Here is a 72,089-nt window from a genome sequence, read left to right on the forward strand (position 1 = left end):
CTGGAATGCTCTCTAAACAAGCAGTTAGAGTTAGGGGAGTAATTTCAGTCCCTTATCCCATCCCTGTCCCTGCATTCATATATAAAGCAAGCTGGCACGGTAATCAGCACGTTGTGGCAATGTCAACAGACTGATCAGGACACTGTGGTACAGAAGGTACTCCTCCATTTTACCCAGCTGTGCGGCAAACATGTTGTGGTGAGGTTGGAACAGGCAGGGGGGCGGGAGGTGCCTCAGCCTTCACAGGAAAGCAGTAGAAATCCTGTTTTGGGCTGATCGCCATATTTAGCCCTTGAGGGCCCAGCATATTTCTGGGTCTTCAACATGAGAGCAGACAGAATGTCCAGAGGTCACACACTCAAGGACAAATGGAGCCTCAGTCCGGATATAATCACTTTGATCTGGCAGCATTTCATTTTGACCTGTTTGTGAACACTGAGAAAGCTCAGTTGGTTCACTTTGGTTCTCCCTGAAAGCGAGTGACTGTGTTGTAGGCTCCCACTTCTGGGAGCCTACAACACAGCACCTGTCTGTCATAGTGGCAGTACCAGAGCACCTGGGTGCCAGGTGGTTCCCAGATGGCAGTACTGTTGCCAATTGTGGACTTGGGTGGGAAGGGTGCAAGCAAAGCGAACTGTTTGCAACACATTGGGCGGTTTGCAACACATTGGCGGTTCAATCTCCGGCTCTTCCTGTCCATGTGCCGAAGTGTCTTTGGGCAAGACACTGAACCCAAAGTTGCTCTTGATGGTCATTAAAAAAGTTTTATCAGAATCCATTTTATGTATTATACTTACCACAGTTTCTGCTTCTTGAAAGAAGTTTTTATTTCATCTGTTTTCCTCACTTTGCAAGAGTCATTTGTTTGTGGTGTGGCTAATTTACCTCTAGTCTCTAATCTAATCTTTTCAGATTAATTTAAATAAAAGGGCTGATGATTGATCATCTAATCATTTGTATGATGTTTTATTTATGTTAAAGCTCACTTTGAATGATTTTAACTAATGATAATGGGGCAGTGGTGGCCTAAAGGTTAGAGAAGTGAGCTTGTGAATGGAAGGTTGTCTATTCAATTCCCTGGACCAGCAGGAGTAATTCTGAGGGGAAAGTGAAGAAGCAGTGCTTGTATGGAATCAAACAATGGTCATAAATATTTTGAGTTTGTGAATGTATAATAACGTTTTGCAGCTATAGAAATATTTTTTGAGGACAGATGGTTCCGTTGCAGTCATCCCCCTGCAGGTCTTCAGAGATGAATGATGGAGTGAGCTCTTCTGAGGATGCTGTAGATATTAATGATAAACATTTAATGTGTTGTGTATTTAGTTTGTACTTAGTAAGGCAACTCAGTTGTCCAAATGCATATTTTCAAGTTCAGGAAAGCTGAAAAGCAAGAAACCAAAGATGTAATTAAAAATGAACCCTTTTCCAAAATTACATTTGCAACAAATTAATGAACAGGATGTTAAACTGGTGGTCTGGGGCTGACTATAGGAGGGTCCAGCAGTGACCATTTTTCTGCCGTTAAAATAGCAAAAGCGGATTTGGACACACCCTAAATGCACTTGCGCCATGCGCTTCAGACCATGCACTTTAGATTGTTAAAATAGGGCCCATGTAGTTTGATGTGGTCACTGTTGATACTTCACAGGTGGTCTTCATCTGATGCATGGACATCCTCTGTCTCTGTGGCCTCTGGGAAAAATACAATTAAAAATCTCAAAGAATCCACATATTGAATCCTTACATGCTAAGAAAAAAAAAGAAAAGTTACTGTTTGGAAACATTAATAATACATATATGTAGACTGTATTGTTTTGAAATACTTTGTTACTTTTCTGTTTTCAGAAAGCAGTACTGACAGTTTGACCAGAACTAACATTCATGCCAAATAGATTAACTGGATGAACAATATTCATATTTTGTATGTATGACTTAAGTGTAACAACCACCTCTTGCACAACAGTGCAATCTGATCTTCGATGACTCCTGAGTGGTTGAGGCTGGTACAGCAGACTGTAAACCGAACTGACATGGTTCATCTGGTCTTCTGGATCAAAGCTGTGGCATCCTCGGCCCTGATAAGACTCTTTTTATTACAGTATTATGGCCCTCTGAACTTTTGGGATGGAGCTGTAGGCTTTGGTCTCCTTCAGGATCTGAAATATGAGAATGACAACTCATGTCTACTAGCAAATGGGTGATATCAGTTCACACATATGATATGTCTGTTAATATAGCGCTGCTTCTCACTGATGTATATAGCACAGATACACAAAGTACATTATTTTATTTATTGGCACAAGGGAAGACTGGATATATTAAAAAGGTGTCAGTTTTTTTGTGTGTCCATCTCTCAGACTTTGTGAAACCTTACTATTGAAAAAAATCCTGCACAAATTTTAATTACACATACACCAAATATTTCTACAGCAACGAAAACCTTTTGCACGTGCAAATTATATCTGCATATATGCACAAAATATTTTTACAGCTGCAAAACTTTATTACACATTCACAAACCATTTCACAAGCTCAAAATATTTATGACCATTACTTTATTCCATACGTTTGCCCCTCCTTCATTACCACTACTGAGCAAGGCCCTTAACCCCAACTGCTCATTGACCGGCAGATCAGACTGTGGTTGTACTGGGCAGCCTCAAGCTATGAATGTGTAACTATGTGAATGTTATCAGGGTGTTCTTGAAAAACAGAGCATTACTCTCAGAGAAACTCCCCTGAATAATTAAAGGTTAAAAAAAACGTAGACAAAGATTTTAAAATTTGGGATGGTCCACACTAATTTCGGGACAGCTTAGATTGTATTGTAGTTAAGAGTCCTGGCACTCACTCAATTTCCCTGGGATCCACTCAAATGACCAGCTGTGGGGACTCACAACATTGAAAACGTATCAATATCACTGCTCTGTATTCAGCAATGACAGAGATTTCAGGTGTTTTGTTTTCAATGTTAAACAAACTCAAAATTCATATTTTGCAGCATAAACCCCCTCAACAATAAGAAATTAACATTTTATATTTGTCTGTATCCCTCCATAACTAACTGAAGGTTAAGACTGATATGCTTTTAAATGAAGCAGATTTCACCATCTTTTAGACCCGTTATAAGTGTTTCTAAAATACTAAGCCCTAACTGTTATCTCTAACTTTCAAAACCACTTGACAGCTGCATGTGTGTTCATAATTGGTATTTTTGGTATGTTATAGAAGTGTGCTGTAAGCATTTTTTTTAAAGCCGCAGAAATCTTTAAAGTCACAGAACCTTCCGTAAATGCCAACATCGCTTTATGCATTACAACAAAGCTATGCTGAGACAACAAGTCTAGACCTTTCAAAACCGTGAAACAATAATTATCATAATAATGTGAGGTTGTATTTTTCACATCTGCAGGCGATGTACTCTGGCAGAAGAGATGATGTCTTGTGCACATTGACCTTTAAGAGCCAGCCCAGCATGGTGAGATCTGTCATCTCTTCATCTCATTTTGTACAACACAATTCAGAATGCACAAAACAAAGATGACCTGGAGCATGACTCATGATCATACATGTAGCATAACTAAAGGAATCCCTCTAAATGCATGATGAGTTTTTTTTTAAATGGCTCCCACTGAGAGCTTCTCACAGCAGATACTTTGACTTCTCAAACACAGGTGTAATTAATAACATAACTCACAATAATGGCGGCATTCCATTCAGATGAAGACTGAATTTCCATTTTGTTTCACTTCATTCAATCAATAGACAATAATGATCTTGTTAGATATTGTCTGTTTGGGAGGGGGATTATTTTTAGTTTTGTTTATAGTTTTGCTTCGCTCTAACCAGTATTCTTTTTCTTTTAGATTACTTAACTTAATAAACTTAATCAATAAACCTGATCCTGATTCTAGTCAGTTGACATAAAGCTCTGGTAGCAGTTGCGGGTAGCAGTTGCTAGGAATTATGATGGCACAGCAATCAAAGAAATTTCTTGGTGTTAGAGCTGTTAGTTCTGTCATTTTTATGGCAATTTTTCTGTCACTGTTTTTCATGGATGTAGCTAGGTACCTAACTATGAAGATGACATCCTCATTGTTAATCCCATCTACAAAGCTCTGGTTGGTCAAAAGTATCTCTATCCGGGGGAAACAGCCGTCAGTGAGCACAACAGCAGACCTATTTGAATCGCTGAACAAGTCGTGTCTTCTCAGGCCTTTTTTTTCATATTTTAATTAAAGTGCTGAAGATTACACTGTGGAATTTACATGTACTCTGCCACCTGAGCAAGATGAAAACAGAAAGGTCCACAATAGCTTTCTCACACTAACACTAGCTAGTTATTCACTGTGCCTTACTCTCATGTTGAAATGCTCACCTATTTTTATTTTTATTTTAAAGGATAAGGCTGGTTATATTCTATATTTTCTTTTGTTGTGAAATTTGTTGACAATAATAAAAAAGTATTGTCATCAGCCTTATCCTTGTAATATATATTTATATTTATATAATATTTTATATATTATTTTGCAGCAGACATTTTGCCTTGCCAGAAAGTACAGGCATAACTAACAACATTAATGATGATAAAATGATTATTATCATTATTTACATCTGTATTTGACAAGTCTGCTGTGAGAAAGCTGTGTTGACCTTGTGTTCAAGCCTTTAATGATCTTAACTCAAGATATTAGTGGTTGGTTTATTTTGAAACCAAATATTCATGAGTCAGGTTTTGGGCCAGTGTTGGCCCACTGTGTAGCAAGCTGTGAATGATCGGGGATCTCAAAGTGTGTTTACACTTCCTTTTCTGAACAGCGGAAGGAGTGATTGCTAATAAATATTTGATGTTGTTTTCAGCAGATTTGCTTTCATGCAGACACTCCAGCTGCACCCGCCGCTGTGATGAGAGGTTTGTCAGTGGAGTCCTGATTCAATTAAACTTTTTACACTGCCTCTCGACCACAGGGTTATTACAGTCAGTGTTTTTCCACACAGGAATCATCACTTTGATCCAGAATATTTTCTTACTCTCTATGTCCTGCAGCTGTGGTAGTTTGCCTTTTGCTAAGTTTAGAAAAAGATTTTTACAAAAGTATGTGCTATACAGCAGAACCCGTACTATTTACTATTATATTAGTAGTATTCCTCATATTAGACAAGCAACCTCAGTTGACAGTTTTATTGTCTTTTACTCTTTTAGTATGTCTTAATTGATATTTATCCTGTTTTTAATATGTGTATATATGTGTATGTATATATATGTGTATATATATATAGATATATATTTATATATTATATTTCTTTCGTAAAGCACTTTGAGCTGCATTTTATATCATGAAAGGTGCTGTATAAATAAAGTTTATTATTATTATTATTATTATTATTATTATTATGATACCTTAAAGCTAGTTAATATCAGTGTTGGAAAAGTAAATCACAGAGCAGTGACTTATTACTCTCATAAAACTCTAAGGAGGCTGTTATTCATTACTGAGTGAGGAAAATAATACTGTCTAACCATCTTCTATCTATTGTTAGGTGGAGCGGAGCATGTGGAACCAAATGCAAGAAACTGCAGGCTGAGCAAGGAGAATATATAAGAATAAGAATAAATTCTTCATTAAAGCTTGAGTGCAGAGCTAAACTGAACAATACTGAACAGAACAGAACAAACTGAGAAAAGGATCCAACAAAACTGAACTGAAAACCAGGACTTAAATACAAACTGAACTAATGAAACAACAAGGAACAGGTGGCAAAACAGAAGGGCAGGCTGGGAGCTGATTGGCTTGGGAAGACAAAGGGAGAAGGGCAGGGCTAACGAAAAAAAAAATCAAAAACAGAGCTTCATCCATGAGCCAAATAAAAGTTCACAGTATAACCATGCACAATCCTTTTCATATATAAACCATCATTCACTAAACTGTTTTGGAATTACATATATATAACTTGAATTGCAAAAGTCACACTGAGCAAACACAGCAAACAAACCTCAACACTACAATGCCATCCCAGGAACCTTTGCCAAAGAATAGAAACATAAATTGCTGTTTACAAGCAAGAACCAATAAATCTGTCAAGCTGAGTGGTCTGCACATTAAGGCTGCATGTAACAGAAATTGGACTATAAGACAGCTGCAGCTCTGAATAACATAACTAGTGTTTCAGTTCATTTGAGCACTTAGTTCCAATGAGAGCCGATGTAGAAAACAACAATTTCTCAACTGGTCCTTAAATATCATCTGGAACTTCTTATCTGTCCTTCTTCCAACTCAGTCCAATCTTAAACAGACTGAAAAGCCTGAGAGCATCTGGAGGAACACAGGGCCAGACTGGGACAGAACCATAACATCTATCTACCCATCCATCCATCCATCCATCTATCCATCCATTCAGCCATCTCTATATTGCTGCACAGCTAGTAGAAACCTGCTCTGTTTATCAGGAGCTGGAACATTTTCAGTATTATTTGTTAACAGGATGAGGCTCAGGACGTGGGAGTGTTTTCTGATTAGGTGCTTCAGCAGATTGGTTCTTGAGTTCATTGCTGTTACCAGGTGAGTCAGACATTGACACAAATGAAATGCAACGCTAATTTTCTTATCCTTGGTGGAGTAAATTCAAAATAATGAGAGTATTTCCACTTGTCAACATCTCCTCCGCCACATTACACTTTATTTACATTCTTAAGGGCCTGGAAACAGTTCTGGCAGCTGAAGGGCCAGACAGTCATCCAGAGACAAAATCATTTTAGTTGTCAGCTATTGACAAAAGTTTGAAAGCCATTTTAAAGTTAAACACTGGTTAACAGCTTTACCACATTGAAGATACTAACCCTGTCTCCTACAAATGATTATTTAAATGATATTATATTTAAATGTTTTATCAGGAAGAATGTTAATGTTATACATGACAGCAAAGCATTTATTGTTTTTGTGCTTATTTGGCTATTCTTCAATACTTGTGTCTGGAAACCAAAGTCTGGAGGATCTGTAGTCAGCCATGTTGTTTGGAAATGTGGTACTGTTTTGTTTTGTTACAAGTGGCCATTAGGTTCCACATATTTGTATTCAGTATAAAAATCTATCAGGAGATACTTGAAATGTGTAATCCATCACAGTAACATCTGTCAGTCTGTCCACCAAATATCTCAACACCTATCTGATGGATTGAACTCATTCATGTTCCCATCAGGATCAATTGTAATTACTTTTCATTTAGCACCAGCATCAGTTCCAAAAATGATCTTTCCAATGTTTTGGTTTTGACCAAATACCTACAAAACTAATCTACATTTAAACTGCTCAGTGATAATGTCTCATTGATAAAAGTAACATTAACAAAAGTAAAACAGACTTGAAGTTCATTGTAATGGATTACAGAGTCTGCTAATAGATTTTCATACAAAAATCAATGGTAACCAATGGCTGCCTGGAAATGAACTGTGGAACCCTTTGTTAAGTGAATTGAAGGATGGTAGTGGTGGTTAAATAAAAATATAAGAAGTCATTACTATCATGAGACAGGATGTGAATGTGAAGGTTCAAGGCAAACACTCACACATCCATTCATCACACCCAAACTTCACTTCCTGGCTAAATACTGACCTACATGAACCTCATGGTAAATATAAATAGATGACGCACAATAGTTAAATGTGAGGTTAATTTTAAGAAAACACTCTTGAAAAAGTTCTTCATAAAAAATATAGGATGACTTAATTCAGCTGTAGTGGGAAGTTCAGGAAAGCAAAGTGTTTGTCGCATGTCAATAGCTGCTCGGAGGTTGGTGTTCCTTCTTTTGTTTGGCTACTTCCAGCATTTCTTTCAGAGGAACAGCTGGAACTGACATCTCCTGCAGACTGGGAGCTGAGTCATGTTTTATAATGCTTAACTGGGCTAAACTGCTGTTTAATTTGCTCACAGAGACAGTGTGTTTGTACTGTTACAGAATGTTCACTCTGACATTACACATTTTCCATTCAGCGAATTCTCTTTTAAAAGATAACATTGGATTTTATCTTTTTTATTTTTATCAACAATTTCCCTGAGGAACTGAGCAATGAATTTAGTGTAGACACAGCCTGGTGTAGCTTCTGCAAGGGTATCAGTGTTTTAACTAAGCAGATAGTGCAAACTAACAAAGTCAACAGAACTGTGTAAGGCCCTGAGATTCCATACTTACACACAAATGTATAAGTCCTTTTTCAGATTATGCTTCTGGCATTTGGGTAAACATAAAAAATATGATACAATTCATTACAGAGCTATTCAATCATTTTTGGGAGTTTACACCAGTTTTAGCCATTGGTGTTGATATGGGATGGGAAACTTCACATGTCAGACATAAATGTGAGATGAATCCACATGTCTGAAAAGCAGGTCACTACAAGATCTTTTAATTTGGACATTTTTTCATGAATATCCCTGGACTAGTAAAGTGAAATCTTCATTTTGTATATTTTTTACTTTTTAAAACAGGTAACTGTAATATTCATGATGCTCAGCGCAGATCGTTCCTTTTATGGTCTGTTGGTGTTTGCAAGTTAAATTATGCAACTATATTGTCATAAAAAACGGTTTATAACAGCAATTTAGAGGCTTATGTGAAGCAGAATTTAAAAGTCAGAGATCTCTGTGTGCAACACTTCTGTTCAGGAACATTACCATCATTGCTCTTTACATAATGATTTATGGATCATGTTTTTTTAGTAAAAATGTCCTTAATCTCTGCTGACTTTTATGGTTGGATGATTATCTCCATGATTTCAGTATACAAACTATATACTGTAGTTTATATGCCCACATACTTTTGTGTGCTATTGGTCCAGTGCTATTTTTAATTGTTTGAGCAAGGCCCCTTAGTTCCAATCAAAAGAAAGCTTAATATAGCATATAATTCTATTTTAGACAAGTGGCTCTCAGGAACCAGATTTGGCCTGTGAGAAAATTTCATAAGGCCCTTCCGAGAATTTACTGTGAAATACAGATCACCCAACATCAGTGCTGGACACACTAAGGCTCTTGTGGGTGAATGTCCCTGAAAATAGCTGCATCTAGGTTTCAACATCTAGTAAAAAACCTGAAACCAGAAGAGTTGAGGCAACAATAGGACCACATGCATTTGGCCATGTAGTGTACTTCCAAACTTAGCTGCAAACTTCAAAATAAACCTAAACAGTGTCTTCTCAGGAGAAAAAAATGTGCTACCAGTAATGAGCCATGCGTTTTTGTCCATGAAGTCAGGTATTCACACACTCCTCAGTCAGCCAACAACATTCTGCCACTCAGTCTACCTAGAAGCCTTCAGTGTGTATGCCTGAAGATGGAGGTTCACAGTATCTATAGTACATGCTGGAATATTCTGCAATAATGGCTCCATTTGTTTCATGTGGGAAAATGTATTATGAAACCACACATATTTGATGTATTCGCAGTCCATCTTCAATCTGCCTTAATATTATGCTAAACATCTTTTTTATATGTTTATAAAAGCTAATGCATTTTATCAAGGCAATGTCTTACACTGAATATAAATGAAGAGATATTTATTCTGATGTCGCTGTTCACTGTTTTTTTTTTCTGGAGATGGAAGCCTGCTTACTTTTAAAATCATGAAACAAGAATTTGTTAGGTGGTCTAACCTGAGAGTGTAATTGTAGTGTAGTGTGTAGTGTGTCTAGTTTCAGAGGCATGCGGTGACTGCTTGCTTATCTCTCAGGATGTGGTGCCATATGAACCCAGACTCTCATTTATTGCTGACAGGAGCATCATAATCACTTCCTACAACTTCACTCTGTCATTCATCACACTGATTGAAAGGCTTGATAATGACAATACATAAGCAAATCAATCATTCAGCTTTTACTTTTTTCCTTTGTTTGTACTTGTTTGTTTTTAGCCATGCTAGCAGCGTGGCTTAGGGATGGCAATGTTGGTCTACCACTTTGGTCAGAACTGCTAAACTCAACAATTGTTTGTTGGATGCATTGCATTGAAATTTGGCAAGAACATTCATATCCCCCTCAGAATGGTGATCCTTAAATATTTATCTAGTGCCATCATCAGGTCAAAATTTCAATTTGTCCAGTACTTTGGTTTATAACCAAGTACATGCAAAACTCAAAACAATCCCATTAATCTCAGTTGTATTTTGTGTTTAGTACTAATTAGCAATGGTTAGCAAACATGCTAAACTAAGATGGTAAACATGGTAAATGATATACCTTGTAAAAAACTGCATGTTAGCATTGTCTTTGTGAACATGTTAGTGTAATGTACACCAGCAATAATCCTGAAATCCAAAACAAAAACACAAGTCACAAGTTCTGTTTGTGGTAAAAGCTAACAAAAAAAAGTAAAATAGATGGTATGTTTGTTCCCTTAACCAAAAAAGGAGACATAATGGAGAGTGGATTATATGTTTCAGCATTGGAAAACAAAAGAATGTAATGGACCAATAAATAGATTATGACAGAATAATAATGAAATATTTCTACTGTCATGGAATGAAGTATCTTATTTCTGATGTTGCGTCTCTGTGGAGGTTGAAGCAAAATTTGATATTCTGTTTCTGAACTTTCCACTGCAGATTGTAAATTATTCTGTCAGACATTTTAATGTGTGATTGAACCTCATACAGTCATTCACACGTCTCCGCTCATATAAACTTGATTTTAATGCCACATTTTCTTTAAGTTCTGTGAAATCTGAGTTAACACTCTTGTACATGTAATGATGGACATGAAAGGACATGTCTGCCAATAACAACCACTGATGAAACATTTCTGTGAACCCTCACCTCTCCAGAATAATGGGCTGTACCATGTGGGTGTTTAAACCATGTCAAACTAGTTTTGCATAAAACATTACAGACCTGCTGTGTTTTTGTTAAAGACAATATATTCTCTGTTGCTCCTGCTGTTTGTGGTTCTTATAATGTGTGTATTTTTTAGGGGTGTGACTTTCAGATCAGCATGCCAGTTAATTATTTCACTTTGAAACAGTAAGAGAACAGGTCATCAGTTTGATTCCTGGACCAGCAAGATAAATCTTGGCGTGGAGGTTATGGAACAGCATCATTTACACTGCTGAGGTGCTTTTGAGCAAGGCGTTTGATGAATGTGGGAGTTTTGGTACAGAACTTTACAACTTAATAACAGTAGGATGAATTGCAAGAATAGTAATTTCTCATATATCTCATCCCTCTAATTTATGGTACATTTCAGTGTAACATTTCATTTTCACATTGTAATGTTTCCTTGTTTTGAATGTTCTATTCAAATCTAGCTGTATCATTCAATGTGCTGCCTGTTGACATTGTTTCCAGCAGCAGCAGGCAGCTGTATACAGCTAGCAAGCTCTGATATACCCATTGCACACTACTGGCCAGCACCCAACAAACCAAACACCAAACACGATATTTTAGATATCTAAATATCAAATGCTTTTCTCAGGAGTTGGTGGAGACCAAACCAGGGCTACATGTAGGGTGAATATTATGACCACAGCCATGACTCCAGTATTCCAGTATTCATTATTGATGTATGATCCATACATGAGGGTGATTCATCATTCATAATTCACTTTAATAAAGATACCAGCATGCATGCTAATCTTGCCATTTCCATCAAAGTGTTGTGGAATATAACTTCATTCACTCTAACTGAAATATCAGATAAAAAAACAAACTTTCTCGGTCCCACTCTGTCTGCACGCTGGATTGTTGTTATTCATTTCTCTGTTTTGTAGTCAGCATGCAGATATGTCAAAAAGAAATCAAGGAAACTTACTGTCAAATTTTGGATTTACCAAAAAATCTAAGTCAATTGACTCTAACGTCAGGCCTCTGTGGTTGCTTCTGTTTTAAGGTAAGGGCTATACCCACTTAATGCTATTATTCACTGTTAGTACTGTATGTGATGGGTGTTGATGAGGACTGGATCCCTTATAGGCAGCCTGGCCTGTTTTTGTTGGTATATACAATGCTCATGCATGCGTGTTGTTACATGTTGCTTTGTTGATACCAGTGGTGGAAGTACTCAGATCCTTTACTTAAGTAAAAGTACCAATACAGCAATGTAAAAATACTCCATTACATGTAAAAGTCCTGCATGCAGAATCCTACTACAGTAAAAGACAGCTGAAAAGTGACCCTGACTACACACTGCTTTTTGTAAGACGTCAAAAGCCAAAAAGGTTGGAAACCACTGGTTTCATCTTTAACAATGTGTTGTATTTTAAAAAGCTTGTTATATTATCCATTGTGTCATCACTCGGCAGAGTATAGCCCACTGTGCCCTGCTGTAGTTGTCCATATTGTATCAAACTGTGATGTGATGGCCTACATTCTTGCAGCCATGTATTTTTCTCTGCAACAAGAGTTAGTCCTCCCATAAAAAAAGGTTGGTGGAATGATGTAGAATCTAAATCTTCAAATCTGCAAAGTAACCAATTATAACTGTCAAATAGTTTTACATTTGATAGCAACTTTACACATCTGATGACTACTAATTATAACTGTATTATTATTAATAGCATATTGTTATGCAGTGTAAACTGTAGGCTACTGGCAATTCCTTTTTATCCAGGCCATTTGTTGTAGATTTGTGAGGGAGCTATTGCTCTGTTTCGAACTCACTGGTCAAATAAATTTCCCTGTTTAAATACTATAAGTTCGTGTGTGGAGTCAGAGTATGAAGCAGTGGAGTGACATCATGTCCTTATGGAAATGTGTCCCGGAGAGGCCCCTCCCTGCCCCGGTGACATCAGCCGGGGCTCTGCTGCTTTCCTCCTGGAGCACACACTCAGTCCGCACACACGTCCACACCACTGGGCCAGCTCGACGGAAACTGCGCCTGCCCGGCTATTATCGCTTTCTTCATGGGACAAAACGAGACTTCTTCGCTGCCAGGTAAGCTGCCATCTTCTTCTCGTCTCTGTCTTCCTCCGAGTCTGCTCTAAATGTTTTTTTTATCCTCCACATGGAACAATGTAACCGCTGTGAGAGAATGTTACAGTCGCTCTGTTTTCATCCTGAAGCCAAAGAATTAGCTGCAACTTTTCACTGAGGGAAAAATCCACAGTGGGTGAAAAAAACTTTAAAAACGTTTAATCGACATTGAACTGGTCGACAGTCCTTGCAAGTTCACAGTGTATTAAGACTTTGACGGTTAAGCCACATTTCTCCTGTGTTTTCTGTGTCGCTGTTTGTTGGACCGTTTTGAACCCAGCGAGCCTGCTGCGGGTGTAACGTTACCGTCAAACTACAGTAACGGTTGTTTCTGATGGAAAACAGCAGCGCTGTGCTACGTTGATGTAATCAAAAGTCTTTTTTCATCCGTCGTTTCAAATGAAACCCCGCCTAATAGAGAAGCAAAGCCTCGTAAAACTGTAATAACTGTCAGACATTCAGCAGGAGCAGTGTTGTAACCTCACTGTACCGTTAATGAACGCGCTATCACGGAGGTCTGACTGTGGGTGACACCGGTTGCCATGGCATGAACGAACACAACACAACTCCGCTGATTTCAAGAGAAGACTCGGCATCATCTTCATCATCTACACAGCACAGGCTGCTGTTTACAGGAAACACGGATCACAGAGGTTTCAGACTCAGGACCCGTTTCATTCCTCATGTGCGTGTTGTCAGGAACTGAGGAAGTCTGTTCCACCAAATAGAATATTAACTAATTAATACAGAGAGGAAGAAGAGGAATGATGAAAACTAGAGCTGAAATGATTATTTTATCAATTAATTGATTAACAGTACTTGTACACTTGTACTAAATTGAATTTCTTTAGGTTTTGGATAGTTGGTCAGATAAAAGCAGATATTTGAAGACATAACATTATGGGAAACCTGACTGGATATTTTTCACCAATCTGACATATTATGGTCCGATTCATTGATCAATTGAGAAAATAACCAGTAGATTAATCTAACATAAAAACAAGTGTTGTGATCCAAGTAAAAAAAAAAAGAGAAAGTAATCTGAATATCTCAATGGCCTCATCATACATATTACATACTTTATTAAAAGTAGAGCTGCAATGATAAGTCGATTAATCGAATGTCAATCAACAGAAAATTAATTGGCAACTATTTTGATGATCGATTAATTTTTTCAGCAAAAATGCCAAAAGTTTTCAACTTCTCAAATGTGATGATTTTAGGCTTTTCTTTCTCATACATGATTATAAACTGAATATCTTTGGGTTTTGGACTGTTGGTCAAACAAAACCACCTTTGACTCTGTGAAAGTGTAATGGTCATGTTTCACTTTGTTTTTTTTTTTTGCCATTTTATAGACCAAACGATCAATCAAGGGAATAATAGGCAGATTAATTGAGAATGAATATAATCATTAGTTGCAGCCCTAAAGTTGAGTATATATCTCCAACCAATACAGGATATTTTTATTTTTCATCACTTTGAGAGTAGGAAACAATCTATTTTTGTCAAGTGTGCCTCAGGATGGGTAATTAAAGAGCTGTGACAACAATAATAATGAAGTGATAAGATCACTTTTAAGCTAAGATCATTTTTGAACTGTAAACTTCACTGGAATTTAAATACCTTCAACTAAAATATTCTAAACTAGAATTAAGACAAGGCAAGTTCATATAGGCTTAAGGTTCCAGTGTATAGAACCTTAAACAAGGCAAAGAGATGCATTTGAGCAACCTTAACAATACAATGTAGAGGAAAATAAAATCATTTGAAGTAAAATAAGATTAAATGAAATACAAATAGACAAAACATTGACAAAAAGTACAAAAATGCAGCATATAAAACATTTATTGCAGTTGACCTACTGATATATCAGTCTGGCTTTACTTAATGTCTCATGATTATGACTCAGTATCTTAACTTATGTACAGCAAGGAGTCCTGATATGAGCTAATAATGGATCAGGTAAAGGTGTGTGAAGCAGAGTCTGTTATCAGAGTGCATTATAGCTCTCATATCACTACGCCATGTTTGAAATCATCATCCACTTTTCTAAGTGTATAATCATTTGGTGAGGTGAGAGTTAGACTTCCTGCTCCACTGCCAGCTCACACTTCTGTTTTTGTACACATTAAACAAATGTGATGTAACGTGATGTTGATTAGTGAACTTTAGCAGTATTTGGACAGAGCCATGCTAGCTGTTTCCCCTGATTCCAGTATCCATGCTAAGCTAAGCTAAGCTAACTGTCTGCTGGCTGTAGCTTCATATTGAACGGACAGACGTGAGTGGTAGTGATCTTTATGCATAATTTGAATCCCTTCACATCAGCAGCAGGTGGAGAGGCTGGTTTTGGAGTGGAGGCTGCTAATCAGGCTAAACAGTTAGGCTACATACAGACAGCTTTCATTTTAGCTTGTAAGAAGAGCTCACTATTAGCCAAACAAGCACACTACATCCAGAACTGGTAGTGGATGAGACACTGTAGGCAAAGCAGTTCAAAATATCACATTTATACAAGTTTATACTTGTTGAACAGGTGTTTTACAGGATTCCATAAATTGGTTATTGGCTTTTTACTCGTGAAGGTTTTATTGAATTTACTGTAACAAGTTTTCTTTCACTTCACCTGGTTCACTGTCTCCTCCACGACCTCTCTGCTCTGCTGTCCGCTCTGTGTGTGTGTGTGTGTGTGTGTGTGTGTGTGTGTGTGTGTGTGTGTGTGTGGGGGGGAGCTCAGCCCCGCCCTCGGTCAAATACCGCCACAGAGAGCAGAGGAGAAGAAGACAGAGAGAGAGGCTGCTTACGCTGCCACAAAACTCTGATCCACTAATCTCACTCCCTGCTTTCTTAAAGTACTGATACAGCCTCAAAATATCTCTGGGTTCTTACAAATTTAGAACTAGTTACAATTCGGAATGGGTTTTCCGGGTTTCATATTTGTGAGATGGAAAAGAGAATATTTATTCCTTGTATTTTCTATTCCTTCATCCATTTTTTTGTTTTTCTGGCAGTTATCGAGTGAAAAGCTGTTAAGATGCTGAGGCCAAGTCTCAGCCTCAGTCTGTCCTGCTGAGGTCTGGGGATGATGTGACATCAGTGGGTTCTTTTAGGACAACACAGGCTTTCAGACCATCAGGTTGTAAACAGTGTTTGAAGCAGTCATCTAAACCAAATCATTTGGAAGGGAGTGGTTTTACATCATCAGGGGTTGTTTACAACCTCTCTGCCTGTCTTTCTGGCTTGTAGGACTCCTGCAGACTTCAAATGGAAGTCTTGGAGTTGTAGTTTTTGACATGAGTAGTCAACACATATAGTCATATGTTTGGCATTCAAGCAGTCTAGATGACACAGTTAATGATGGACAAATGACTACAAACTAGATGTTCACTATTAAAAATGCGGAAGGATTTGTTTTTTTTCATTTCAACTTCATCTTTAGGAATAAGAAATAGATAAACAACAAAAATTATAAAGTTACCTCTTTGGACATTAAAAATAAAGCTACAGCCACCTGACAGTTAGCTTAGCTTAGCTCCTAAATAAATGGAAAAACTGTCAACAGTAAACCAGAAATGTAAGATGTGTGTTATCTTCTGTTATGAAGAGAATATGTGATATTTTCTCTGTAACCTGATGCAGCACAAACAGCATGAAAAGTTATAAAGTCAGCCATTTCCCAGAATGCTAAACAACAAAAATCAATTTCTCATAGATTTGATTCTATTTGGACGATACAGCATAACCACAACTGTTACTCTTGATTTAATCTCCATATGGAACAGTTCATGGATATATTGAAATGTGTTGCACTGATTCACTCTGTTTACATGTTCACATATCCACTGCACACCTGAACACAAACTCTGACGGTTATATAAGGACGGATGGTGAAGAAAATGAAACATTCACTTCAATTTAGGCTCTGACTTCCTGTCAATCCATGTGTCGAATATAATCTGTCGTTTTCAAGCTTTTGTTATATCTATCTATGATCATGTAGCCTATGAACTATTGTATATATATGAGTTGGAATGCTAGATTAGTTATGTTGGGACAATTTGTATTTTCCTAAAAATAAATCTCTCTTGTTCTTCTTTTATAAATTAAATAATGTAGCTTGAGTAATTAGTGGCACCAAAGACTAAATTGGCTTTGTGATGGCCTAGATTGATTAAAATATGATGCTTTATGATGCTTGAGTTTAGTACACCAGTGTTTCTGAATATTTTAGCCAATATGCTACTAATCATGTCTGTGAAATTCGATATTTTCTTGTTGTCAGCTAATCCCATAAAAAGACCAAAACCAAAGATGATTGTCTGACTTCCCCACTCTGTCTGTGACTCTCAGGACCAAGCCCATTAGTTCCTACAGAATACGTCAATCTTTAAAAGTGACTCACAATTATATATAGTTTCATTTTCAAAACAGCCTCGGTAATTTCCTGAAACAGCTGGACACTGTAGTTTTTAGCCAGTTACTCAAACAGGAGGAAATACTGCATTTGTTGGGGACTATTTTCAGCTGCGGATAAATTCACATTTGGTGCTCCAGTGAGTATTTTTGGCAGCCGGATGGTGTGTGGGATTGAGTCAAAATAAACTACAGTGCCTGTTCATGGTTGTGAAGGATCATGTCATCCAGTGCAACAGTGTGGCTCACTGATGTGTTTTTAATAGTTGTTAAACAACAGTGGAGCTCGACGGCACAGAGGAATAAGATGAGAGGTTTTGATATACAAATGACTTGTTAGTAGATCCATTCATTGTTGGATTTGGTCATCTCATGGGATTTACCAACAGACGCTGTGTGTGAAAGAAATGGAAACCCTTATTTGGAATATTTGTTAATTCACACTGGCTTACACATTCAAAATGTTCAAAATGACTTGAACAGAGTTTTCATTTGGCAGATTGATGGAACAACACAAACATCTCCTCTGCAGTCCCTCCCTTCTCACAGGCATTCATCAGACCTTCTTAATAACTGCATTTTGGATTGCAATCAAGATTTAATTAACCTGAGCATGGATGGTGTTAACACCTGCTGCACTTTGACCTCTGCTTATCTATCGGAGAGGTTTCTGAAAACAGTTTCTCGATCACTTTCAGAGCAAAAACGTACTTCATCCCTTCATCGTTGAGGAACAACAGATCTTGGGTTACAGCTGCACTTGAATAGTCCTCATTGTTTAAATGAATGCATGTGATTCCAGATAAGCGTCGCCCCCCCCTTCCCTCAGAGGGTGAACGTGCGTCTCCTGGTGTCGCTGAAGCTCAGTTCCAGCAGATTACAGCACGAGTTATGACAGAGAGGGCACGGCTGTGTTTGGCATGAGACAGGCAGCTGGTCAACCACCCCCCCGCCGCCCCGGTCCCAACCCTGAGCCTAGGGCCACCCATGTCAGCTTTACTTGTCAGGGACTGAAGCCAGTCATTATACCAGGCATGAGTCATCCTGGAGCTCGGTCTTTTCCTACCAGCCACCCTCCTCTTCCTTCATGCTCTCCAGAGTGAGTACTCACTCATGCCTGCGAGTAGAGATGCAGCGATTAACCGATTTCACTATTAACCACGCTTTAAAACCTCATGTAAAGGCTCAGCTAGAACGCCTTAAAGGACAAGTGTTAAAGATTTAGTGGCAACTAGCGGAACGGACTTGGCAGAAATGGGACATTATATTCATAAGTATGTTTTAATCAGTCTATAATAATATGAAAATAAGAATTGTTGTGTTTTCTTTACCTTAGAATGAGCCCTTTATATCTACATAGAGAGCAGGTCCCATGGATGAATTTTAAGAGTTGGATACTGAACCAAAAATGGCGCCAATTCAGTCCAATAAGAATAGCTCAGCTGGCGCATACGCCAAAAAAAGTTTCAGACGGATTTCCAATTCGTAAAACTTGCCGAAGAAAAGTTGCTGCTAAGGGATCCAAAACCTCCAACTTAATGCAACTTCAAGAACACCATCCAGCCATACTGCTCAAGTAAAGATAATAGATAGTAAGAACTAAGCTAAAAAAAAACATTACTTTACTGGAAAGTTACTTAATCATACATTGAGTTGGAAGGGAATAATAAAAACATGTCACTTACAATCAACAAAGTAATGGTGAGTTAGGAGTTGGGCTTTCAGTGCAACATGAACCAATGGCAGCAAAGCAGGAAAAGGAACATTACACCGTTTATAAACTAGCACTCACCAAAACGGCATGTACTCCCCTCAAGGGCCTCAGTAAGACCATTTACATCCTGCTGCCTCCTCTCACCTGTGTTGAGTAAACACCAGGTATGGAAGGTAAATATGTGAGGTGCAAAAGACTAACTTAACATTAGGATCTTATAGACTTCCAGCATTATACCAGGGGATCGAATGAATTGCATTTCAATGATTAATATCACCTGCATCAGAGATGTTCTCAATTTCTTTCTTTCATTTTTACTAAAATAAACAAACAAACAAACAAAATAAAATTAGATTAATTATTAAAATAGATTATTTAAAATTAATTAAAAAATGGGCATAGATGACAGATGATAATAAAACACTTCAGTTTATTACCTACATTAGTAATATTTTCCCCTAGAGGATCAATAAAGCTCATCTTAATCATATATTAACAATGATAATTAAAAATACTACATTTTAAATATTAGAAATCAACTAAAATCATGCATCAGCTCTGGTACTGCTACAGTGTTGTAGAATCCTTGGCAAAGTTTGTCTTAAAACCAAAACATGCTCATCTAATTTTTTCCATTGTGAAATAAATAATAATAATCATGAAACAGTGATTTTTTCCCAACTATAATACTACTATCAAAATCTATAACTGTTGTAATCCTACCTGTGAATCATCTTTGCCTGTTTAAACTGGATTCTCCATGTCAGTGTAAACATGACTTTCTCTGCGTTTGTATTTGGAAATCATGACTCTAGCAGCATGTTAGCATGCTAGCAGTGTGACACAACCATTGAAGAAATATGCCAGTTTAGGAGTTGTTACTTCTGAATGGTGACTTATAGCAACCTGTGCAGCTGCACATATGTCGCTATTCTGTCTGCAATTTTCTGTCGCTAATTTTTATGGATGTAGCTTTTTAGCTAGCTATGTAGTAAGATGTTGTTATCTGGTGTTTAATGAAGATTCCAGCCTCACTGCTAACATGGCTGTAGACTATGGACTAGTCGTATTGAGGAAAGCCAATGGAGTGAAGTGTGTATGTGTCACAGTGTGTGAGTGTGTGTGTGTGTGTCTAGGATGGGTGGTGTGGTTGGGGGGTAGGGGTGTGTGTGTAATGCCATTGTTTTCTGGATCGTGACATGACTGGCAACAACGAAAGCAGCCCAATGAATGTCTCGATAAAAGCCAGCAATGAAAATGTGACATGATCTCTAACCTCCTTTTTGTCATCAAAAGAACAACTCGTCTCTCATCTTTTTTTCTCCTCCTTCACTTGAATAATGCATGATTTCATTTGGAGCCCAGCATTCCTCACATTCCTCCTCACTTTATCCCTGCAGCCATTCCTCCTTGGTATGTTTATATTGTGATGTGAAGGAGTGAATGATGGCTGCAGCTGCTGCAGCACCGGCAGACTCGCACAGAATACATTTGTGGTGGCAGACGAAGAAAACAAAACAGTTGAACCTTCTGCTTGAGCTTGTGTGTACAAGTGTAGAATACTGAGCATAAACATGTGTGATTATGTACTTCTTGGAGGACAGAGCCAGAGGTGTTTGCAGCCCAAATGTTTAACATGCACAGTTTATTGCCCCTGGTCAGCAGCACACTGCTCTACATGTTTGGGCTTCAGGCTGTATGGACCTCAGGCCATCAGGAGCTCTGGCTGCAGAGTGCTGACAGCTCTAACAGTCAGAAAAGTGCAACATAATGAACATGGTTTGTAAAAAAGAGCAGAGCTGGAATGTAATACGTCCTCTCAGTGAGGCGGGCTGTGTTATTTTTAGCTGAAAGGTGAGACCATTTACACCATTAAACACTTATTTAGTATTTCATACACTTTCCTGAACAGTAGTCTCTGTGCACAGACACTGTAAAATAGTGCGGGTAAGTTAATTAATCCATTGGTTGATTGACAGAAAATAAATCAATAATCACTTTATTTGTAGTCATTTATCAAGCAAAGAAACATTTGCTGGTTGTAGATTCTCAAAAGTGAGGATTTGCTGCTCTACATCATCGCCCCCTTTTAGAGCTGCAACAGTTAGTCAATTAATCAACTAGTTGCCCATTATTAAACTAATTGCCAACTATTTTGATAATCGATTCATCTTTTTCAGTAATTTTTTTGAAAAAAGCTTCTCAAATGTGAATGTTTTCTGGTTTCTTTAGTCCTCTATGACAGTTAACTGAATATCTTTGAGTTGTTGACAAAACAAGACATGTGAGAACATCATCTTGGGCTCTAGGAAACAGTGATTGAGATTTTCCACTAATTTCTGACAGATAGATCAATCAACTAATTGATTAATTGAGGAAATAGTCGACAGATGAATCGATAATGAAAATAATCGTTAGTTGCTTCCCTTTCAACCAAATAGTTCCAGAAACTATGGAGTCTCAGGAACTAAAAGTGCCTTATTGAACCATGATTAACCAGATGACACTGATGATGGTTTGAGACACAAGACGTGAGGGAACAACAACACAGTTATCATCCTGTTTGTATTTACTGATGCATTCACTCCTGGTGGTTTAGTTGGATGTAATGAAGAAATAAAATAAGGAAGTTAAAACTCTAGAGCACCCGTTTCCAAAGTGGTGAATCTGTGGAGTGTTTTATTGTGATTCATTTCTTCTTCAGAAAGTAAGCTCAATAAAAGACTAACAATTGAATGTTTCTCTCATTTGCACACACTGTCTTCTGCATTGTTCTCACACTTTGTTCTCCTGATTGCTGCTCTCATTCTTTTGCTCTTCCTCTTTATCTCACTCTTCTTAGACTCAATTTTTTGTCTTCAATTTTTTTGTCCGTCCCTCATCCTCATATGGATTATAGTGGCACCCACTGATGCTTACTGCGTGAATAAAGCTGGACACAAGATGTAGCAGCTGAAAGGTTTGTGTTTGTGGCACCAGGAACTAAAGCGCGGTAGCCAAAATGAGACCCTGAGTCCCAGAAAGAGTTCCTGGGTTACTGGGAATATTGTTGTGGTTGACATGGGCTAGTTGTAAACTGAACATATTTGGGTTTCAGCCTGTTGGTTGGACAAAATGAGTTATTCACCCTCTGCATTTTTCACTATTTTGTGAGATTTAGACTGAAAGATGAATTAAAAAAGATAACTGACAGACTACTATATTTAATGGTTAGCTGTAGCCCTTCATGCAAAAATATTTCCATAGGTTTTTTTTTACATTTTATTTCAGTGATGATGATGTTCTGGGGGATGGTTGTGAAGTGCAGCTCTCCAGCTGTACAGAAAACGTTTCTCTCTGACAATGTGTACTCTGCAGTATGGCTCCGCCTCGCTCCAGGACATGAGATACTGGAGCTTTGTTTCCAAACACTCAAGGCCTCAGCAGTGTTGACTCAGTATGAGAGTGTTTGTATTCTTACATCTCTCACCGAGCTGCAGCCTGAGAACACAGCATCTGGGTTTCTCTCATTATCCCATGAATTCATGAGCTAATTCAAGGCCTGCAAGCTCGTTCAGCTCACACTCGTCAAATCCTAAATCCTCCCTCGCTAGAAAGAAATGCACTCTGCGTGTTTGCGGCTCGGTCTGTGAGGCAGGGCTGGGATCAGTTTAACTTCTGTTCAGTCCATATGTGGGTAGAAAACTAGATACTGAATGTTTGCTTTGGTGTGTTGTTGTTGATGTCAAAATCAGAAACAGATGAACAGGAATAACCTGATATTGAACTGCAGCGATTCACTTTAAGTACATCTTTTGGTTTTTATCCGCTGCTTTTTATTTAGATAATTGATGAAATACATTTAAAAAGCTGTGCTTATGTAAACCACACTTAGGCTAAGTTGTCCTTCTCTCCCTACTGTCATGATCTACAGTATGTGTAGTTGTATATATAGACGTATTCTACAGTAATATTAATTACTGTGGTTAGTATAGTGTTTCACATCAGAATGTACTGCGTATATATTAAGCCAGTTCAATTGCAAAACACAGTTTTCATGCAAACTCATAACTCAAGATGCCTTTGAGCAATCCTGATTAAACTCACTGGAGACATCCCTCGCTATCTCCTGAACATGCACCCAGAGTTTCATTCAAATCGGATGAAGGGGAGACAAATGGTGGAAATTTGAGCGTGCAGTTATTGAAATGCCACAGGCTTTGTGATGAAACAAGTGTGTGATCGGTCTCTCCTTTAAACAGAATTAAATTAGCTGAAGTGACTTCATTCACCTTCATGAACCCTGAAACCCGCTTGTAATTTTGGCTAATTTAGCTGCTTCCTTCTGTTGAGCGCAAAAAAGCTTGGACCTGCAAATTGCTGCTTGCAGCTGTTGGATCTGGGAGGAGCATTGCTGGTTATCAGCACGAATGAATAAAATGAATTAAAAATATAATGATGAATGATAATTAATAAAATTATTAATCTGAATTAATAATAACGGGGCAGCACCTGGACACCGGGACCAATAACCAGACAGTGAGGTAGTCTCATAAAAGAGTTCACCTAGAATGCTAATATCTGAGGGATGTCAATATTCACAGGTGAATGAAGAAGGTTTGAGTTCAAACTCTGAGTCTCAATCAGTCACTTTTCACAATACATAAGCACAATAATAGAAGACTTCTCTTTAAATATACAACAGTGTTTATTAAAAAATAGCAAAGTTAACAAAATAAGCCGATACTTTGATCAATAAATCACTATCTTAAAATCTAATTCTGCCTAAGCAATAACAACAGCTATGTACAGTGAAAACACATGCAAGCGGGAGCGTGTGTGTGTGTGTGTGTGTGTATGGGAGTATAGATGGGTAGGTGTGTGTCTGTGTGTGTGTGTGTGTGTTTGTGGGCAAGGTGGCAGACGTGAAGAGGACATCCCCGTGAGATTCAAGATGGCGATTCAAGATGGTGGATGTGATCTCATGAGATGGCGTCACGCAATCTCAAGGATGGCGGACGTGATCTGAGGAGATGAAGACACACGAGAGTCAAAATGTTTGGAAAATGTTTAAAAAATTATTTGAACACATACAATATGTATCAAATGGAAGGTCGGTTTAAATGTTTTAGATTCAACACGTCTGATGTGCAACATATCAGCCACATCACATCATTTGATGTACACCATGTTAATGTACCACACAGACAAAGTAGTCAGTAGCTGGGATGCACTGATCAGGGAAATGTATGAGATCAAATATATGCTTTTATGGAGAGTTGATGCTGAGTGTGTGTGTTTGTGGGCAAGGTGGCAGATGTGAAGAGGATGTCCCCGAGAGATTCAAGATGGTGATTCAAGATGGCGGATGTGATCTCATGAGATGGCTTCACGCAATCTCAAGGATGGCGGACGTGATCTCGGGAGATGAAGACACAAGAGAATCAAAATGCTTACGTGGCCACGTGAGGAAGTCACATTACGTGAGAACCAAATGGCAGATGTGACTGCGGTGTTTCGGTTAAACAACAGCAAGATGGTGCTGACCGGTGGTCGGCGTCTCTGCACTCACCCAATTCAATTTATCAAACACACGTGTCCAATGGTAGATAACGAGGGGTAGAGCGGCACTGTGTCCCACATTATCTGACTGTCAGATGTGTAAGAGAGGTGTATGTGTTGTGTATATGTGTGTGTGCGTGTCTGTGTGGGTTAGTGGCAAGAGAGGGAAGAAAAATGAGGAAAAGTGACTGTGGGAGGGAGAGAAGCGGTTACTTTGTCCATAGAGAGCGCACACATGGACGGCAGTCTGTAACGCCCGTTGTCTGATTTTCGATTGACAAACAACTTACTTTCTCACTCATGGTGACACAGCAGTCCCAAGTGGGACAAACACAAAACAATCTAGCATGGTTAACACAACTAAACAGGCAGCAAACTTTAACTACTCTTCAGACTATAGCGGAACAAAGGGTTTCGGCAGCCCATTCACAACAAACGACAATAACGCAAGCAATAAAGCCTAAAAAGCTAAAAGCTAACAACACACAGTATAACACCGTCTCTGCCCAGACGTTGCGGCAACGTTGGCGGCTTTGATGGCAGCTGAGCCTCATTCGGCATTGCGGAGAAAACAGTGGAGCCAACTCAGTTAAAAACGAGGCGGTCCTTCGTCTCTGTGGAGAAATCCTTTCTCCCTTCTGGAGGCAAATTGAAAGCGCTGGGTTGCAGCAGCGGTCTGTCTCTTGGATCTGGTCAATGTGTTTGGTTGAACACAGTGTGAAGTCTCAGCTCATCCAGCGAGGGTAGGCTCTTCAAACTCAGCGAGGGGAATTACACGGGCATGGGGTTACCTCCTTTAGTAAACTGGCGTAGTTACAATGGGAAGGCGAGGATGTCTGTGTGCAGTCGATACTTAAAGCTGTTGTGACGTCACGGCTGTGTCGCCATGACTTCCTCTGGTGTTGGAGCATCTCTGCCAATGAGAGACAAGAGTTTGGGGCATCCCACAGATTTAACACAAAGGTGCAAACTGAGCAATGCATGATGGGAGATGGAGTCCGATTTGGACTCCTTTTGTTTGACTTGGCCCTTCTTAGTTATCAGGCTCTGTGACTGCGTGCAAGCCGGCCTTCGTGTCATGCACACGGAATGAGGCCCGACACAGCTACATTTCTTATTGTCGTTGTGTTTCTTCTTTGTCTTCAGTAAAACACTGCACTACTGCCACCATCTGTTTTGTCAGCGATATGACAGCATTTCTACAGAGCTCGGTTTCCCCCGTACAAGCTACAATGCCGAGCTGACGTTTTCACATTTACCCACTCTTGAGGATGTTTTGGAAAAGCTCCATTTTTGGGGGAGAAAAAAACTGTTTTAGTCTGGACAGAGGGCCAAAATGGAGAGAAAAAGATGCGTTTATGAATTCAGCTGGTTTAGTGTGGACATGGTCTGACTCCCCAAGTGTTAAACCAAAAGTAAAACTTAGTTTAAAAGGGCTTTAGTAACTTTTGCTGAACATTGCCCATTTTGGCCACAATTGTGGGATAATAATAAATGCTGAAACTAACTGTAACATCAGCACAAGTAGAGAAGAGTTATAGAGTCACTGAGCAGACCCGGTAATGTTGCTTATAAATTTAACTTTTCATTTGTAAGAGGAAGAATTTGTTATTTCTTCTTTTTAAAGTTGCATATCCTCCCTTTAACTGTTTAAAATAGTTTACAAAAATCTCTTGTCCCTTATGTGAGCAGCACAACTCAAATGACAGCTCACTTAATTACAGTTTGAATGTTTCAGATGCATTTAATTAATTTTCTAGGGGAAGGATAGGGAGCAGGTAACCTGAACAGCAACATTCAGAATGCAATATTAGGTCATTTTATATTACCTGCTTTTTTGGATTTTGAAATTAAAAAAGCAACAAACTTACTTTATTACCTCTTTAAAAAATTATTAGAACACATACAGTATGGATCTAATGGAAGGTCAGTTTAAATGTTTTAGATTCAACTCTGATGTCCAACATAGCCACATCACATCATTTGATGTACACCATGTTAATGTACCACACAGACAAAGTAGTCAGTAGCTGGGATGCACTGATCAGAGAAATGTATGAGATCAAATATATACTTTTATGGAGAGTTGATGCTTAGAAATAGGACAGTGGAGTGTCCTGATGCAGTGACCTGTCTTGATGCTGCCAGTGAATGGGCACACATGCAAAACAGTGGGTTTGCATGTGCATCGCCTGTGTGTGTTGCTCTTTGGTCTTCTTTAGTCCTATTTCAATGATTTTGGATCAGATATTTCCTGATTTGAATCTTTATTTTGTCACTGTTATACTGTGTTTAGTTAAAGTTCCTGCATGTGTAAAGGTTACATTAAACTGATTTATTGTTCTGATATTCTGATATCTTTTTTGTTGTTGTTCCTTAAGCATCCCTCTTAACTGTGAGTGAGCTGAGGAGAACAATGTGTTGAAAGCAGTGCTTTGAAGGAAATGTGGCAGGCAGGGAGAGTCAGCAGAGATTTGGCTGCCTCTCATCACAAAGGCATTTCCTCCTCAGCCACTTCCTGCTCAGGAGCAGTCGTCCTTAAACTCACAGCAGACTCTGCCTACACTGAGGGCTAATATGGAGCCAGTTGTTCGGTCATCAGGATGCTTTTATTGCTGCAGGGTGAACATCGTTGTGTCTTTGACCTTGCACAGTGACCAGTTTTATAGCCTGAGTCTCATTAATGCTTATCCTCTGCAGTCTTTTCATCTATCCAGATACACAAAAAATATACTGTCCTATTAATGTATCAACATGATGTGTCAGGAGGTAGGCAGGGTCTGTTTATAGTACCAACCCACCTCATCATTCTTGTAATTATGATGCCAGTAATGCTCAATTTACAGTATAATGATACAGTGTTTTAAACTAGCTTACTTTACACATGAGGGTTATCATTGGGCTGTCAATCTGTTCAATAAACAAAAGGACTTACTTTGAAACAGTGATTCTTCTGCCTGCTTACATTTTAAATGGAAGCATTTTGCTACTACTTGATGGATTGCTGTGAAATTTTGTAGACATTCATGGTCCCCAGATGATGAATCCTACTGACTTTTCTTCTGGTGCCACCACGAGGTTGACATTTTTAGTCTTAAGTGAAATGTCTCAACAATAACAGGGATTTATTGCTAAGAATTGTGGGACTAACTTTTTATCTTGTGTCATTAATTCTAAATTTCTATTTGTAAGATACTTTGGTTTATGACCAAATACCAGCAAAACCAGTGACATTCCCATCAGCCTCAGCTGTACTTTTTGTTAAGTGCTAATTAGAAAATGCTACCGTGCTAACACACTAAAGTAAACACTTAACCAGCTAAACATTACCTTGTTAGCAGTTGTTGAGCTGAATGCTACGTACAGCCTCCCTGATCTGCTAGCATGGCTGTCGACTCTTATGGTCGGTTTATAGTAGATCCAGTGTTTCCCTTAGGTTCCCCTATAGGGTGGGGGGTTAGGGGGGGTGGGGGAGGGGTGTATTAGCTGCCACACATTTCTCTGTTCTCTATGTCTCTGTTAAGCGTCGTCACGTTAGGCTAACCCATTGTTGCTAACTTTGGAGCTAACCCCCTTCACTTTTCCAGCAGTTGGGGAAACAACAGACGTGACTTTTCTTGGTCTTGAGAAGCTGCAGCATTTATTAATTGACACACTGTTGTCTGTACTGTACATTTACTGCCAGACTGACGACCTCCTGCCAACCTTTTCCTCTGCTCCGCTCACATTCACTGTCAATTTCCTGATGCTCGCTCTCTCGCTTAGCCACTCACTCGCTACGCTACCAAGAGTTTCTCAGGCAACGACACAGTTGTTAACTCGTGTTTCAAAACAGCGCTGCTCAGAGGCTCCCAAACGCTGTTGATTTCTGAATGAATGGATATTTGGCATTAATTTAATTTAACTTGCGTCAAATTCTTCATCCGTTTACTAACACAGACACCAAAGAGCCAGTTATATGAGTGGCTGAATAAGTGGACAGCTGTTCCATTAGCTCTCCTTAACTTTTTGACAGTCAGCACAAAAAACATTTATTGCATGTTGCAACGAAATAAGTTGTTGTGTTAGGTGTTTTTAGGTTTTTATAACCTTCAGATCTGTTGACAGTGTTGCAGACACATTTAAAGAGAAAGCAGAAAACCTAAAGATACATTTTAGAACCAAGACCCATAATGAGATCTCATGATATCTACACCTAAAATGAACCTTTTAGCGTGTTGATGTAGCTTTCTTTGTTTTCTTACATGATGGTGAGCACCTCATGTTCCCAGTCAGAGATGCTTTGTGTTTTCACTGCAAATCTGTAATAAAAAACTATTTGGCACCAGCCTTTTCCTGAGGAACATCCACCCCCGCAGGAAGTGAACTGCTGAATAAAAGGAGTGGCATGGATGACGACTTCATAGAGGACTTCCTCTGCAGGCACCGTGAAGGGAAGGCTGAGTGATTTTTTTTAAGACGAGCTGTTCTTCCATGGCAACTGCAGAGAATTGAAGTGTGGAAATTGGCTTATAGTGCCTCAGCAGGGTCAACACGCTACCACTTCTGATGCCCGCTGACAGTAACCATCTCATGGCCCAGACAGGAAATGAGATCAGAGGTTGGAGAGGAGCAAAAATGATTATAATTTTATATTCATAGCTTTGGTTTGCGTTGGGAGAATCCTATCAGTCTGAAGCAGCAGTTGACGCCACAGAGCCTATCCCCTCCTACTCCTGCTGCAGACACTTAGAAGTTTGAAGTCAGATTGCAAAGAGTACTCAAAGGATTGTTTAGTCATTTTTGGACCATGTCATCACAGGTATGGTCATTCCTATAGATTAGCTTATGTATTCACTTCTAAATGAAATAAGCTACAGCCATGCTACCAGCTGTGTGAGGCTGTGTGCTAAATGCTAACATGAAGATGCTAATATGCTCACAATGACTCACAATGACAATGCTTGTTTACCTTGTTCACCCTCTTGGTTTAGCATATTAGCATGCTAACATTTGCTAATTAGCACTAAACAAAGTATGTCAGAGGCTGATAGGAGTGTTTCACAGGTATTTGATCATGAACCAATGTATCGGACAATTTTAAATTGACATACTGGCACAAGATGAAAGTCAGAGGATCACCAAAGTTATTACACCAAAGTTTCCCATACATTCATTTATTTCTGGCAGCCTGCCACAATATCATCATTGACCGCTACATTTTGATTTTCTAATTTTTTCACTATTTAAGACGCAAGACATTGATTCGCTAACTCTCTCTCTCTCTCTCCCTCTCTCCCTCTCTCTCACACACACACACACACACACACACACACAAACACATTGATAACCAACTGTCTGTGAATAGCCTCTTCTCTCTATGCACAATCAAAACATGGTCATGCGCGGGAGGAAGGATTGTTGTTGGCTTTTCCCCGCAGAGAAGACGGCAGGCCAAATTCCTCAATACAATCAAACTAAAGTTCATGAATGGTTAGTATCATGAACACATGCACAAATTTGTCCAAAATTGATGCATTCAAGATAACTCTATCTGATCTGTCTATGTTCTTGACACAACACTGTCAAAATACAGCTGGGTTGTCAAGGTTAGCACGCTGTACATAGCTGCATGCTATTTGCAGTGGAGCATGGTATTATTTAGTAATGAATTTAAGAAAGTGCAGGTATGCCTCCTTCCACCGTTCAGCCACCGCCACAGATAGAATCTAATTCTGTGGGAAACACTGTCCAGAATATAATGGCAATCCATCAGATAGTTGTCAAGACATTTTAAAATTACAAATGTCAACCTCATGGTGGCTCTAGAGTAAAGGTCAGGACACCAAAGTCAGTAGGATTCATAATGTTCATCATGGGAACCGTGAACAAAATTTCATGGCAATCCATCCAATTATTTTTAGACATTTCATTCTGGACCAAAGTGGTGGAGTGACTGACAGACCAACAGTGCCATCCCTAGAGTTGGTAGCATGGCTAAAGAAAGGAAAAGCTGATCGTTATGGAAAACATAGGCTTCCATGAAAAAGAGGAGAGGAAAATATAGAATATTAGTTCAGTCTGATTAACAGGTTAACATCTTTACAAACTGGTAGACAATCCAACACTGTGCCCCTGTAATGACCAGTGACCAGCCTCCTCACTCTAATAGTTGGCTTTGCTCATGAAATACTCTGGTCACAAATTTATCTCATCATATTTATCTACACATTTCCTCTATCTGAAGTACTTAACTCTGCATAGATTTAGTTAAGTCCAACACCGGAGAGAGCCTGATTAAGCTGAACCTCCTTCATGAGACTGGCTGCAGGTCTGCACATACTTTAAACATCAAAAACAGACTGATGGGATTTCTGTGATGGTTTCTGATTACTTCTGAACTTTTAAGTGCTTCCAAATGTGAAGTTCCACCTCAACATCCTCAAAGCCATTTATAAGACACGTTTCTGAGACTGAACATTAGCTAAATAAATAATGAATCAGCCGCTAGATCTTTCCTTTATGTTGTTGAGGCTCTGAAGAAAGTACGGGCAGTAGAGCCAAGTGCTTTCCTTTCTTGACACCATCCTCTGAGGAGACACATGAGGCAGTGCTAAGTGTGATTTCCACACAGTATGAAAGTCTGTGCTAAATGCTGAGCAGCTTAACTCTACAGAAATGTTATTAGAGAAGTCCAAAGGGAGAGTTTTTGACATGCCGTCAGCAGAGCAGCTGGCTGAGCCTCATTGTAGCCTCTCCAAGTGCCTTATTACCAGGCAACATGTGCCGATTTACATGACAGAGTTTTGTTGTTCTTCTTTCTCAGATTTACATGCCAGCAGTCCCCACCCACCATTGTTCTGTGGTAGGAGTAAGACAGTGCAGGGTGGTCATGCTGAGGTTTAGATAGCTGCTGCTGCTGCAGACCACCCAGACTTTACATTTGACCTCACCTCACCCTCCCTCCCCCTGCTTCAGAGAGATGAGATCCAGACGTCATACTGGTGACAAGGCAGAGCACACTAACGGTTCTAACGAGCATGGATTATTGAATGTGATACTGATATCAAAGTTGCTGATAGCTAATTCATACTATTTGTATAGCACCTTTTACACAGGCTAGTGAATACAAAGATCCTCTCAGATCCTCATCAGGCTGCTCCAACGGCTCTGAGCATAAACACTGAAAATTTGCTTTACCAAAAACTTTTGTCCTGCACTTTGAAACAACTAAGCACAACTTGTTCATGCAGTAACAGCATTTCATACATGTACGTTGGTATAAGACCATGTATTCCACTTTTTCTGAAATTTTACAGACAAAATGAATCTGAGACATAATGGTTGGATTAACTGATCAAGAATATTTTGGTTAGTCGCGGCCTTGGTTAACTCATATTTTGGGGCAGTTCTTACACAATTTACGGTGTAAAAGCCTGACTGATAATGGATTTTGAGTGTTTTCTCCCAGGAAGTTGTTTAGCTGAGGTGGTGAGTCACTAAGATCAATTGATCATGATCAATTTAGTTTTTAAAGTTTTCATTGAAGGTTAATGCATTGCTTGATAAAAATGTATTATTTTTCTATGTCAGTGGACGTGATCTTCATTTCAGGCGAGGTAGACCACCTCTGCTGTGGAAAATCCTGCATAAATGAGCTTTCAGATTTTTACATGGCTTTTTTTTATGAGAGCTATTTAAATACTGTTAAATACTGTTAATAAACGTACTATACTGACCTAATAAAAGGTTGATAATCTTAGCTGATAATCATTTACTGGCAGGGAACACACTCATTTTGTTATGAATGAAGTAAAACAAACCATAAGTATATTTAATTATGTAAGAATAATGAGGCTGAGACACATAACATAAAAGTGCAGCCTTTGAAACACTTACAGCACTGCAAGTTTGTACTGAGATCACAAATGAATATATTTGCCAATGATGTGGCCTTGTTTTGTCCACAATCTAATGAGGCTTAGGCACTATGCATATGCATGTGTAGGTTGATATAAAGTAGCTGACCCTACAGGTTATATCAAAATTATAATTCAGTATCAGTGAACAGGCACTTGAATGCAGCGAAGTCGGCTAAACTCCTATTTAAACAGACACACACCAGTGTCTCTGCCATCTCCTCCTCTACCATCATATTATAATTTGCTCAGATTTATTTGTACAATATAACTTTGTGCTGTGACGTCATGATAAGATCATCATGATACAGTCCCACCAAAAAGACAATATTGTTATCAGCTAGCCTAATTTAAACTAAACTCAGTGAAAGTTTCCAGTTTCCAGTTTTTGCCCCATCACTCTGCATTACAATAACATATATCTTTGCCAAAACTGCATTTTTGTTCTAATAAAGATGCTTAATTGCTGCCAGCTGCCTCAGCCATGGCCCTGTAACAAACTTCTGCTTAGAGCACCAATCTGACCCTACAAATATATGTGTTAAATATGTATGTTAAATATATACAGGTGTAAAGGTTACTTCATTAAAACAGAGTTTACAGCAGTTCTGTGCAATCTATGTGTAATAAGAGCATAAAAATAAAACACAATTGATGTATACCACCTTTATGCCTGCAAAAAAAGTGAAAAAAAATTGACAGCCTAAAATTTGTTCGCCCTCTCCCAGAAGTCAAATCTGAAATGCCTCCACATCTTAAAATAAACCTCAGGGTTTATAGAAACACTGGAGAAAGTTTCATGCTTTAGTCATAAAATCCACCATGCCTTCCATATATGAGTTTATCTGCTCCACTAGTGATGTGTGATTCTGAGGTCTTGAATGATGCCCACATGAGAAGTAAGAGCAGATACAGAGTACATACCAACAAGAACAATAATCTCTCCTGACAAGAGAGGTCACAAACACAAGGTCACAATATTCATTATTCGCTTCACATTTGACACTCGGAGTGCTTGAGACTGCAACAAATAAAATCAACAAAATACATAACGTTAAATCCATCAGCAGTGTATTATGTAACTAAAGGTTTCTGTATTTGTCCAACTTTGTCAACTGGAACCAGGAGATCAAAACTCTTCACTGAAAGACGTTTGTTTAAGCTCAGTGAGTCAGGTGAAATCATAATATCTGCATTAATATAACATCATCTTAACTGAGTGGAGCAGTTGTGGCCTTTTGTTGGCAGTGTTGTCTCAGAACTTGCCCAGCTGAATGTGTGCTGTAGCAGTGTACCAGTAGTAAACCATCATCAGCCTCATCCTCTCTGTGCAGTGTGTCGTCCCTGAGCTGACACTGTTATCAATTATGGATTCAAGTAAAAAGCCTGGTGTCTCTCAAACCACTGTGTTCCACTGACCCACATCTGCAGCTTGTAGTTTTTTTACTCCTTTTTTTTTGTTTCCATCATATTTACACTGCCGACAGTGGTCTGAATATTTGTCTGCAGTTGGTTACAGTATAGAGTTTGAGTCATGTATGAGAAGTAAAGATAAGTGTGTTGTTTCGGGTGTCTCCTTTCTCCTCGAGGCAAAGCTTGAATTAATGAAATTCACAGCTGCAATCAGACAAACAGAATGTGTGTGTGTGTGTGTGTGTGTGTGTGTGTGTGTGTGTGTCATATTTTTTTCACTTACTTCTAGTGATATCTATCCATGCTGGTAGTTTTGGTTTGGTTTGTTCAGGTTGTGATATTTCTGTCTTCATCCTAAAACAATGTTGATGAATGGAGATTAGTTTGTGGTGCTTACAGCATTGTAAAAATTACATTACAAATGAATAGAAACAGTGTCCCTGTTAGTCTGGAAAATCCACCAAACACACACTGCAATCTACTACTTTCTATAGAAAAAATAGCTCCTGTGAAAACTGTTGACAGGAAAAGGGGTTAAACATCCTGCTGCTGGAAATACTCACTGCTGCACCAAATGTGTATTAATCCGCCACTGAAAATAGTCCCAAACAAATGCATTGTTTCCTCCTGTTTGAGTAACGTTTGAGAAAAAGTACAGTGCCCAGCTGTCTTACAAAATGATTTAGTCTTTTTTGAAAATCAAACTATATATTTGTCAGCTGTTTTTAAAGGTTTAGGTCTTTATTTTCCATTTAAGGAAGTAAATAGCAAGTGTGTGTTTTGTTGTTGTATTGATTTTAAGTAAACAGTAGTATTACTATTTAATGGTAGATATACAGTGCTGTATCAGAAACTTAGCAATGACATGTTTTAGTGCATTTTCAAAATATCTTACCTATAAAATTAATATATGATTTTTGACTCACTTCATCATATGTGACATGTGTGCTGCAGGCAGTTTTTCTTATTACGCTTAAAAACGACTACTTTTCAAATTTAAAAAGTAATGAAATGAACCGCAGACTTGTTCAGCAGTGTTGTAATGATCCCAGAAATCATCACTAGCATTGTATCAATAATAATTGGTATGAATAAATAAACTGATATCTACTGTATGAACATTAATCAGACATTTATGAGCCAGAGAGCAAAACTCAGGGCGAAATAATTTGTTATTCTGTTGATGAAGATTTTCTACCTCTCGTGTTGGTCTGATTCTGTATATGAAGATCCAAACAACATTTATTGCTTAGTTTATGCTCATTTGTAGCAAGTTGGAAGCTTAGAAGCAAAAAACTGAAAAACATTCCAAATTTAAAGTGAGTTACAGCACAGTGAGTTCAGAGCATGATCAACATCAACAAGATACATTTCAAAGGGCGAGAAGATTGGGGCTCTGGATGTTTGACGATGTTGTTTCACACACTGTATCTTAAATAATAAATGACATGCAAAAAAGAGATTGATTAAATGTTATGTTATTGAATATTTTTGTGTCTTTCAGATCATGGGAGGCTGTTGACATCCGACTTTGCCACCAGCTAAAGAAAACCCATTAGCGTAGCCTGAACACACAGGTTGCTGGACAGTGACGGGTCCAACCATGGCCGCCCATCGAATCAGAGCCACAACCAACAACAACACTTCTCTCCCTCGCTGCAAATCTGAGGGGACGCTCATCGATCTCAGCGAAGGAGTGTCAGAAGCCACTCTCACTGATGTCAAAGGTCAGCTGCTTAAACTAAAGAATGCAGGCAAAAACAATCACCTCTGGGGGTTTTAATGACATACAAACTGGGCAATGAAAAGAATGGGATAGACTGTATTTAAAGATGCATAATGATGACGTCTGTGCAAGTGGTGCAGTTCGTTTGTTATTCTTATTAACTTTTTAACTTTGCATTAACTTTACATGTAGGCCTTAGACATATATGTTTCAATCATGTTTTAGTCCTTTCATATTTTTGCAAGAAAACACACAACACAAAGACTGCACCTATTTAATGACACCAGACTATTTTGAAAACTGCTAGAATCCATACATTTATACACATAGAAAAATCAAAAAACCTGACATTGTTCTTTTTTTCCAGTGCCTTCTCCCAGTGCCTTACGACTGGATGCTACTGCCTCCTTCGGCACTGCCAGGGAAGTCGTTGCCATTAAGGACTACTGCCCATCCAGCTTCACTACCTTGAAGTTCTCTAAAGGGGACCGCCTCTACGTTCTGGACTCATCAGGAGGAGAGTGGTGGTACGCCCACAACAACACAGAGATGGGTTACATTCCTGCAGCTTATGTGCAGCCCATCAACTATAGAGACTCATCCTTCAGTGACAGCGGGATGATTGACACTGTGGGAGACTGTAATGAGGAGGCAGCCAAAGAAATGGACCTTCTAGGAGAGTGGGCAGGGGTGATTCTGAAACCAACCACTTTCCAAAATGGAAATCCTTTTACAACAACCCATACCTCTACAAACCCTTTTCTAAATGGGGGTCCTCAGAGCTCACTTGATCAGAACAGTAATGAGAAATCAGTTGACCTCCTTCTGTTTGACACCCTCACTCCATCAGCGCCCAACTCCACCAGCAGCACTGCCGACATCAATGGTTTTGGCAGTGGCATTTTTAACCTGAACCCTCTTAGTCCCACTGTAGGGGTGGGCCAAACGCTGCGCAGGGACAACCCGTTTTTTAGAAGCAAAAGGTCCTACAGTCTGTCTGAGCTGTCCATCCTGCAGGCTCAGTCCGACACCCCTCAGGCCTCCACTGGTTTCTTTGGTGGCCTTAAAGCACCGGCGCCAGAGCAGTTCCAGAGCAGGGAGGATTTCCGGACTGCGTGGCTCACCCACCGCAAGCTTGCCAGGTCCTGCCATGACTTGGACTCACTGGGTCAGAACCCAGGCTGGGGCCAAACACAACCGGTGGAGACAAACATCGTCTGTCGGTTGGACAGCTCAGGAGGGGCTGTCCAGCTTCCAGACACCAACATCAGCATCCACATACCCGAGGGCCATGTAGCTCCAGGGGACACCCAGCAGATCTCAATCAAAGCTCTGCTAGACCCACCGCTAGAGCTGAACAACGACCGCTGCACAACCGTCAGCCCTGTGGTGGAGATCAAACTCAGCAACATGGAGACCAAAACTACCATTACCCTGGAGATGAAAGTATCTGTTGTGGTGAAAATGGAGAGCAGGCAGACCACTGAAGTATTGTGTGTCAGGAGTGATTGTAAAGAGGGACCTTATACCCCTATTCCTCAGGCGTACATGTACGGGGACACGGTCCAGGTGTGCCTGGATAACCTGGAACCGTGCATGTATGTGTGCGTTGTGGCTCAGTCCCAGTCCATATCTCCAGACTCCACAGTTTGGGAGCATGTGGTTAAAAAGATCACCCTTGGAGTATATGGTCCCAAACACATTCACCCATCTTTCAAAACAGTCGTGGCTATGTTTGGCCATGATTGTGCCCCAAAGACACTATTGGTGAGTGAGGTAGGCAAGCAGGCACAGTCTGCACCACCAGTAGCGCTGCAGCTCTGGGGCAAACACCAGTTTGTATTGTCCAGACCGCAGGACCTCCGTGTTGGGGTTTACTCCAACATGGCCAACTACGAAGTAAAGGCTAGTGAGCAGGCCAGAGTGGTCCGGGGCTTCCAGATCAAACTAGGCAAAGTGAGTAGGCTTGTCTACATGATTGCCTCACGCAACACTGAAGAGGTTTCTGATTTTACCTTAAGAATCCAAGTCAAAGATGACCAAGATGTTATACTGGCCCAATTTTGTGTCCAGACACCAACACCACCACCCAAAGCAGGCCCAAAAACATCAGTGCAGCGGCGCTTCCTGAAGAAGAAGGAAGTGGGCAAGATCGTCTTGTCTCCTCTTGCCATTGCCACCAAGTACCCTGTTTTCCAAGACAGGAGAATTAATAACCTGAAGTTTGGAAAACTAATCAAAACTGTCATCCGACAAACAAAAAATCAGTACTTGCTGGAGTACAAAAAAGGAGACTTTGTTGCTCTGTTGAGTGAAGAGAAGATCAAGCTGAAGGGCCAGTTGTGGACGAAAGAATGGTACATTGGATATTATCAGGGCAAAATGGGACTTGTCCATGCCAAGAATGTGCTAGTGGTTGGCAAAGTTAAGCCCATTTACTTCAGTGGGCCTGACCTTACAACTTCATTATTACTGGAGCAGATACTGAAGCCCTGCAAGTTCCTCACATACATCTACGCCTCTGTAAGAACTATACTGATGGAGAACATCGGCAACTGGCGAGCATTCGCTGACGCCCTCGGATATGTCAACCTGCCCTTGACGCATTTCTGCCGTGCAGAGCTCGACAGTGAACCTGAGAGGGTTGCATCAGTGCTGGAGAAGCTGAAGGAGGACTGCAACAATGCAGAGAGCAAAGAGCGGAAGTCTTTCCAGAAAGAACTCCTGACAGTAAGTTACAGCCTTGGCATCCTCCTCTGTTGCAGTGACTTAGCATTTTCTCCAAGTCATTGATTTGAAAAAATGCAAATTTTCCTTCCCTGTTCAGAGTCTCAGTTGTTCGTCTGTTTGTCCTTCATATGTGCAATTAAATGACTGTGTTTCTGTCTTGATCCTCTCGGTAGGAGAATTCTCTTTTGGAACACAGTTGTGCCTTTCTCTTGTTATCTGCACACAGCTGCTTTAGGTTTTAGGCTTTGGTCCAGTCTGCTAATTCTGCTGGGAGAGCAGTCGATAACTGCTGTGTAGGCATCAAAGTGTAGTCGAGACCCGAGGAGCAGTGGAGAGCAGCAGAATACTTTATTCCCATACAAGTGTTTGTTGCTTGAGTTTAAGAGTTAGTGTGCAGCGTGTATACAGTATGCTGATCTTATAAATCCAATTGATTGCTCAGGCTGCTCTAATAATTTTCTGTCTTTATGTGCATATGAATCAAAGCCCTTGGGGACAAAACAACACAGTAAAACAGCTTAATGAAACAGACCCTTAGTCTTTGATTTACAGTATAAAGTAATTTTAGAAGGCAGATTTAGTGCACCAATATTATGTACTGTAAATAAATGCCTTAAAAACAGAGCCACAGGTGATTGTCATGTATAGATCATCAGTAAACTCACAGCACAATCTTTTTGCTCTTACAGAGCAAAACACAGAACTGAGCCTTTTCCTAAAAACATTTAGCTGTAATTGGTTTATCAGATGGGTAGTTGGGTCTTACTTGTGCCTTTCCTCTAAAGAGAACAGATTTGTCCGCAGTAGACGAAGAGACCTGTTCAAGCCTCATGCTTTTCTCTTTTCAGTATATTCAGCTTTTCTTCATAGACAAAATGCTGAGCTGTAAATGTGAAAACCAAGTCTATCTGATACTTCGTAGTGCATCTCCTGTCATGGAAATGTGGATTTCCTGTGTTGCCTCAGGTGGTAATGATTCTCATCCTGAGATGCTTAAACACACTGAACACTCATATTATATTTAATCTGACTTGTGTTTATTGCCCAATACTCCATAAAACCTTGTATTTTCAGTTTTCCAGTTTTTATTTTATGTGTCTGTGCCTGTTTGAAATACTACAACCTTTAGGGGGAGTGACGTTAAGCTTCCCTTGTGCCTTTATTCTGTTTCGACACTTTGTTTCTCTGTCAGTATAATATTCAACTGAGAGTCTCTGTCAGAGGTCATACAGCTGAAGTAACACGGAGCAGAAACACTGTAATTTACGCAGGGTGGTAAACACTAGTTAGAACCATTTATAGACAGAGAAACTGCAGTATGGAAAAGAACATAATAAAAGGTGGTGACTGAAAATATGCCCTTTTGGGGGAGTCGGTACTTTGCAATCCATTTCTGAATATAGGTCGGCACTGTGTTTTCTGTTTCTTCTGTCACGATTACACCTAAATTACTGGTTACTGTGGGGACAATCAAAGCACGCAGCAATCCAGCAAATTTGAAATTATGAAGGCTCTTTGTTTAACCGACACAAATATGCTGTTTGTGCCATTTGCAAACATCCAGTGTTTGTTTTTTGTCCCTTGAAAAGTGGATTTTGGTCTATGTGTGGGCCTCGGAGTAGCTGATTGTCAGATGAAATCCTCTTCTTCCTCTCTTCTTGCAAATGAACTATTTTCTATTTCAGAGGAAACAATCTCTTATGATTTGCCGGTGTGTCATTTTGACATGGGCAGAAGTCTATTTTTAGAAGAAACACAACCAAATCAAAAGCACTGTGGTTGCACCAAAGAGCTCCCTTTGTGCTCCAATATCTGAATCTGTACTTTTCTGCTTTGATTGTTCATGAAGAAAGGGATCATTAGCAGTGCATATACACATATACAGTGTATTGTTACAAATATAGATTTTTTTATTGTCTTGTCCTAAGTTATTCATTTAACTGCTTCTCAGACGAGTCAGTGTCGCCTGTATATTTAGATATGATAACATTAAGAATGTACAGATGTTGACTAAGTTAATAATGGCCACAGATGGGTCCTATGAGCCAGAGAAAAAATATATGAGGGGAACTATGAGTTTTTACATTTGCAGGCTCTGTACACATACAAAATAAACTTTGTTCAAAAGTATTGTGATCCAAATAATGTCTAAAGCCTTGTAATATAAACCACTGTAACAAAGCAGGAGGACCTAGGATTGATAAAGTTTAGAAATGAGACCATTGCTCCATCTGTCCATCAGTGTTACTCTTTGGTGCGGAGCAAACATCTCAACATCTATAAAATATTTCAAGCTACTGGCCTTACAACCATAAAATTTCTACAGCGCCACCATCAGCACAAAAATTTCCCTTCAACAACATTTTTAGGTATCTTGAAAATTTATGGCTGTATTTTCAACCAAGTAGGTGTAGATATTCATTGTACTCAGAGTATGAATTCTAAAAACTTTGATGACCCTCTGACCTTCAAGTTGAACATTTTCAACTTGTACGAATACAATTTCAATGTAATTCACATCATTCACCTGTCGTGAATAAACGTGAATTCGCATTGACTTTTCTTGTTGTGGAACAATTCTCTTTGCGTTCTATGTGAACACACCATAAAACCGTAAATAATTGATTTTTTTTTTTGCCACTAGGAGGCAACGGAAATTGAAAGCTGCTAATATAACACCAACATATCACTTTTTAAGTTGATATGGTGAACTTGTGAGCAAACAGTCACTGATTTAAACATCTGGCAGATGCAGAGCAACATTAGTATTTATTTGGTTGTGTTTCTGTCCACCTCATGAAGTCCTTCTAGTTCTGTTTCAGCTCCAGAGAATAACATCTTTCTGCTGTTTGGTGCTGCACAGGTAGTGTTTTTTTTTAGTTAGGGGTCAGAAAACCAAAACAATAAGTTGAAAGATTGTGAAAGGTTCTGAAGAAGTGTGTGGAAATGCAAAGTCAAGTGATAATTCTCTGCAGGTTCAACACCACAAGCAACACCTTTCACATACACATAGTCATGTGATTGTTTTAAAAAAAATGATCATAGCCACTTTAATGTTCAGTAACATTAAAGTAACAGCCCTTTCAACAACCTTCTCCATGCTTTGCTGTAGCACCGATGCATTTTCACAGCCTTCACCATGCTCCCCACAACTACTGTCATGTTCAAATGGGCAGATTGCCTTAACATTTCCTGATTACTTTCCAGCAGTAGTAGTAGTAGCAACAACAGTATTTATTATTAATTATGAAAGTAAGAGAGAGTGCTACATTTTAGCATTTAACTACATTCTGTGTTCTTAGCTTCAGGTGATTAGTAGTTATATCTACAAATGATAATTACCTCTTCATAATGTAACATACAGTATACCAGTGCATACAGTATGTTCTAATGGTTGATCTCAGAGTTTGTCTTTAGAAGCAAGCAATAAGAAGCCCAAGGCCTCAGTTTAAACTCTGGCAAAATGAGGAGCACCTCAGGAGTGCAGGTTGAGATTTATCATCGTTCATCGGCGTGCCAACTACCTGATGGGTTGATTCTCCTCCCAGCCAAACAAATCTGCTGGAAGGTGCTGAGCAGAAGGGAACAGAGTGCACCTCCAATCTCAAATATCTAATCAGATTTTAGCATCAAATTTGCACTGACATGTCATTATACTGCATGGTCGGGCTTTTAGATTTTTTTTTTACCACAACAGTTACATCTATTAATGTTTTTCTTTGCTTTTGCTTTAGTTCTTCTTGGAAGATAGGGTCTGTAATTTTATTTTGGGTGATGTTTTACAATTATTAACACTTTGACTTGTAGTTTTCCTACAAATTTCTGGATGTGAGGTCTAAGTTAACCGTTCAGCCAGAAACTGGGCAGAATGATCACTTAACTGCTGGTTAGAAGATAGACTTCCAGTAGATTTCTCCAAAAGTGACCACACATTGCAGTTAATTAGAGAGGATGATGCAGCCCAGCATATTTGCATGAGAAAGTTTTTAAGCCCAGTCACAACAGTGACAGCAAAATGTATCTGCATGTCTTGGTAAAATATGTGTTTCTAAAAGCTTTGTGACGCAAAGACTACTTAAAGTACTAACACGCTAACCAGCCAGGAACATAGTTAGTGTGAGTTAGTCACAATAGCTCCCTCAGCTTCTTTCTACTTTCTCTGTACTTGGCTGTTTACTCCATCCTGGCATTTTGTTCTCAGGATTATACAGCATTTTATTCAACAAGAAGTTTTATTGAAGAGGGGAAAAAAGGCTCTCTGAGCTAAAGACGTGTTTTGTACCATCAACTCTCTTCCCATAATTGTAAATCATTTATCTTTTGTGGAGCCGATTTTACTCTGACAGAGGAGGCGAACAACAGTGTAAAGACTTGCCTGATATTTATCTCACTAAAGTTGAGATGAATAGATTTAAAATGACAGTGTTTAACATGCTGCTGTGGTCTTTAAGGTGAGCAATTACAAAATGTCTCATTATGTACAATTTTGTGAGGCAAACTTAAGGCAAACAATAGAAACAAAATTGAAGCAGACTCAAATTGATAATAAATATGACTTTTTTTCTGGAATAGTTCCATTCAGTTATTTGTTCTGGATGTTCCCAGGTAATACCTGTATGAATAAAGCTATCATCATGTAGGAATCCATCTAGAGTTCAGTCGTCCTGGAGACGGTAGAAAATATGTCTGGGATGAACAGAGATTTACCTCGGATGAAAGGGATTTTAAACTATCGCTTAGTAAATGATAAACTGAACTGAGCACTGACAACGGAGCGCGTCTTCTCATGCTGTTACTATAGTTACTATCACTGGCTGGATGTTGCACTGGTTAAACAAAACACAGCGCTACTCTGGCTGTGTGTGAGTATATTAGCTAAAGCGTACATTTAGAGCATTTCAATATGTTATTGCGGTCTCTTTTGTTCTAATCTAAGACTTAAACACTTATCAAACAAAGCTTGTACGTGGACAGTAGTGATGCGCAGATTGCAGTTATATCTGAGGACACCACGGTAATCCACGAATCGGGCAGGTCAGGGATTAATAGTGGAGGGGTCCTGGGTGGAAGCAGCATCTGTAATCTTTAAAGTAAATTGTCAAAGAAAACACTCAAACATCAGCAGGAGCAGATTTAGTGATCTGGGGCCTCAAGAGAATTCTGTCTTGCTTTGGGACGGTTTACATTCTCTCCAGGACGGTTCCGGGATGGAGTCAGGAGCCCTGCTTAGAGTTACATAACAGTCTCACGTGTCTGATGTGAGTCTTGTGGGTTTGTAAAGACGTTGTGTTGTTGTTGTTGTCAGCGGATGATGGAAAGGATCCAGGTTGTGTCTGATGGATCTCAGGCCTGCAGATGTTTCCTGCCTCATTGTTCAGAAACTAAACAGAAGCTCCAGTTGGGGACCTGCAGGCGCCTCCTTGTCCTTCCCATAATCCTCCTGGACCCAGACTCCCTCTACACATAGAACCAGTCACAGACTCTTAAACAGCACATTCTCTTTAGCAGGTGAATTCTGTTACATAATAGGAGATGATTTGTGCTTTATTTCATGTCAGGGTACAGCCGCATCACACATCAGTCATCCATTATTCATTTGATTAATTCATATTTATCATCATGAATTATTAATCAATAATTCATTTCATTTTAGTGCACAAATAAAGATGTGTGTAATGGAAATTTGGGTAAACGCTTGTTTATTTTCTTCCAGAGAATTAGATGACAATATCACGAGTGCATGGTAAATATGAAGATACAGCCAGCAGCTGGTTAGCATAGCTTAGCATAAAGACTGGAAACAAAGGGAAACAGTTAGCCTGGCTCTGGCCAAAATGTAAAAAATCAGCCTACCGTTGCCTCATATTATCAGCTTGATATTTAACAGACAGATATGAGAGTATTAGTCTTCTCATCTTACTCTCTGCAAGAAAGAGACATGTTGAACTGTTCTGTAATGTGATAAACTTACTTGTGAATGGGTGATTCTGGGCAAGCAGGTTATCACTCTCTCTGTGTCTCTCTCAAGCTGCTGCAGTTACCTTTGTGGATATGAAGGAGAAATTAAAAATCCAAAATAAAAACCCCATCTCTCTCTCTCTCTCTCTCTCTCTCTCTCTCTCTCTCTCTCTCTCTCTCTCTCTCTCTCTCTCTCTCTCTCTCTCTCTCTCTCCCTCTCTCTCTCTCTCTCTCTCTGTGTCTCTGCTCATGTCCTCCCTGCACATTGTGTTCATGTATCCTGCTGCTTGCTTGCTTAAACATTTACCCACTGCACACATTCTCTTGTCAGCATAGATTTGCCTTTCCAGCAACAAACTGCTAACTGCACTTTCTCATTAAGAAGCTACTGAGTAAAGAAACCACCAAAAAAAAAAAAACTCAATGGACTGATTGATTACGGAAATGTAAAAAGAGGAACATAAATCACCATGAATATAGCATATACAATATTACTAAAAACTTTTCAAAAATAAAGTACAATCTTTCATCTCAACCCAACAAAGGGTAAAAATGCTGAATCTCCATTTGTTAGTATAAAGCAACAAATTCTCAATTTTATTTTTTCAAAATTTTTTTACATCATACTGAAATCTCTTCCATCTCAGTGTTCATGGATAGCTCTAGTCATTTCAAAGTCAGTCTACAGGAATTTCTTTCACTGGGAGTAAATCTTGTAAAAGATATTTTAAAGTGATGATGGCAATGATTAGTATCTACAGTGATCTATAAAACACATGACTGATCAATGGACTGCACATAAGTGATACCAGAAACAGCCTCAGACATTGACCTGATATCCTGTCTGTATGTCTTTTTCTCTGGTAATATGATCTGAAAAAAGCCCTTTATTGTGTGTATTTACTTTGTAAATGGAGCCTGAAAATGGACACTGAAACCAACGTGCACAGCTTGCAGACTTATTTACTCAGAAGCGAGTCACTACTTTCTGTCTCACATGACGTGAATAAGACTGAATCCCACTGTGAGCTTCTTTCAAGCAGTCTGAATTCCTCCCATACAAGTGAAGAAAGAGAAGCACCAGGGGAAACCCTCCTCCTCCTCCTCCTCCTAACCCCTGTTCTTGCTCCTCTTGTTGCAGACAGTGAACAGACTGCAGATTCCATAAAATCTTGAAGCATGAGACCACAGAGGTAGAACCTTGTTGTATCTCGGTGCTAAAAGGGGATTTTCATTTCTCTCACTCAGAAAGCTCTCACTCAGCTCTGCAGCAGAACGTCCGGCCCTCTTGAATTATTTGCAGTGAGATCAGAGTGGCAGATAGAGCCTGAGAATAATAACAACATCCTATTTCTGGAGGAGGACTTTGAAAACTGGAGAGGCCACCAGGCCCATTATGTGCGATTAGCTTTCTGCTTTGCCATTTTTGTACACAGATCTACATTTTTTTACTGCCATCCATGGCCTTCTTCCTCTTTTTTTTCTTCACTTCCTCTTCCCCCCTCCTTCAGCGGCTGGGTGTGGTAAGCTGCTGCTTTTGGAATAACTGACTGAACAACAGATCGCTCACTCTCAGGAGATTTGGCCTTGTTTGGGAATGTGCAAGTTGTTTCAGTTTATGAGGAATGAGGAGAGTTCACATGGGTGGTTAAGTGTCAAAACCCACAATCAGCGTCCTCAGGTGTCAGTTTTGAGATTGAGGTTTGTTCATGAAGAAGGTAAATAGACGAGAAAGCAGGTTTAAAGGAAAACTGGAAAAGGAATGAAACTGCAAAGCCACAGTGCAGCTAAGATGAGGTGTAGAGGCTGCAAATGGGAAAGGTGGAGGAAGTCAGATGGAAAATGAAGATGGGATAGAAAACTAATAAAGGGGAGATTGAAGTGGAGAGATTGAGTGTCAGCTTTGTAGCTGAGAGGAAAAACAGAAACACGATGACGGAAGAAACAAGTCATTTATCAAAAACCTCATGGTCGGTCGTACCAAGAGTTTAGTTTTGCCGTTTTCTTCTAATGTGAAAAGAGGGAGACTGTGTGTGTTTCTGTGTGTACACACGTCTGAACAGCCTGCTTCAATCCCACATCAACGTTATCTCTGAAAAATATGTCTGCAGGAATTTTCTTCTCCTTTTGACAAGCAGATGATTTATGCAGCGGGGGGAGCTGCAGGGCGTCAGCGTACTGATTGCTGAGCTGGTGAAACAAACTCTGGCATTTAACTAAAGCACACACGCACACATTCCCATAACTAGTCTACACAGATCAGCTGACATTTAAGAAAAACACAGCATTTAATTCCTCCACAGTCTCAGTGTATTGTTGCGGTGCGTAGGAACTGTTTAAATTGCAGTAATAACAGTGTACGCGGCTCCGTTCACTACGGCGCAATTATTAGTTTCAAATCAGGCCCAAGACTCACAGAGCACGTCACTCACTGTTAAATACTTTACCACACGCCATCAAAAATTTACAGCAGAACGTTTCCGACCACTGAGGCATGCTAGGAAAAGATGAAAGTGCAGCTTCACAAAACTTCTTCTTAAAGCTCTGACCAGTGAGCTGGACCTCATAACATAATAAAAATAGAACATTCAACATACACTGTGCTGTCATAAATTTCCCTCTCATGTTAGCCGCCATCTCCTGCCTTGAGCCTGATAGTTGATAGTTCATTCTTGACCTTGGAAATAGTAGTTTGACATAATATTCTCAAGGGTCAGGTGTCACCATGACAACTTAGGAAACTCCATCCCCTAATGAAGTCCATGAGTTGTGGTTGAAAGGTGTGAACCCCTGAGATAAGATGATTTTTCCTTTTTATCTTCAATATTGGTTTTTAACCCTTTGAGAACTTTAATAACAGGCTTTACAGCTTTTGGCATTGTCACTTCATGTCTTAGCTAGAGATTGTTAATTTAGACAAGAAGGTTGACAAATGTCATCAATTTGCCTCGTCAGTGGTATTATACATGTTTCAGAACACATTTTATCATATCAGTACAACACAAATATGTGTATTTGAATGTATAGAGGAGAGTATCTGTATTCCAGGGATGTAAGAACCATGCTGATGGGACAGTCTGAGCCTCAGTCATGTCAAAACATGTACTGATTGTGTAAAATGAACGAAAATGGTTTTTCTTTGTTTTATTTTGATTTTAGATGTTTTGAGACTACCATTCCCATCAAACTTTGGGTGATGCAAATAGAAAGTGTAATGTTGCCATGTAATTCAGCTGAGCTGCACTTGAGCCCTGATTTTATAGTCTGTATTTCTTAATAGTAATTCATTGATGATTTATCAGACATGCACCTGATTGATCTTTTTTCTCTCTTCAGTCTTTTTTTCTGTAGTATCTCTGGACACAAACGCGACGTATGAAAAAAAAAATCTGTGCCACATGACAAAGATGGCAAAATACTATAGTGGCCTGAATGTGTGACAGTATTTTTTCCTGGACTACGTTTGAAAAAGCAGTGGTTGTATTATACATATTATTCACAACATCAGGTATTCTTTCATTTTAAACGGAAAGAGTCTTTTACAGAGTGTTGCATTATGGGTTGTTTGTAGCCTTATTGTTGCTAGGCTAGCAAGTTTCTTCATGTCCATTTATAGTGTGTCATTCACTGCTAATAGTGTTTAGGAATATATGAGAGTCTCTGACAGCTTGCGCAACGTGTTTTACTGCCACTGAGGAATTAAATTCCTCAAGAGCGAAAAGTCAAAAGCCCCTCACAAGGTCGACTGTAGAAACCGAGCGGGGGCCAAATCATCTGTCCATGGATGCATTGTAACAATGGAAACAATCACCTGGATTACTTTTGATACTGAAGAAAAAGGCTGAATTTCATTTGTTTATGAGGCAAATCTGCTCTGATAAAGGTTGTCTTACTACGTGATTGCTAAGTGGATTTATGGAAGTTTATGCTTGATGGCCATGGCACATACTGCAATTCAGTTGTCTTATTGTCACTTCACTATTTGCAATAAAGGAAGATTGTGGTAGTAATGGGGACCATCATCTCTTGTTAACACCATAAGCTCAGAAAACTTCCCACATTCACAATGTGTCTGTGGAGGATCCAGGTTTATATCAGACCTGCAGTTAAATTGGATCTGGAGGAATTAATAGGCTGAAAAGTACAAAAAAGGAAGCAGGGAGTGATGCTGAAGGAATTATTGATTGAGTCACTTACATCCACTCAGTGTTTTTATGATGGAGAGGTTTGATGCTTTTTACAAACGGCAATGATATCTTCTCTAAGTCTCTGCATACTTCTTCCAGCGCTGGTCTCCAAGAGCTTGTTAACCAAGTATTTTTGGCAAACAGGCTTCGACAGGACATGCCACACCTAGCTATTAGGGCTCATTTCATTTTCACAATTAAAGCCTCTCAGACAAATGAAAAAGGTGGTGAAGAAACTTGTCGCTACTTAGAAGGCAGAGCCTAACAGGATGATGCCTCAGATTCTCCATGTTTTGCTCTGCTCCCAGGTGATGTTTGCTTATGAAGAATACAAAGTAGTAAAGGAAGCCCTTCATTACATTAATTCAAGATATGTTCATGCTTATTATCTTAAACCATTGCCATCAGCACAAATATGCACAGTTTTTACTGTGTGACAATTTAATAATTTGCCTGATTTTTAAAAGATTTATATTTAGGTCCTGATTACAGGAAAGAGCACAACTTGTGTCTATGAACACCATCTTGATGTTGATTCAGTATCAAAATATTTGCTTGACATTGTCAATCCAACTGTATATCACTGCAGAATAAAGGAAGCATAACATTGTTACCCAGCAGCACTCCTGTCTGGTGACAGATTTAAAGTCACGGTTAGACAGAAAGTGATTCCCTTTATTTTGGCAGGGATTTCCTGTGGTTGTTTAGTGAGGAAACAGGTGCTCGTCAAAGGCTTATCTCCCTGACAGCCCAGTCCCCCCGATATCCACAAAGACTCTGAAACAAACAAACCCTCTGTGTCGCCAACACAAGCAGAGTCAAAATAAAACTTGAGTTTAGTTTAGTTGTTGAATTTGTCCAGAGGTGGTGACTGAACTTTTTTTTTCCTTTGATGAATGTAATTTGGTGGCATTCCTGCAGCACAGTCAGCAGCATGTGATTGGCCTACAGCCGCTGCTATCTCATCCTCTGGTCTCGTCTCAGAGTGAGAGTGGCTGCTGGAGCATGGCATCTGAATCACCCCCCCCTCAACCCCCTACCCCCTATCCCCCCCCATATCCTGTCATTCCACACATTCCTGCACATGGAACTGAAGCCCAAACTGGAGCTTTAAATTCACCTTCGCTCTGTTGAGTCTGCAAGTCAAAAGCTACATCAGAGTGGGTCAGTTCATCTGTGTGAGTGTGTTCTTGGGTACTTCTATCTTTGTGAGGACCAGTTCGAGTTTTAGGTAGAACATTTTTAACATTTTAAAAGAGTGAGGACATTTTTGGAAAATGAGGACATGTTTGGAAAGTGGGTAAACTTTTGGAGAGTGAAGATATTTTTATAGTGAGGACTTATTTGGACAATTTTTGGATAGTGGGCTAACTTTGTCTGGTCTTCACTTCTTCCAAGAGCTGTTTGAGAGTTAAGACTCAGTTTAAGGGTTAAGATTGGAATTATCTTTGGGTTAGTCATGGAGTTGTGGTGGTTAAGTTAAGCAGGTTAAGCAGAGGTTTCTTGTCTGTCCCAGAGTCCAAGCTTAAAAGTAGGGGGGCATAACCCCTGCAGCTTTTTGATTGACCTGGATGAGGAAATAAAGTCGGCTGAGTCAGTATAAATGTTTTAAATCTGGTCCAGTTAGGGCTAGGGTCAGGGTTAGGGCTTAGGTTAGGGTTAGGGCTAGGGTTAGGGTTAGGGTTAGGGTTAGGGTTAGGGCTAGGGTTAGGGTTAGGGCTTAGGTTAGGGTTAGGGCTAGGGTTAGGGCTAGGGTTAGGGTTAGGGTTAGGGCTAGGGTTAGGGTTAGGGTTAGGGTTAGGGCTAGGGTTAGGGTTAGGGTTAGGGTTAGGGTTAGGGTTTGATGTCTTTTATTTACCCATTTTCAATTGTCTCTATTATTATTGTTGGTTTTTAATATTTTGCCTTGTGTAATGAACTTTGTACCTTGAGTTTAGAAAAATGATCTACAAATAAAGATTATTATTATTATTATTGCTATTGTTGTTGCTGTTATAATAGGATAGGGGCTCTGGGTTGTATTTAGTATATATATAAGTACAGATGTTTTTGTGTGTGCCTGTGTACGTGTGTGTAAATATGAATGTGATAATACATGCGTATCCATTAGTGCAAATGCACTTGTATTTGCATGTGCCACATTTGGATTTGCAAATCTCTTCTGACATGCTGCAGGTTCTCTGCTGCAGGAGCAGACTGAGTCTCCAGTCGCTCAGCAGAATTGATGGAGACAGAGGTTACAGGGGCTGATGGGAGGAGCTGGGCTCTTGTCCAGACCAGTTAGACACAAACAAACAGGAGACACATTGGCACATTGCATTTTTCTCTCCCATTTTTTGTCTCGCTAGCAATGGGGCTGAGGATGGATATGTTGTTTGGCAGTCCAAACTTTGGTCTTTTGGTCTGGCTTTACCTAACCCTGACCTTTTCTCTAAAGACAAACTGTAGCTAAAACATTAGTATGTTGCTTTTAGAGGCCACCATTAGGGTTTAACTTGAATCTAACTGAACGCAGCTCTTGTTCTGTCCTGTGTCTATGTCTGTATCGTATCTCCTCAGCGCCTGACTCTTTCTATCACTGTTGATCAGCAGGCGTTTTCCTCATTTCCTCATCCTCAGTTTAGATGTGCCATAAATCCTGAGTGGTGCTGCTGAAGCAACACGAGGCTCTTATTTCTATTTCCACCAGAAAGCATCTGAAAAATGCACAAAGCTGAGATTTGTAGGGGGGATTGGGGAGGCAGCCTTTGGAAAATTACAGAGGATCAAGTCAGTGGAATGAAACCTGTAGATGTACATTTATTAGTCTCTTTGTGTGTAGTTTTAGTCAAACTTCACTGAATTCTGCTCAGTTTCAATCTGCACTAGACTTGTTAATGATTCATTGTCGTCCTCTCTCTTACCCTGTCTGCTGATTCTCAGTCAGAGCTCAGATCTGATGTGTTTTCACAATTCTGGCCTCACATGGTTCCAGAATACAGGATCTTAATCTCTACAAACCCCCATCATTTCAAGCTGTTCTTCTACTTCACTACTTTTTTATGTATTTATCTCAGTCTGAAGTCCTCTTGTCCTTTCTCTGCAGGCTCTGTTGAAGATGGACTGTCAGGGTCTTGTGGCCAGACTGGTCATGGACTTTGTCCTCCTGACCACGGCTGTGGAGGTGGCTGGACGCTGGAGGGAACTGGCTGAGAGGCTCGCCAAGGTTTCACGCCAGCAGATGGATGCGTATGAGGCGCCGCACCGCGACAAGAATGGGGTGGTGGACAGTGAGGTACACCTGTATTACAGTGCATTACTATTGTTTTGATTCAGTTTACATATGTTTGTCTTAAGATTAGTTCAGTATAATAATAACAGTATAGTAGGACCGACTTCTTTTTTGTTCTTTGGCCTTTAGGGGTAGTTATGCAGTTATATATAGTATTTCAATGGGAAATGAGATATTAGTCAGTTGTTATTACTGAACTAGAGTAAGAGCCTGAGTCTTACACAGCTGCTTAGAGGAACTCATGGTTGCTGAGTGTTCACACAAGGTTTGAAGAGTCAGAGTATTTGTAAAGCTTTGAAACTGGCACCAGCTGTCATATCCAAATGACCTAATGAGTTGATTAAGGTCTGAGACCTTGTAAAAACAATCCGAGACTTCGGAATTCTTAAGGTACCCAAACTCTCTCTCTCCCTCTCTGCAGGCCATGTGGAAGCCAGCGTATGACTTCCTGGTCACATGGGCTGCCCAGATCGGTGACAGCTACAGGGACGTGATCCAGGAGCTGCACATGGGCCTGGACAAGATGAAGAACCCCATCACCAAACGCTGGAAGCACCTGACCGGCACGCTCATCCTGGTCAACTGCCTGGACGCCCTGCGGAGCTCCGCCTTCAGCCCCGCCGCTCAGGACGACTACGCCATCTAAGTTCTCTCCTTCATGACTCTTTACTCCTGCAGGTGTTTCCAGACACCAGCTCACCTCGCTCTCCTGGAGCATTTTAGAAGTTACACAGTTTGAAATGCTGCATACCAGCTGTCTGCTCACTCTGAATGCCACTACTGCTGTTATATGTTGTTGTTTTTTTTTCCTGCGGCGCTGCCTTCAGCTCCTTGCACCCAGGGAAACCTCGCCAGACTGCCCCCCATGTCTCCGTGGCTGCCAGCCAAACTACACAGTGCTGTATGGAGCTCACAGTATTCACAAAGACACTTTTAATAGTTGCTGTCTTGCATAGTTATGTATTTTTGTACTCTTATTATGGCACAGCGTTTTTTAAAAGCAACACTTTAAACCCTTTGGTTAAGAACTGTGGATTGAACGCCAAGAAAGATGCTTTTTCAAGTAAAGACACTTTTAGACATTGTATCCTTGTTACCGTAACCTTGTCACTTTTGTCAAATCTGTTCTATTTATTTATACATCAAAGAGAAAAGTCACTTTTTCTTCTCTTCTTCAGGTTCTTTCACTGTGGTCCTTCTCATTTCAGAGATCCAAATATTGCTGTCAGTTTATAATTTTCAAGGCCTGGCAGTGAGAAAACTGTAAAGAAAAATAATTTATTGATCTTGTACACTAAGTTTTTATCAAGTTCTCCACTAGTGCTGAAATAATACGTCCATTAATTGAATATTACAGAAAATTCATCAATATCAGTCTAAAATGTAAAATTTATTAATCATTTGCTGCAAACATTCCAAACAGTCTCTGTTTCCAGCTTCTCCAATGTGAGAATTTTCTGTTTTTCTTTTTTGTATTATTGTTAATTGAATATTTTTGGGTTTTGGACACAACAAGTCATTAGAAAACATCACTTTGGGCTCTTTTTTCATTGTTCACTGTTGACTAAACGATTAATGCATTGAGCTTGACTGCTCGCGTAAACAGCAGTTGACAAAAATATCTGAACTCAAGGTCCACTTATTCACTTGTTCTGTTGCTTTCGACCGCATCACACGGTCTTCATCAGCAGATTTAGTTTGCTCAGTTATAGAACTGTGGATGCTCAAACCTCAAACCATTTCTTCTCCATGTTAACCTAAACTCAACCTCCAATTTACTGATGATGACCGTGTGATATGGTTGAAAGCTCCAGAACAAGTAAGTAAATAGACCTTGAGTTGAGATTGTTTTGTTGACTGTAGATCTGTGGATAATTTTTTCAATTAATTCAGAAATTGTTTTTTACTTTCAGCCTTACCTTCCATATAACAACTGAAGCTTAGTCACTCATTCTCAACATACTCTTTATTGTCTTCTGCCTGTGTTTCTTTTGTGTTATGGAAATACTTTTTTCCAAAGCCTGCCAAAAATGAATACAGCTCTACACAGATGACCTTGTTCAATGCTGAGACCACTGTTGTAATGACACTGTCTGTCAAAGCTTCTGGCTAGGTTTTGTCTCAGTGCTGCATACTGTGTAAGGTGGTAGTGACACATCCAGTGGTGAGTTTCAAACCTTTTTGTGACTGCATACTTTTGTGGAAAATACTAAATAAAATGTAAATATTTGTACGCACTATCTGTCAGATTGTACGTGAAGAAGCACACATTGAACAGAACATCACAGTCAGGGTTTTTTTCTTCTTCTGAAGCAGGACCGGCCATCATGTTTCATGTGTTATCAGCTTTCTGTTTGTGGGAAATAGACCATCTGAGAAAATGTGCAGCGGAAGGTAAACGAGATATGCTGGTGCAGGAGGGAAGACATGGACAGGGAGAGTTTAGGTGAGATTCTGAGTACAGACAGAGCAAGGTCAATGCAGAAAGACAAGAGAAACCGAACAAGCAAGACTTGTAACAAGGAAGATTTTACAGCCTTTGATTCTTCATGACCTCCAGCAGCCTGCCCACTTATCTTCCTGCTGCCCTCCTCACTCCATGTCTAATGCTTAAGGGTTCAAACTGCTACAGCCTCCAAAATAGGTTCATGCTTCAAACTTGGGTTTGACTCATTGTTACATTTCCCAGCAGCAGAGCTTCTCTGGGGTAGAAATAATGAAAGTGTATTAATAATAATAAAAGTCTACAGTCACCCCAGCATTCTTGTGAGGCTTAATGATCATTACACAGTGAAATGATAAACCATTGGATGTTACCAAGCTGACACTTAAAATGCCAACATGACATGTTTAGTCTAGTCAGCACATGATGTAAGCATGTTAACATACTACATATGTTTTGCAAGTAATGATTATGCCACATGCACGCCCATCTGAGAGAACTGTCAACAAAGTGGTGGAAAAAAAGCTACAAAGCCACCATCACTGACAGTTACATAAATAATATCCAATATACATCCAATACATGGAAAGGAGCTATACATTGTATGTTTTGTTAACAAACAGCTACAACTAGACAGTGATAAAAACTGTTAATTTAAGCTAATTTTCCATTCATTTGTTTTGGTGTGCCTGCAAGGTATTATGTGTGAACACTCCTAGAGTAATGGAAGTTTTCCTGTGTTTGACAGTGTGAATTCAGCATTATCATGTTAGCATGTTACAAATATTTATCATGTTAGTGCAACAAGCTAACAGGACAGCTGATAGGATTCAGTCAGTCCATGAACTGAGGCGCTGGATTAGTGGAAGTTTTGACCTGTTGGTAGCGTTACATTAAAAGCCAGCAGATCACAGATGTTATTAGGATTGATCCTCTGGGGAACATGAATCTCTGAATCCAATTCCATGGCAATCCATCCAATAGTTGTCTACATATTTAATTCTGGACCAACCAATATCACCATTTCTAGAACCATGCAGCCCGCTTGCCTGAAAACTGTCTTGTATGCTCCATCCTTCAAGGTGTAACTACATTGGCCTGTACAGGTAGCTCTGCCCCTAGAAAGATATAGACTGGGTATTTCGGTTTGTTAGTGACACCACATGGTAGCAACAGTTTAATTGGTCTTCTGACTGGTGACAGCAGATCTTAATTTGAGTCAAAATGAGAGTACAGTGTCTTGGTAAGAGTGGACAGGGGAAGACCTGCTTCTTTACTCTGATAATTGGGAGGATTTCTACATAATAATCGTACACAATCGTCTGTAACTTCGAGGCTCATTCTCACTCTTTCATTCCTCTCTGTCCTTTTTCAGCCTCTCGCTCTCTGTGCTGTTAAAGCAAGCAGACCTTAATTAAATACACAGATTAATGGAGGAGAAAAAAGAGCCAAAAGGAGTGGAATTAATTACAGCAGAGTATGGGCTGACATGCTTCAAATCCCAGCCTGGAGTGCTGGTAATGAGCTTCCCCAGGGTGACAGGGCTCACAGAACAGCTCGGCACCTAGTACACAGCTCTGTACTCAGCTTCAAAATCCAGGGATAATCTGTACAAAGAGGGGACTCATGGGCCGCTCATTCAACATGTTGACTTTTCATTGTCATGTCCAACATGTCTGAGCTGTTACAGGGAAAAATCCAAATTGCCAGGAACTAGGTTGGCTTAAGGCTTTAGCTTCCTTAAGAATTCTACTTGCAAATGATACTGTATCATAAATGAGTGGATTATTGTTTAGGCTGCATAAATACCTGCAGGTCTCACTTTGTACACAGGTATAGATCAGAATGGAACATTTAAAATAATCTCCTTGTTTTTTTTTTTTTTTTGCCTAAATCACAATGGTTGCACATACCATACTTTGTTGTAAAGGCTACTCTTTATGTCTCAGGCTGTCCTTTTTCTGCTCCTGCTCTCTGATTGATATATTTCATTTCCATAATACTGTTTCTAAATTTGGCCCTTTGATTTCCTGCTTGATGCCCATTCACCACAAGGTTCCCCAGAAATGCAGAAAAGCCATGCAGAAGTGCAGAAGGTAGTTTTCATCTTCCTCAAATCAGAAACTCTTTTTAGTTTTTACTCTCTTTTTTGTACCTCTTAAATATGCTGGGGAGGAAGATGGGAATGTTGACTTTAATGGATTCTGTATTGAAACCAGTGCTGCAGTCAAGACCACTTAGAGGAGACATATCATGCACATTTCCAGGTCTGGTGCTTGACTGGATTATCTTTGCATGATACAGTTAAAAACTCCTTATTTATCTTATACTGGCCCCTGATGCAGCCCCTCAGTTCTGATAGCTTACGGAAGCAGACTTCCTCCGGCTCCAGAGACTACATAAACAAACAGTAGTAGTAGGATTTCACTTCTTTTTCTTGTTCTTTACTCAAAATATCAACGTCTCAAATACATCTGTACACATCTGAGCTGAAATCTGATCCAAAATATATAAGTGGACAACATGAACAACAGAAAAGGTTGAAGCCTTGACTTTTGACTTGCAATAAGCATTTTTACTTATGTTAACCTCAAGTTTTGGAACTTTGACCATGTTTACCATGGACAACCTCTTGACTATGTAATACATTATACATTTCTCAAAGAACTTTAATGCACAGAGATGAGAGAAACGGAACAAGCAAGACATGCAACAAGGAAGATTTTGCAGCCTTTGATTCTTCATGACCTCCAGCAGCCTGCCCACTTATCTTCCTGCTGCCCTCGTCTCTCCATTTCTAATGTTTAAGGGATCAAACTGCTACAGCCTCCAAAATAGCTTTATGCTTCAAACTTGGGCTTGAAGTGACTCATTGTTACATTACCCAGCAGCATTATCGCAAACTCTTGACTTTGTACTACATTATACATTTCTCAAAGAACTTAGACAGAGCTCAAAGAGAGGTTGTGTTGCATCGACAATAAGAACAATATAGAAACCTTTAAATTGTGTCTGAGACAAGTCAAAGTCCCAGCAGTTTCAAGACTGAGTCCAAATCGGCTCAAGATCAAATCAAGACTGACACAGAAAAGAAAAAAAATGAACAAGACAGCACCCACTCCATATTCTTCATACTGTTGTTCAAAGAGAAAAAGAGCGAACTCTGATATGACCTCAGATAGAAGTGTGATAGGAACCAGAAACAATGTCAATTTGTCTAAATGTTGCATTATTTACTAAAATTGTGAGAGAACCCTGAAAAAAATTATATAATTACATTAGAAGAAAAGTATTCTTGTACAATGTTACAGGCTAACTACAAAAATATATTTCACACAGTTGTTCATAAAGCTACATGTGTAGAATGTGGATGCTATTAACTGCAGAAATTGGGGGTTTTTGGCCACTTGGGGGCAACAGAAACAAGCTGCAAACACAACACTGATTGTCACAAAGTTGGGTACTAACTTTGCAGTTGTGATGACAAATGTCTTTGCACACAGTTGCTCATTTACATATCCAGCAGCCACATTAGCATTCATTTGGAGTCCTGCTCTGTCCACCTGAAACTTGACCTAGATTACTGGTGGCCAAAGAGAGACAAGTTTGAGATAATAGAATAAATGTCCAGAGTCCAAGACCGGAGTACTACGGCCCTGAGTCAGATACTCAAGACAAAACCTGATGTTGTCTCATGAGTCTTCCAAGGCTCTACCACGGTTCTATAACCACTAGTTTTTGCACTACCATGCCAAAAGTATGCGAACACTCAAACATCACACCCATATGTGATACCATTTGTTTATAGACCTGACTGTGCACGGGGGCATTGTCATGTTGAAATAAAAGAGAGCCTTCCCCAAACTGTTGCCACAGTGTTGGAAGCACTCTATTGTATAATACATCACCGCATGCTATAGCATGATTTATGTTTTCAACACTTTTCAATCAAGTTGAATGTAAACAAAGCAGTAAAAGATTGAAACCCAACCTTCCCTGACACATGATTGTGATGGTTTGTTTTTCCATAAAGAGGGACGACTCCTCCTGTCAGAAACAGTGGCCAAATGTCAGTTTAACCACAGCTGAGATTGTTGCAGAGGTTTTGACATCCCCACCAGCTGAAGAGGAGCTCAGTGTAATCTGAGTCATTTTTTTTTATCATTGTGCTGTCATTTCACAGTGACAACTATCAACAGCACCAAGAAAAGGTCAATGTGTGGATAACCCACTCAGCCCAAGAGCCTCTGAGATGGTAATGGAACCTTTACATCCCTTAGTCCTGAAAAAAGGACTTTCTCTTTTTCTGCTAAACGATTACTGATCTCTTGTCTTCTTTTGCAGGTGAGTTTAACAGGTGTGGCGGCAATATCATGTCTCATCAGAAACTTGTTTAAACTTGTTTATGCTGCTGTGATGGAGGAACCTGTATGGAAGAAAATCCAGAACAGAAACATGATATAAAAGATACCCATCATTTTATCAACCAAAAGCATCAATCCATGGTTCAAAGCTGATAACATATAAATCTTCTTTATGTTGAGCTCTAATAGATAGACAGCCCCTCCATCCATCTGACTCAATTGGGTTATTAATGGAAATGTGGATGAGACAAATGTGCTTAAACTCATACCATGATATGAGATATTGTCCAGTGATTTATCGGTATTTAAAGCGGAATTACATTTTTATATAAACAATGGATCAAATGATGATGTGTAATGTGAGAGGGGTCGCTAATAGTGACAAAGCCAGAGAGAATTATGACCAACTTGGCAGCTCTACAGAGCCTTTTGTCTCTTTTAGCTCCTAGTTTTAGTTTTAGGGCACATTTACTGTGTTTCAGTCTCAGTGTTTCCAGCAAATGGGCTCTGATAAACCCACTGTGCACTACCTGCCCAGTACCAAACAGCTGATGGACAAAGTTAGAGAAAAGCTGGTGAAGAAAGCTGAACATCTAGAGATACGTATTTAATAGGAGTTAATAGAGACCAAACCAGAGCCAACAGGAGATTTACATTCATCAGATGGACACAAAAACAACTCCAATGGGATAATAATCTTGCTCAGTGGCAACAACTAACATGCTAACCTTTATAAGGTGATAACATGTTAATAGTGTTAATAGTGTTGTTTTTTCAGCTTATTCTGCTGGCCCAAGGTGGCCAAAATGTACCATAACTTTTGTTTATAATCAGTTGGGAAAAAACTAATTATCTTGACAACTTTTGATCCAATTTCCACACACTTTGCTGTGGAAATTCATGTTCCCTAATGTTAATTCAATGTTTATGTTCAATGTTAATGACCCCAATGTTAATGACCCCATTTTTCCTCTTGTAAACAAACTTTGAATTTTAGTTCAAGGTTATTACTTTCATCTTCAAGTCCCCCTCCACTCAAAAATGTGTTTTTCTTTTTGTTACTTCACTTGGATGTTTGAGCTTCACTGTGCAGAATGTTGTGCCAAGTTTGACACCAGAAGGCTGTTTTCACATTCATGTGTTGAAGGGGGAAAGTTTCTCTGTGTTCACCTTAAATCAGAGTTTAAGGGGTGAACCAAGCTGTAACTACCTGGCTTGAAGCTGAAGCCAATGACGGCCACTAGATGCTTCAACTGATTTTCATTCAAAAAGCCTCAACTTCTAATACTGTTTTCAATGAATCATTATGGTTTCAATCTCTAAATTCAGGTCATTATGGAAATTATTACTCCCTTAATAAGATTTGAAGAATTCATAAATTGCTTTGATGTCTGCTGTGATTGGCAGTTGCCTCACCTGCTACTCTCTCTGGCTCCAGGACTAACACTGAGTCAGATTAGTGTTGCCAGATTTCACAAGTTTAATGTTACTTTACTATGATACCTGCCCTGTTAGCACAATTTAGCTAAAGTAGCTACCATCAACTCAAGTGTAGAGTGCTCAGTGTTCCCAGTAAGCGTTAGCCTGGATCCATGGTAGCAGGGTGTGTTTCCAGAGCATGAAAGGCAAAGCTCCTTATTTGGAAGGTAAAAATTAGATGGAAAAAAAAACAATATTACTCATCTCAGGGTGAAAGCCAGATTTTCAAAATAAGAATAAGCTGCTCTTTTTATTCTGTTTCTCTTCACTTTTTATCAGTTGAAGTTTCTGATGTGTCTTCACCACCAGAGAAGCCTATTTATTGTTTTACTGAGCTTAACAGAGTCCACTGGTAGCAGCAAACACACTTAAACCTTCTGATGTCCATCATATGGATCATATTACTGGATCATATCCAAAATGATCTACCCCTTTCACAAAATCTGATCATTTTTGTTTAGTTATTTATTACAATTCATTTATTTATTTATATTTTATTAGTACTTACTAATTATACTTTTAGTGTAATTTATCTTAAATACAGTGAGAGTATTTTGCTAATTTCTAAATTCTAAATTTTCTAAAGTCTAATTTCTTTTTTGGGGTGATTTCATAGATACATGTGATGAAAACAGGTGAGCAGTGTTTTCTAACGCTTGTCCTGCAGCAAGAGCTTGTGTCTCTGCTGACATGAGCAGAACAGGAGCCTGTTTGTTCTCAGAGCAGCTCTCTGATGAGAAAGGTGAGTAAGATCGAAACCTGGCAGGGAGGCCGACTCTCTCTGTGTACTCAGCACTGTCAGCCCCCACCCCAATGTGTGTGTGTGTGTGTGTGTGTGTGTGTGTGTGTGTGTGTGTGTGCACCAAAAACACTGAAGTATGAGGGTTTGTGGGGAGATAAGAAGTGCTAACAAACAGGAGTCGGACCAGAGCACAGGGAAAGACATCCACACAGTCACAGAACTGAATGAGTGAGCGTCTGATGGATGGAGACAGGAGACAGAGGCCACAACCAACTCCATGTCTACATGACATGCAGGTGCAACAGAAACTCAAGCAAACACATGTTCAGCTGATATTATACCAATAATATAATATTGCATGTTGTTGTGGCCAAGTTTAAATGTAACCATCTCATATTTGTGGAATGGACACACATGTTAAAAGGAAGTTTAAAGGATGTCATATGCCCGGGGAGAAAATGATCTGATGATCTGATCTGTACAGCTCTTTCGCATTTTGATATATGATATAATTCCTTTTGGAGGATAAATGTTGGTCTCGCAGATGAAATCTAACACTTATAGCTGCCACATTAGTTTGTCTGAATGATCAGTGAAGCTTCATGTTTTAACTGGACAGAACAACAGAGCTGCCTCCGGGGCTCTATATGTACAGATATCACCCCATTTACATAAATGTAACAGATCAGTCTGTATTACATTTCTGTTTATTTTATTAAGCTACATAACAGTTTGTATTTTTATTATAGCTACATTACAGACTGAATAAAATAATTTACTGCATCTCTCTGTCAATGAGGTTATTTTTTTGTGAGAAAAAAGTGTTAGTGGAGCTTTGAGTTGAGATGATTTTTTCACAGTACAGTCAGGTAGGTGTGGTGAAGCTGAGCTGCTGTGGTCAGCAAGTACGCTGCTGCAGAGAGAGCAGAGAGAGAACTGACAGGCTCTTCTCTCTAATGGAGAGAATAGTTGAAAAATAAAAAAAAATATTGAATGAATGAATCAAAATAAAGTAATTGTTAAATACATTGTTTATTTCATTTACATTTATTTTCATTTATCTTTACAACTATTTACAGGATAAATAAAGTATATAAGAGGAGGAATAACAGGGTGTCTGCGGGTCCTTAAAAGTCTTAAATTCAATTTTATAAATATCAGGCCTTAGAAAATGTGTTTATGTATACTTTGGTTCAGCTGAGCAGGGAGTCCCTGGTGGTGCTGCTGGACCTGGTTGAGCATCCACAATAATAAAATTTACATTTCCGGCTCCATTAGTACTAGCTGTGTCCCACTTGTTAACTGCAGCTGTCAAAGTTGCTAGGCGACAGCAACAGTGCTTGTGACGCAGGGTAAGGGGCGGGAACAGCTGGTGATGCAAATAGGAAATCCCCCATAGACCAGACTGTCTCATTTATATACACTGTGTTCAGTCTTCGCAGTCTACAATGAACACATCTTTGTAGACCCCGTCCTTCGAAGGATGCAGCCCCTGAATTGGGACACAGCTTATGGCTTACCTCTGCAGAGGATGATCCACAGATGTCAGGTGGATTGCTCTGAAAAGTTGGGAACTAACTTTACTGCAAAAGCTATAATGAGTATGTGTCAACATGATCTACATTAAGTATATCTGTCTCTGTTAACAATGCCACAGCTTGCTAGTCAGGAGGCAGTAGTATGTGTGACTGCTCAGGTCTGTTTAGACTTAACTGAAGCAACTTTGAATTTTATCTGTGGCAATTTGTTATACCAAGCGGCAGAAAGACAAAGCTAGACACTAGCTGGTGAATAAAGTGGAGCATTTAGCAGCTAAAGACCCAGATATTTCCTCAGGAGTTGGTGACGACCAAAAATAGAGCTAAAGGGAGAGTACAGTACCAGTCAAAAATTTGGACACACTCTCTCATTCAAGGGAATCGGAAGCTGTGTCCAAACTTTGACTGGTACTGTTTATTCATCAGGTGGACACAAACACCCCTCAAATGGGTCGATTATGTTGCTCTGTGTCTGCTGAATGTGGAAGTAGGCAACTGTTTCTAACACGTTAGCCAGCTCAGCAGGTAGAGCGGTTTGTCCATCAATCACAGTAGGTGCTCAAATTGTTCTTGAGCAAGACACTGAACTCCAGTAGTTGGTTAAGCCAGTGCCTTGCATGGTGGCCTGCAGCTCACTGCCATTGGTGTGTGTGTGTGTATGCATCAATGAGAATGAGTTTTAAAGTGCTTTGGATAAAAGGGCCATTAAAAAATTCGACCTGCCTTGATCTAATCAATGCTTGTCACCAGGACAGAAGGATGACAACAGCATTCTTATTCCTACCTTCAAAGGTCTGATTGACTTGGTTGTTTTTCCAGCCATGGAAGCAGCCATTAATGAGCCCAACACCTGATTTAAAAATAATATCAATCTGAGATGAGGGCAGCAATTTGGAAGATGGGGAGTCAGGCAAAAAAAAAAAAAATCAATGAATGCAGCTTTAACTTGCATGTAATTATCATATATCTTATCCTACTATTTGGATTTATGCCATCAAAATGTTAATTAAATGGCACTGGCGGTATTTTCCAATAACTAAATCAGTGAGCACTAAGTCTATACACAGAAGTGCTTCATAGTGCCTGGGGGAATAGAGAGCATTGATTGAGAGATAGACTGAAACAAGGGCTTTAGACCGTTGTTGGATTTTTAGGGATTTGCTGTTGAGAACAGGTTGTGAAGGTAAAATGAGAAAGAGGCCAAACAGCTCTTACATCTTTCAAAGTGCCAAAATGATTGACAGAGTATATCGCTTGTTACTGGTGACACCTCTGTGTTCAAAGGTGAGGGTCTAACAGATACCAGGTCACTGAAGGTTGCTTTTTTCCTCCTGTTTTTCCCTTATTTTTCTGTTTTTGACAACAGAAAACTGCACCGTGGGTGACGTTACTCGTTTGTCTCCAAGGAAACCTCATCAGTTCTAAACCTGCTTGGTTTCAAGGAGGATAGTGTTGCCTGAGATAAGGACATTTCATCAGTATTGCACTGGAGACCAGCTTAAAAAAACTGCCTTTTATCAACAGAGAGCAACAGAGCTGAACATTTCACAATCAATCTTGATTGCAATTCTTTTATCATTTTTCCCTACAGTCATATTATCATTTAGAATTAAAATATTGTTTGCTCGATATATGAATTGATTTTAGTCTTGTGTGTATTTTAAATATCTGATTTTTTTAGTATTCTGTTCATTTTCCTTCAGAATAAACAGCAGCCAGGCTCTAAAATATTAGAAAATCTAAGAGAAAGTCTTTTCATGCTATTATCTGAAAATGTGAAGCATTTCCTGCTAGATGCAAAATTTCACTGGATTCAGACGATTACTCTGTTGATGCGTCTCTGTTGCAGGCTCCCCTGATTCTATTTAAATGTACACCAAAAGACAGAGGGAAGTTTTTGATTTTTAATGCATGGAAATCGCTAAGAGGGAGACTAATGGCAAAGGTTTATGGCAAAAACAGCATGACTGAATAATACGTTGTATTTTTCCTCCTATTTGTAGCTGGAACAAGCAGCACATCACTGCTTCTCTTTCTTCAATTCATCCTGGGCGTTCCGCTTGGCAGTCGCAGCCACTTCAGGGTTGTTTTCAGTCGTCAGTTCATAGATCATCTTTGGAAAACACCCCTCTCTCACTGTCTGTCTCGCCCACATCCTCATATTTCTCGATGTCAGTCGTTATGATCCATTTCATGAGACAGTAAACATCCAGACACACAAAGAAAATAACAACATTTTTATTAATTTGAGCTGCTGGTGGAGGCAGAGCGACCACCGTGCCAACAAAACACTCTGCTCCTAGTAAACACTGGTGTCATGGCAACCACCAGAGCACAGCATGCAAATCTCCATGGCAACCTTTGTGTGTTTGTGTGTGTGAAGAGAGACACTGAAGCAAAGAGTGGAAGAGAGCGGTAATGATCGAAAAACATCAAGACAAATGATATTCAGAGGTGTAACAAACAGAATATATATTTAGGATCTGTCATTTCACACCTCAGCTCTCTGGCTGCAGCATCCAGGAGATGAATGATGTGAGGATGTGCAAGCTGAAGAGTAACAAAGGAAAACAACAATACATTTTCCCACCAGCAAACAACTCTTAAAAGCATCTTATCACTTCATTTTTCATTCACTGCTCCAGTTTTACTCAAAACACAAATTTTGTTCTTTACTGACTTATCTTGGTAACTATTAGAGGGATTCATTTGGTTCATTCATGTCCCCCTCAGGATGAATTGTAATCATTTTAGTGCCATCTCAATCAGGTTTATGACCAAATACCCACAAAACTACTGACATTCCCATCAGCCTCAGCTGTACTTTGAGTTTAGTGCTAATTAGAAAATGTTAGCAGGCTATCATGCTAAACCTAGATGGTGAACATACTAAACATTATACATGCTAAACATCAGCATATTAGTCCTGTTATTGTGAGCATGTTAGCATGATGATATTAGTATTTAGCTCAAAGCACCACTCGATCTAAGTACAGCCTCACAGCCTATTCCCTCATTTTCTCCAATGGGAAGTTCTTTTCATCTAGTGGAGTAGTAAACAACTGCTTCCATTTCTCTAGGAATCAAACCATTGACTGTATATAAATATAGACAATGCGTCTCCACTTCTTATTGCTATCCAAAGAGAAACCAAAATATCTCCTTCCCAGGAACTGCCATCTTGCTTCTGTGACATCATTTGGAGCCAGATTCTGCTCAATACATGGATGTATTATAAGAGCTGGATACTGGACTAAAAATGGTGCCCACTCAGTCCTGTGAGAATTGTTTGGCTGGTGCATATGCCAAAAAAAGTTTCCAGCGTTCGGGTTTGCTTCTGCATTTTACGGGCCACTGAATATGCACAGTAGTGTTTCCCCCGCTGGTCCCACCCGCGAGTTCTCGCTCAGCCCATAGACTTTACATTGTGATGATGTCACAGATTTTTAAATCGCTTTTCTCAGCTTGAGGAACGTTTTACAAATATAAAACCTCCATGGACGAAAAATTCATAAGAGAAAGAGTCATAATTGATGTTGTTTGTAGTTCAAGGTGTCCTGTCATCAGTTTTACGGACGTCTCTTTTACAATGGTGGTCTATGGGGAAAATGCTTTTTGGGCCGCAGGGGGATTTTTCACTGCAATACCGCGAGTGACCACTGGGAAAAATTGGCTGCAAGGCTGAGAGGCGGAGCTGTATCCAGCTCTTATTATACATCCATGGCGCAGTAGAGTCGGGGGGCGGGTTGATGTAGGAGCCTTGACATTGTGGCTACATAGTATGTGATGGGGTTGGTGACCACTGCTCAGAGTAGCATGAATAGAGATGTAAAGATGTAGAGCTGATAGTCAGAGTCAGAGAGTCCCCTGGAGCTAGAAGCACATTCATGGCCTTTGTAAAAGTTTCTGTTCTGTACCTGTTTGTCTGTGGGAGAGTGTCAGTACGTACGTAGCTGAAGCCCTGCTGTTAATCATGGTTAACATTACTGTCATCAGTCTTTAATATCTTATTATCTTATTATGAATATTGCAGTTATTGGCAGGTCCATCCACAATCAGACTTGCTAATGCTACCAGCAGCTCTGTCTGAGAGGCACAAACTGAAGCTACACTTAGCCAGTGTTCTGATATTTATACACGACAGCTTATATATGAAATAGACCTTGGAATGTTGCCTATTACATCATGATAAGGGAGGGCTGAATTGAATTTTAAAATCCAAACAGACACAAATAAGCTAATTTTGAGCAGAAAGGGCAGTTTTTACACATAATATATATATTTATATAATTTTGCAAAAAATCACCTGTATTAACATCATATTCCAACATAAGCCTATGTGATTATGTGTACAGTGTAAAAAAGGATTTAGTGTGTAGTTACCTTTAAGGCTTGTTGTGCTCATAACTCTTCCTATCCCATTTGTCTTTCTGTTTTGAGAACATGATATGAAATCTTAATATACCTTAGTAAAGGAACTTGTAACCTTGTTTTGAATGCTGCTGTATAAATTATGTTTATTGATGTCATGAAGAGAAAAAACAGGTACGATTTAACAAACCTACTTAGCCAAACTAAAAAATATGAATTCATCGTTTCACTGAGTTCACAAGATGTTCATAATTGCTTCCAGACTTTCAGAGACACTGCTGTAACCTGCAGCTATTAATTTTTCAATCAGTCTTTCTCATTTGCATCCAACAAGAAGTGTTAATGAACAGAGCTGGGTGTATGAGGCTGCTCACCAGGTCTCCAACTCCACAGATGGCTGTCTAGAAGCAAACAGAAAATGACTTTGTTCAGGCTGTAGTGATGTACAGCCCACTGATGTCAATGCTGTTATCACATCCATTCTCCATCCTCCTTCCATTAGCAATTCAAAGATCACACATTGCATCATCTGTGTTTCTTTCTTCTGTGCAAGTACGTGCAGCAGTACAGGTTCCTGCTGTGTGTTTTCCTGATGCCATTTTTGTTTACTACCATGGTCATGGAAAAACTCCAGATTAGCTTTAACCAGCCTATATCTGAGATTAATCACCGGTCCTGGGTTTGGGCCAGGTATAGCAGTTTGCGTACTTGCATAGAGCAAGTTTGGGGCCTTAGTCTTGTTTCTTGTGAAATAGTAGATAGTTTTGCCTCTGAGAAGTGAAAATGACTCACAGGAATTCCTGACTTAGATAACTGTGTGTATATCTCTGATTAGTCTAAAGTAAAGGCTGTTATGATATACTAAATTACATTTGCAATGCCGTGATTGTGTTCGCTCGCATAGGAACGTACAGAAAAACAATTTCCATTCCAACCAAACGCACTTGAGATGAGATGTGAAGCATGAAAATAGAATTCGGGCCATCTTTCTATCACTTTCATACTGCCCTACCACCCTCCATCTCATTTAATCTGAGGGGCTTCTAGAGCTTGGATGTTTTCTTCAGTGAGGTGAATTGTCAGCTTCCATTATACTTTAGCACTGCCTGTTTGGAGGCACACATGATACTGAGAGCAATGCTTTTATCTCCCAAAAGCAGGTTGAAGGAGCCATTAAGACGAAGCTCAGTGGTCTATCAGGTTGGATAACACAAGACCTGCAGTATACTTCCAGCAGCAGCAATCAACCTGCTCCATCAACAGCCTGCTGCAGGCTGTTGAAAGGATGTTTCCATTCAGCTGAGAACAGGCACAAATATGAAGATCTGCACCATGTTTCTGCTTTCAGGTAAATTCTTCTTATAAAGTATGAAATGTTTTATTTTTATTTCTTAGGTCCATCAAAACTAAAAAAAAAAAATCTGCACAATAACACATCAAAGCAGAATTATTTCATTTATTTTTGGACAGATTTTTAGTTATGAACGTTCAACATCAGCAATATATAATACAAATTAAAACCTCTGGATTTTCTTTGTAGCCATATTACACATTTCATTTGAACTGAAGTCATATTCTACACATTGTAGCTTTAAGCGGATTTGGGCATGTAAAAGACACACATGTTTTGCTGGTGTCTTCCAACATGCACATGCCAAAAATGATTCATAATCCTGACTGCATTCACTGTCTGAACATTTGCAGACTGAACAGGCGTGTCCTTAAGAGGACCTGAACTTTTAAAACCTACATTACGTCTGTAATGGTGCTCATGTCAGACTTTATGCAGACTTTCAAGAGGAAATTGAAACTGTATGCATTGCATGCTCGCCCTGACATAGAGAGGTGATTTTTCCATGGCATGCTGGGATAACCTCCCATCCCCTGACTGTTTAGGGAGAGCATAGATAAATGATATTTTTCATTGACAGGGTTTTGAATGAAACTGACTTCCTGATTGAAGTGTGAGCTCAGCCCAGAACGCCACAGGCCCACGAGTCATTTAACATGATTTCACATCAAGACCTTGGTTGCATCACTCATTTTTCATGGCTGCCACAGTCTAAATTTCTACAGCCTTTCTGTCAAAATTGGGAGAAAAAAAAATTCCAACTTCAAAAATATGAACACTTCAGGGTCATTAGGAATGTCTGGATGTGATATCAGCATTGCAATATTCTGCAGATCAGACTTTAAAGTCTTCATTGGCAAACAGCTCAGACAGATCTGACATCGGTTTTTAACCATTACCTCATGGGCGTGAACCCTGATTAGTCTTTGTCCTTGAGGATAAAACCAACATTCATTTCATCTTCCTTCATTATTCATCCATAAGTTATGAAACAAGCATGCTTTTTTTTTAAAAGCACACATCATCCTGGTTAAACTTTCATTTACAAAATTATATCTCACTGTAGCGATCATTAAGGCAACTGAACATTTTTCATTTGGAAAAATTCATCCTCTCATGACAGTAAATACATTAAAAGAAGGGTTCATTATTACGATATGTTTATTCTGATGTGACCCACTTTGAGACCCACATATGTGAATGTTTAATATCTTCAGACCACATTTAAAAAAACACGACTAGCGGAAACAGAAGCATGAAATTTACATAGCTTTTTATAGTGCTGTAGCTGGCCTGCAGAGGAGGGGAATTTTGACACACCCAAGCATCTGATACTGAGGGAACACCAGATAAACATGCCCACGCAGATGCAAACTACCCCCATCAACGGATTAGAAAACTCCCTCTGAAACATGAAGATGCTTCTGGAAAACATGTCTGATAATGTGAATAAATCAGGATTTTGAATATTTGGCTCACAAACATGTGGTCCCTTTGGTTGCAGGTATGTTTGTTCTACAGACATTCTGTGGCAGCACAGTTATTTGAACCATGTTTTTAAGCACCCTTATTTGTCTCATATTTCTAGTGCAAAACTTCCACCAAAAATGGTCAAAGCAGCAGCTTGCAAAATTTACTCGTCAAATATTCACTGTTTCTATTGTTCATTATAAAAGCTTAATTACAATTATCATGTCGATGTTAACATTGTACCATGCTTAATGGCACATTAGCATTAACACAGAAAAACATAGTGGCGAAATCATTTTTTTCTAATGTAATTGCTGAACTTTGACACATAAATTTGCACTGTTGACCAATAGCAAGCTGCGTCTTGATAGAACTGTCCTTTGAGGGAGCAGAGAGCTGGATGGAAGCAATCATATTATTATTAGCTATGTTCCACTTTTATTTAATTTCCTCTGTTGGAGTATAAACTGCTCCAAAAAAGAGGAATGGTTTGCATGGTTATGAGATGGTACAGTGGTATGAATAAACTGTATGATATTATTGTCCCGTTAGCAACAGAGCTAACAGTAGCTTAGAGAGCTTTTTTCCCTCTTCCATAACTTTTTACTGAATAAATTGATGGACAATCCTGAGAACAAAATGCCAGTGGGGAGGAAATGACCCAGTATGGAGAAAATGACTGTTGTCCCTACATCACCAAGCTTCTAACCACATATTTCCAAGACTTGCAGATGAATTTGGTTGTGCTGCTTTCTGGTGTGACCAGGCCTTAAGACAGAAAGTGCAATTTTTTTTTCCTTATCGGATTTCTATAGAGCTGTGAAGTGAGAGAAGCGATTTAAGGTGCCCCTGGTTCTGGACAAGCCTCCAGGAACAGTGCCGGGCCGTGAAGCTAGTGGGTAATCACAACTTCCATGTCCGTGACGCACACTGGCCCAAAAAGCATTTTTCATATACACAGTCATTGGAAAAGGAACGTCTGTAAAATGGTGAATACATTTTTGTGAGCTTCACAAAACCTGTAACCCTCTGACTCTTTATCATCAGAAATTGATCCATTTGGCCCAATAACATTTTAGAAAATCTAGGGGACCTGTATGATTAAAGACCTTAAAATTCTGTCATGTGCACCACTAACGGCAGGCGGAAGCTAAAGATTACAGTGATGAGAGAACTGACTTTACGGTCTGCAGAGTAAATCAGTTCGCTTTTCATTTCTGGGACACTTTTGAGTCAAATCAGCAACTATGACGTGACATTTTGTTTACAACTTCAACAGCAAAGAATTCATTACCGCTCTGATTCACGCCTCTGACTGGCTTTTTCTGCATAGCAACAGAGGCCGAGGCTCATGGGTATTGTAATATTTTTTGCTGCCTGTCAAAATGATGGACAAATGTGATTTCTCAGAAACAAAGTTGAAATAAAGGAAACTGGTGGTCATAATATAAACCTATAGTACTGTTACATCATCCAGGAGAGTCCTGAGTTTATATGATAAGAAATATTGAGAAAATTTGAAATAGGAATAAGGGATGGGGGAAAACATGATGACAAGATGGCAACTCTATAGAGTGCACAAGTCTTGCACCCTTTCCAAGTTATAGCATCTATTCCATTAGCCTCTGCATGTTCTCATAGAGGTTTCCTTTTATACTGAAATATGTTCTTGGAGTGTCTACTACTGTCAAATATACTACTAATACTATCAAACTGGCAAATATACCATGACCCAACTAAACTATAACCGTCTAAGCTGCAGATCTAGAACTGATCAACCAATGACCTTTTTTCCATCAAGAAAAGAGCATTTAACAACATTCAACAATTCAGAGCATTTATGACTTTGTTTATAGGGTTAGGGATATTTTTAATGTTTAAAAAAAGTTGTACCCAGTATCATTGTTGAGGTATAGGGTGGGCACATGGGGGAAACAGTACCAGAGATCCATAGACAGGTAGTATTCTATTCATAAGAATATCATTTAAAGCAGATGTTATCTGTCTAAACCTGCACAGGAGTGTTTGTTTTTCCCTCCACCACATGTGTGGATGTTGGGGTAATGGCTGCTCTGGGCTCATGTGAAGATAACGATATCCAACAATATCCGAGAGAAGAGCGAGATCCTGAATGCTATTTCAGATTTAGAAAGGAGAGTAAATGGAGTTTATTTATGTTTACCCTCCAGTGCACCCCCGGTAATGACATCCCTAGGAATGAATCAGGCTTCAGGGAATGAATGCAGTCAGCTCTCACACAAACAGTGAAATGAATGCATTTGTGTGTGCATTTATTTAGAGAGGCAGAGAAGGAGTGGTGCAGGTATTCTCTCTGGAATAGTGATGAAGGAGAAATTGAAGAGGCTGGAAACGTGTGTGCACATGTACACTGTTTGATCTAACAGGTAACTGCCACTTCCTGGAACTGAGAGGTCTGAGAGTGTGTGTGTGTGTGTGTGTGTAGGTGTGTGTGTGTTTTATGGACAAGTTCAGACCTCTCTCTTTACCTTTTTTCTCTCT

The 72,089-nt window shown here is 39.5% G+C and overlaps 1 protein-coding gene across 1 annotated transcript; it reads left to right on the forward strand.

The window, feature by feature from the left end:
• Positions 1–12,790: 12,790 nt before the first annotated feature.
• LOC137193214 (SH3 domain-binding protein 4) lies at positions 12,791–54,051 on the forward strand. The gene is made up of 5 exons (XM_067604498.1): positions 12,791–12,918; positions 35,444–35,666; positions 36,033–38,395; positions 51,626–51,814; positions 52,233–54,051. Exons 2-5 carry the CDS (start codon positions 35,543–35,545, stop codon positions 52,455–52,457), a joined length of 2,901 nt encoding a protein of 966 aa, XP_067460599.1. The 5' UTR covers positions 12,791–12,918; positions 35,444–35,542; the 3' UTR covers positions 52,458–54,051.
• The last annotated feature ends 18,038 nt before the right edge of the window (positions 54,052–72,089 follow it).

This window comes from Thunnus thynnus, chromosome 11 (assembly GCF_963924715.1).
Source record: "Thunnus thynnus chromosome 11, fThuThy2.1, whole genome shotgun sequence".
In the NCBI taxonomy this organism is placed as follows: domain Eukaryota; kingdom Metazoa; phylum Chordata; class Actinopteri; order Scombriformes; family Scombridae; genus Thunnus; species Thunnus thynnus.

What these genes read in the sequence shown, in the direction of transcription:
- LOC137193214 (XM_067604498.1), top strand. Translation starts at nt 35,543, where the DNA reads ATGGCCGCCCATCGAATCAGAGCCACAACCAACAACAACACTTCTCTC. An exon ending in TCCAGAAAGAACTCCTGACA is followed by an intron (nt 38,396 to 51,625) that starts GTAAGTTACAGC and finishes CTTTCTCTGCAG; the next exon opens with GCTCTGTTGAAGATGGACTG. An exon ending in ATGGGGTGGTGGACAGTGAG is followed by an intron (nt 51,815 to 52,232) that starts GTACACCTGTAT and finishes CCCTCTCTGCAG; the next exon opens with GCCATGTGGAAGCCAGCGTA.